Source organism: Phocoena sinus, chromosome 6 (assembly GCF_008692025.1).
Source record: "Phocoena sinus isolate mPhoSin1 chromosome 6, mPhoSin1.pri, whole genome shotgun sequence".
Classification (NCBI taxonomy): Eukaryota; Metazoa; Chordata; class Mammalia; order Artiodactyla; family Phocoenidae; genus Phocoena; species Phocoena sinus.
This window is the reverse complement of record NC_045768.1, coordinates 19,474,423-19,527,864: the sequence shown is the minus strand read 5'-3', so window position 1 is coordinate 19,527,864 and position 53,442 is coordinate 19,474,423. Positions and strand designations below refer to the sequence as shown.

Genomic DNA, 53,442 nt, shown 5'->3' with positions numbered 1-53,442 from the left:
CCTGACTCTGCGGCCTTTAAATTCTTGATGTAGTTGCTGCTTTTACTCATGTTTTATGTTACTGATTCTTTTTTCCTGTGCATATACCTATTCTTCTAGCTAGACTATAAGCTCCTCAAGGGCAAAGACTGCACCTTGTACTTTTTGTGCATGACCTGGACTTGCTAAGGAAAAAAATCCTGTGGACTGAGTGCTTTGCCATCTCTATAGTAGCTTTTGCAAATTACTCTCTGTACTCAGTTGAATGATGAAGTTGTCACAGACTGGGGCTCTGGTCCTGAACTGCCACTTTTAGCTATGTAACTTTAGGCTGGTCCTCAGTCTACACATCTGTATAGTGGGTAGATTGGATGATTCTTAATGGCCCTTTCAAAGCCAAAGATCTGGGAATTTCCATCTTTTTCTGTTCCATTTTAACCCTTGGCCTTTCTCTCTGTTATGCCTTTATCTACATGCAGAAAGGTTCTATAGACCCACACAGGTGAGGTGTCCCAGACCTGATACCCCTTTGGATGGAACACTGGCCTGGCCAGCAGGAGAGCTGTATTCTCATTTCAGATCTGCTACTTCTTAGCAGTGTGACCTTGGCTAGGTTAACCTCTCTGAATGTCAGTTCACTCTATAAATGAATCTGGTGAACATGAAATGTGATTAAGTGGGTGACTTACCATGTAAGAGACGAATCTGACTGTTCACTTTCTCTGGGCCGGAGAAGAGAAATCATGTACATAGACCAGCCCTCGGAAATGGATGGCTCTTTTAGGCATTTCTCGTCAGCCGACAAACGCTGCGGCCCGCTTTGCTCAATGAGAATTATTCATGAAGGCGATCGTTGTCTTTCTCACCTGCCACAGCGGAAGTGTGGGCTGTGAATGTGATCAATAGTAGCCCATATTTATCATCCAACCATAAAACCCTGGTAAGTATAATAACAGAGAATAAAAATGTGTGTGTTTTGACCAAACAGCAGTTTCTCCATTTGACAGCCTCCTTAAAGGACCCTCGATGTGTTGTTTCCTGCCTTTTCCTCTCTTTAGAGTTTCTGGTGGTGTCACCCAGTGGGTAGGGCATTCAGGTGTGCCCATGAGGTACATTTCTTCACATTTGAGCCTCAGTTTCCTCTTTTAGAAAATTCTGTGATCTCTGTCTTGCCTGCTTCACAGGGTTGCTGTGAAGATGAGATTCCACGAAGGAACATGTGCACCGTTTCAAAGCTCTGTGTTGATGGCAGGCATGGAGCTGGTGAAGGTGGTGCCATGTCGTGAAGTGGGAGCGGAGGGCTTGGATTCTAGAGTCACAGGTATTCAAAGCCAAGGGCTGCCACCTAGGAGCCGCGTCCTTCCCATCCTTGGGTCTCAGTCCTCAAGTGTGGAATGGGGTAAGTGTGCCTACGTGGCAGGTGATTGTGAAGATTAAATGGTATACAAAATGTAAAGTGCTTGCAACTGTGAGTTGCAAACTTGAGTAAGCGCTCAAGAAATTGTTGCTATTATTATTTTTTTTAATCTCTCACTATGTCTTAAATGCTGTAGGTGCCCGACTTATGCTTTTGTGGATGATGTAGTTCATTAACAGTTAATGTTTATTCATTCTGCGTCAGACGTCAGTTACTCCAGCACCATGGGGTGTATTTATGTGAATAAAGATTCTACTCTTTATTCTTTAATCTAGGGAAGATTCTGCTTCCCTAGCAGGGAAGTTAAGCACAAGCTGGTTGGTGACGTTGGGCCAGATGCTCACCCTCTCTGTTCTTCCTCATCTATTAAGGGGGCATGTGATAATAGGGAGATGAACTGAGGTGACGCATGCAAAGCACAAGGCCTGGTTCATAGTGTGGTCCATAGTAAGGGCTCCATCATCCAATGCTGACTTTTCTGCAGCTGCTGCATACTGTTTTCTACCTGTGTCTATTCGTGTGAGTTTTTACTTACCTTATTCAAATCTATATCCTTACTGATTTTGGTTGGTTGGTTCTATCAGTGACCAAGGGAGGAAACTCTCCAGCTAGGATTGTAGATTTTCTGTTTCTCCTTTTACTTTTGACAAAGTTTTTTTTTTAATTACACAGTTTAAAAAATTGAGATGTAATTAACATACCATAAAATCCACCATTTTAAAGTATAAAATTCAGTGGTTTTTAGTATATTCACAAGATTGCACAAACATCACCACTATTTAATTCTAGAACATTTTCATCACATCTTCGCCCCACAGAATCCCCCTACCCATCTGTAGTCACCCTGTTACTCCCTGTCCCCAGCCCCTGACAATCACTGGTCTACTTTATCTCTCTGGATTTTCCCATTCTGGACATTTCACAAATGGAATCATGCAGTTTGTGGCCTTTTATGTCTGGCTTTTTCACATAACATAAAGTTTTCAAGAATCATCCATATTGTAGCATGTATCAATACTTTATCCCTTTTTAATGGTTGGATAATATTCCATTGCATGGATAGAGCAGATTTTGTCTATCCATTCATCCAGCTGGGTTATTCATCAAATCTACTTTTTGGCTATTATGAATAATGCTGCTATGAACAACTGTGTACAAGTTTTTGTGTGAACGTGTATTTTAATTCACTTCTGACAAGTTTTGCTCTGTTATTCCATGCATACAAATTTAGAATTATTAGAACTGCCTGATGGTTTGACCCTTTTATCTTTATGAAATATCCCTCTTTAGTAGATTTTTGCCTTAAAATCTACTTTGTCTGATACATTAGCTTTCTTTTGATTGGTGATTACATAGTATATCTGTTCATCCTTTTACCTTCAACTTATCTGCATCCTTGTATTTAGGGTGCTCCTCTTGTGAAAGTGTGGGATTAAAAAAATTCAGTCCGTTGTTTAACTGGAGTATTTACTATGCTATGTCCAGTGTGTTTCCTGATATATTAGATAGTTTTGGGCTTAAATGTTCCATCTTACTGTTTACTTACTATTGGTCCTCCCCTTCTGTGTTCTTTTTTCTGTACTATTTTTGCCTTCTTTTGCATTAAGTTTTTGTGATTTGTATAATTTCTCTTCTAGTAGCTTGTGAGGTATGTATTCTTTTCTCTTAGTGGTTACCCTAGATTACAACATGCATCCTGCACTTATTCAATTCTATTATAAGAGGATCCTTCTATCACTTTCTGGACAATCCAAAGACCTTAGAACTCTTTCACCTTTCTGTCTGGGGTGGTCTTGTTATCATGGATGTCAATTCTTGCTATATTTTAAACCACAACAGACATTATTATTAATGCTTTGTATAGTCAGTGTTCATTTAGGTTTATCCACATGTTTACTTTTTATTATTCTTCATTTATTGCTTTGTTATTACTCTTTATCCCTTCCTGCATTTCCGCACATTTGTCTAGAATTATTCACCTACTCCTGAAACTACCTTTGGAATTTTTCTTTAGTATAGTATTTATATTTAGAAGTACCTTTAGTATCTTCCTTCCAGTACAGATCTTCTAGTAACAGGTTGAGTTTTTGTTTGCTGAGAGGTCTCTATTGTGTTTTTATTTTTGAAAGAAGTTTTTGGTAAGTCAAGAATTCTAGAGTACTACAGGTTTTTTGGGTTCTTTTCAACCTTTGGAAGATGTCATTGGCTTTCATTATTTGTGAAGTCAATTATCAGTCTTGTTGCTGTTCTTAAAATTTTCTCTTTGCTTTGCGTTTCAGTAATTGTATTTTGATGTGCCTAGGTATAACTTTTTTAATAATTTATCCTGTTTGGGATTCGTAGCACATCTTGAATCTGTGATACAGTATTTTTCATCATAGCTTCTGCCCTCTTTTTTCTCATCTCCTTCTGGGACTCTAAGGATATGTGTGTTAAGACCTTGTCACTGTATCTCTAAGACTCTCTGTGTTTTCTATTCTTTTGGTTCTTCATGATTCAGTCTGAATATTTTTTACTGACTTATCTTCCACTTCATTACTCTTACCCTCAGTTATGTTTACTCAGTCGTTAATCCTTTGACTTGAGTTCTTAATTTAAGCTATTGTACTATTCAGTCCTGTAATTTTTTTTTTTCAGTCCTGTAATTTTTAACTGATTTTTAAAAAATAGTGTACAGTTCTCAGATGAAATTATCCATCTTGTCATCTGTTTTCTTCAATATTTTAAAGTCCACATCTGCTGACTCCAGTATCTGGCTCTTCTGTAAGTATGTTCCTTTTGCGTTTTTGGTCAGTTGGTCCTATCTTCCGGTATTCCTGGTAATTTTTTATTGAATGCTAGACACTTTTAAAAAAATGAAACATTGAAGAGATGTACAAGACTCTGGATATTCCTTCAGAAAGGATTTACTTTTGCTTCTGAGAAAAGTAAAGTTGGGTTAGTTTGACTCTGGGTTTTAGTCCTAGTAAGACTTAGTATATTTCTGGTTAGCACTGATTTGCAGGTTCTAGCTCTTCAGAGATTTTAACTGGAAACGTACTTTTAAAAACTTTTAACAGCCAGTCCTCTTCCTCCAGGGTGAGCCCTCAGCCTCTAAGCTGTGAGTCTACTGAAAGCTCTGCCCAGTTTTTCAGCCTTTTAGACTCTTTTTAGGAGTTGGCAAGTGCCTTGAGGAGGTCAGAAGACCTTGATGTCCATTTCATCTCTCTGCACTTTCTTTCTCTTGAGGATCTTGGCCCCTCAAATCCTCACTGCATTGGTAGCTCTGTGACATATTTGGACAGATTTAAGAAAAAGAAACTACAGCCTTTTAAACTGCTCTCAGTAGGAGGATTGGTCTGATACCAGCTAGTTTGCCATAGTCAGAGGTAAGGTCCAGCTGTGGCTTCCATTATTATTTTTATTGTTATTATTTGAAAATCCTCTAAAGAAAGATATCACCCTGAGGCCAAGAGCCCTTTGACAAGTTCATAGGATGTGAGCCTCCCCCCTTCTTTCTGTGAAGTGGCTTCTAAATGCAGGAGGTGACATTTAAGGAGCATCTTTTATGTGCAAAGCACCTGCTGAATCTGTTGCAGGAAACAGTTCCAAGACATGAGGAACATAGGGTTTTCTGGAGATTCCCTTGTTTCCTTTCAGCCATTGTTCTTTTAACTTTACCTGCCACATATTTCTAACCTCCTTCTGGATGTGGCCACCTGGATGTCCCATAGACTCATTTAGCTTGACATAGCGCAAGATGAAACAGTCTCCTGTGTGTGGTGAACTTGGCCTCACTACCACCCCCTTTGCAGTTCTCTGCATTACAAAAGATGTGAAGAACTTCATTTTGCAGAATCTTCTTCCCTGTATGGTTCCGAGTTCGAATTGGCCAGCTTTACCTGAGATATATTTTGTAACTTGGGGCTCTCGTCTCCATCTTAGGGATGCTGACCTAGTTCATACCTATATCACTGTCTGTCCTGATTGCCTAGGCAGCCTCTTTTTTGGATGTCTGTATCAGTTAGGGGCCAATCAGAAGACAGAAAGCACACAGTAATTTGAATATAACAAGTTTAATATAAAGAATTATTAACTTTAACAGGGGGTTGAAATAATGGATTGGTGAATAAGAAGTAAGATCCTGTAAAGAATATAGAAATAACAGGTCTAAGGCATAGCCACCACCACAGGGCTGAGATAGAGGCCCCAAGGAAGAGCCCCCGCACCCATCTCCAGCTGAGATATGGACCTTGGGAACGACATGGCTGTGGCCCATTGGACGCAGAGAAGTCGCTGAGATGCCATGTTGACAGAATGTTCTAGCAATCTGCCCTCTAAGGTGCTAGGGAAAGATATCACAGAGAGATGGAGGCACTACCCCATTTGTTGGGGCTAAGTCACCGGGAGAAGCTGCTGGCTGCTAAGTGCTGCCGACCACCATATACAGCAGGATCTGGGTGCTGGAGAAGCCACGTGAACTGCCAGAGCCAGATACCCAAGGAGCTACATGTGCTGCTCCCTGCTAAGTGAGCTCCCCAGAACAGAAGGAAGGCCCTTCCTCTTCCAGTATCTCCAGCACCCCCTACTGACGAAGTCTAACATTGCACTAGCTGCCAAGGGAAAAAGATTTAAAGGGCCCAACGCCAGTTTTGAAGAACAGGCAATGAACTGTCAATTTGGAGCCAAAAGCAATCACTGAATGTCATTCTACCATCATTGTGAAGGGCAGCATAACTGGTTGGTTAAGAGTATCAATTCTGGAATCAGGTGTCCTGGGTTCAAGTCTCAGCTCTGCCATTTACTATTAGTGTAATCTTCAGAGACTTGTTTAAGTTCTCTGTGTCTCAGTTTCCTAATTTGTAAAACCAGAGTAGTAACAGTACTATCCTTGTTGGGTTATTATGCTAAGTGAGTTGATATTTATAAAGCATTGAGAAGAGAAATATACCAGATTTATACACTGCTGTTATCGTTATTGCTCACACTTCTTCAAATTGCACATCCTTCAAATTGCAGCCAGGATGGGCTTTCCATTGTAGGTATGAATCTCAATCTATAATATTGTGGTATAAGACATCATCTTCCTTTATTCTCCTCTTCAGTGCTGGGGGCAGACACAGGGAGTGCTAATGTGTTGTCTTAACAAACTCACCATGTTCATATTGCAAAAACCAGAAATATGGCTATGTCACTTTGTTGCCTAAACATTACCTTCCCTGGCTCCCGATTACCTTCTGGATAGAGTCCAACTTTCTTCTTCTGGATACGAGGGTCTTAAAGCTCTGTCCCCCTCACCTCTCCCAACACCCTGGCTTAGGTTTTCACTTTCGTCTTTCCAAGCATCGAAGTTTGCTACTTTATACTCCTGCCAGCTTGTGTCTCTGTTTTCCAAATTTGCTTATTCTGTTCCCTCCTTCTGGAATACCATTCCCCTCTCCTCTTTGCTTGGCTAATTCCCTTTCAACTTTCAAAAAACTCAAGCACCATCTCTTCCAGGAAGGCTTCCCCAAATCCCCAAGTTGTCTATAAGGTGAAGTGATATGCTTCTGTGCCTGGCTCCCTGGCTAAAGTCGAAGCCACTTGGGTTGTCTGGCATGTTACGTTTGCATGCTCTGCGTTTTAGCATAGACAGCTTTCTACAACTGCATGGGCTGTGCATTGCATCACTATAGGGCTGCTTGTTGCAGAGTTGTGCACTACCTGCCCCACTGTCCACTATGACCCTGAGCATCAAATTGAGTCCCACAGTAGGCGAGCAGTATTGTGCCCTCAAGCTCTAGACAGTTATTACAGCATCCATTTATAGCTGCCCATTGCTGACCAGCCTCTCCTAAGTACTTCATTAGGTTGGTAAGGAGTGACTGAAAGTGTTTTAGAATCAGACCTCATTTCTTAATAAGAGATGCCTAATTCTAATTGTTCTATATTCAAGGGAATCTCAGAAGTAGGGCTGGGAGAGGGGAATAGAGGAGGGACCCAGGCCTAAGATGCAACTAAGGACTTTGATTGGAGGCAGCTCCTCCGCAGTGGCTTCTCCGGGAGCTGAAGTGACTCTTGCTGGAGGCACAGGGATGGCTCAGACATCTTCTCCTCCTCTGGGGAGTTTCCAAATCAGTCTTCATGGCCCCCGTTCACCGTCCCCTTCCTGCTGGAGACCCTCCAGCAGCCATGCAGCCTCGGAGACCTGCGAGGGGGCTGCCGTCTAGAGGGCTCAGGGTCTCCCAAGAGTACATGCCTTCAACGCCAAAATGTCGGGGCGATGGTGTGGGTGTCTCTTTTGCATACTATTTCTGTGAGGATCTGCATTCAGATCTGAAAGAGTGAAGGAAAATATTTACCCTGGGTAAAGGCTTTGAATTATACGTGAATAAATGGTCTTGGTCATACTCCACTCAGGGATGGCTCATATTATTAGTGACTTTAAAAAAATACTTTACAGATAACCCCAAAGTGGGTTAAGGAATTGAGATCTTAGAATTTACTTGTTACCTCAGCATAGCCTAGCTGGTCCTGACTGCTGACACATACACAGTTACCATCTGTTGAGTGCCTGGGTAGGACCAGAGTCTAGGCACTTATATACGCTGCCTCATTTCATCCTCCCAACAACCTGAAAAGTAAGTAGTGTATTGTCATGATCCCCATTTTGCAGAGAAGATGCTAAAGCTCAGAGAGAGGTTCAGGGACATGCACAGTAAGTGGCTGAGGCTGAACTCAAACTGGTATGTAGGACTAAGCCAGTCATCTTTAATATCTAATAACTAATATAGTTTTTAGGCTGTGCTGTTACAGGTTTGGGTAAAAACTCCCTTTCCACACCCCAAAAGGCTTGAAGGAAATCTGAGGTGTCCCAGAGCAGAAGGTGGCCGGGGAGTCAGAGGTCCAGAGAAATAACTCAGGTGTTTTTGCCAAACCACCACACACCCACACGTGGAACGCACTGAAGGTCCGTGGATAATGCTGTTGGCAGGTACTTGGATTGTAGGAGCCAACAGTGGCAGAAGCCCACTCGCCAGTGTAGCAGCAACAGAAGATCTTTGACGCCATGTTTTGGTGGGCTGCGGGAAGAGGAAAGGGCACTGGGGTGTCTGTAGCACCAATCCCAGAGGCCCATTGTTATTTAACCAGTGGCTCATTCTAGGCCAGCCTCTCCCAAGATATCACACCCCTCCTCTCTCCCAAACCTTCTGTAGCTCTGGCAGGTCCAGGTCCTCTTTTGTCCAAAGTTCTCTTAACCATGGAAAGGACTGGAACCTCTACTCTGCCAGTCTTTACTGCAGGGCCGCCTTGTTGAATCAGCAGATCTTGGGGTCTGATACGGTTCTCTGGACGGGGCTGTTTCCTAAATGAGCGTAATACTGTGACCAGAAAAAGCCAGTCTCTTTTCTTCCAGGTGCTGTGGCAGTGGAAGCCCAGCTCACATGGCAGTGCCCACAGACGAGCCCATGCTTAGGAGTCAGATCTGTCTTCTGCTTTCTAGGTGTGTGCTCTTGGGCTGATTCTGTAACGTCTTTGAGCCTCACTTTCCTACCTGCAAAATGGGAACAGTAGTACCCACCTTAGCAGAATAAGTGATTAACTATGCACAGTGACCACTGGGATGGCAGGTGCATACAAGTGCTGGCTCAGTGCTCGTTCCTTTCCCTCCTTTTTATCTATTTCCACTGGGTCCTGGTTCCATGGCACCTGGTTCCCACCAGCAAGCAGCTCAGCCTTGCTGGTTCAACTCCTGCTTCTGCCACTAACTTGCTTTGTAGCTCTGGGCCTAAGATCCCATCTGTAACAGGAGGCAGTTGGGATGCACGATCTCTCCAAGGATCCTTCCAGCTCTGATGACACAGGTTGTAAGTCCTTGTCTTAGTCCCAGAGTCCTTTCTCTCTTCCAGGTCCCTGGCCATCTCCTGCTCTCACTCCCCCTTCTCTGTGGCCAAATTCCCACCCTGGGAATTTCCATCACGGCGACTGTATTCACTAATGTCACACTGGCCTCACTCCGTGGCCTCACCGGTGGGCACTGGCTTCCCACCCCTCCCAGCCACCACCATCTCTCACCTGGATTATTGCAATGGCCTCCCTGCTTCTTCCAGCCTGATCTCCATTAGTGTCAACACAGCAGAGCCCTCTTACAGGATCATGTCACACCTCTGCTCTGAGTCTCCTAGTGGCTTCCCATATTAGGCAGAATAAAAGCTGAAGCCCTTCTTTGGGACTTCCCTGAAAAATTCGCAATCTCACCGCTACCTTTGCCCCCTCCTCCTCTGGGCTCTCCTCCCGCCCTCCCTTCACTTCATTCTAGCTGCACTCAGTATTCTAACACGACTGCCTTTGTGTGAGCTCCACCTTTGGCATGGAATGGTCTTGCCTAGAGATCCACAAGACTCATTCCCTCCCTCCTTCAAGCCTCTGCTTAAAGGTAGCCCTTGGCACGTTCTAACACATCCTAGAATTTATCTGCATGGCCCTGTCTTCCCAATAGTCAATCGCAGGAAGGCAGGGGGGTGTTCGTCATTCACCGCTGGATCCCCCGTCAGGGGTGTAGAGCAGTAAACATTTGTGGAATGGTTGAATGAACCTTTGGTTAAACTTTGGTCGTGGGTGCAAGGCGATGCTGTCACCAGGGAGCAGCAGGGGGTGAGGTGAATCATTTTTGCTCCCGGAACCTCACAACTGCTAGGACGCTGCTTGTCTCATCCACGTGCCGAGCTGACTGATGCTTTTATAGGTTTGCTTCTGGCTGCTTGCTGGTGGGGCTACCTGCCTTCCTCACCCTCTTCAGTGCAAACCTAGTTTTTCTCCTCTCATGTTTCCTATTTTGGGGTTAGGTCCCACTCTTCACTTTGTGTTAGGGGCTGGAAATGGGGAACCCCCTTTGCTTCCTGCTGCCCCACTTCCCTTCTTTCCATATTGAACTATTCATCGAGGCATTTTGATTCTTGAATCGAATATCTCCTTGATTCACATAGCATGAGTAACTCCTCCACCGCCTGCCCCTTGCATCCCACTGCCCTCACCACGCCCCTCCGTCCTGGACCACCACAACCACAGCTTCCCCACTGGCCTTCCTGGTTCACCTGCAACCAGAAGATCTGCTTCCAGTGTAAACCGCATCAAGTCACTCCTCTACCTCCAACCCTCAGCGGCTCCCATTCTGCTGCTCAAAACCTACCTTGTGATCTGGCCCCACCAACTTTGCCAGCCTCATTTGCTCCCGGCTTCACTCGCTACTCTGGCCATAGGAGCTGCTGGCAGCGCCCCAAACGTGCCCTCATTGTGCTACCACTGTGCCTTTGCACAAGCTGTGCCTTCCACCTCCATGTTCTCTCCGCATTCCCTTCACCCATCAGCCTTGAAGACTCAACTCAGGCGTCACTTCCTCCGCGAAGCCATCTCTTACGCATTTTTTACTTAGATGGACTCGGGAGTGAATTCTTGTTGCACCTTGCTGTGTAGTTTAGAGCAATTTAACCTCCTTGAACTTGTTTTCCTATCTGTAAAATCTACCCGAGAATATTACTGTGAGGACTTGGGTGACATGAAGATGTGAAGCGCTTAACACAATGTCGGGCGCACAGTAAGTGCTTAACAACGGGATTGACCGTATTGCAGGAGAGATGCTGGCTGGGGCAGGGTGGGTGTGGTGTTTCTTGCACTACCAGCGCCCTCCTCTAGGTGGAAGCAGGAGCCAAAGAACAGGGCCCTTGGGTCACCCCCAGTGGGCTGTGAACTTCAGGTCTCCAGTGACCCCACAGAACTTCGACCAGAGCAAGAAAGATCAATGAGGTCAAACAGGAAGACTTCCAGAGCTGGAGGAGCCCTTAGGGGTCATTCGGCACAGGTGGGGAGACTGGGACCCAGAGAAACAGTGGGGTCATGGTAAGAGGGATGGTGTCTGCTTCCTGGAGCAACGTGAAAAGGTGCCCAGGAGTGATGGAGACATTGTCCCTTTAAGTATGAAACAATATCCCTCCTGCTCTCAGGTCTAACTTTTGAGCCTCACTTACCTGCAGCTGGCAGAGCAGAGATGGGGCTGTCTGTGATGTCACAGGGCCTGGGGACCAGGGAATGTGGGGACAGAATGGACCCCACAGGTAGAGAGGAAGGAGGAGGTTTACTGACCCTCTCTCCCGTGGTCCTTCCCTCTGTCCATGATGCCGTGCTGTCTGCCATGCTCATCAGGCTGGCGGGGGTAGTTCCACCTCAAGTATCTCTTATCCTTGGAATAGTAGGCTAGCTGGGGTATGTTCTTCTCAAGGGGGTTCTAGAGGCATGAGACAGCAAGCCCCACCGTGAAAACACATTTCTAAGCCTCCACCGGTGTCCCATCAACTAAGTTTCCATTGGTTAAAGCAAGTCATATGATGAAGCCCAAAGTCAAGGGAGAGGAGAGTACACTCCACCCAAGAAGACATGGCTAAGAAGGGTGAAGTACTGGCCAGTAGTTTGCTCTGCCACAGGTAGATACCATTGCTGTACCCATTTTACAGACAAAGAAACTGAGGGACAGAGTGTATTAAGTATCTTGGCTAAGGTGACACAGCTAGTAACTGGCAAAGGGAGGTGGATCAGAGACTGGGACTTTTTAAAGGTTCAGATTGCTTTAAAAATGGGTTGTCCCAATGTAGTTCCTTCTCTACTAGGGAGGCAATGCTGGTGTATTACCTGCTGCTGCTACTTCCCCTCCTTGTGTCTTGGCCTCTGTACTGTCATGGCAGAAACCAGCCCCAGAGCTGGGATGCAGAGATTCTCCCCATGTGATGAGATGGGGCCCACCAAGATAATTGAGATTATCTCTCCATTTCAAGGTCAGCTGACTAGAACCTTAAGTATGACTATATCCTTAATCCTCTCTTGCAATGTAAGGTAGCATATTTATAAGTTCCAGGGAATGGGACAAAGACGTCTTTGGGGGGGCCATTATTCTGCCTACAACAGTCCTTAAACACTTGTATCAAGAAAATAAAAGAAAAAAAATAAATAAATAAAAAAATAAAAGAATGGAATAAATATCCAATTCAAAAAGCTAGAAAAAGAACAACAAAGTAATCAAAAGAATGTGCAAGAAAAGGAAGTACTAAGGATTAAAAACAAATTACTGAAGTAATTAGTATTAATCTAATTAGTGAACCAAAATCTTTTTTTTGAAAAAAAAATTAACAAAATAGAAATACTATATAACCGAATCAGGAAAAAGCAAGAAAGCACAAATTTTTAAGATTCTTGTACACCTGAAACTAATGTAATATTGTAAATCGACTATACTCTAATAAAAGAAGTTTTAAAAAGAAAGGATAAAGGGAATGTAATCATTGAAACAAAAGAAATTTTTAAAATCTTGAGAGTATATTATATATCTTTATGCAAATACATTTGAAAAACTACATGAAGTGGATAATTTTCTTGGAAAATACAGTTTTCAGGATGACTGCATTAGAGGTGAAATAACTATAAATTTCTATAGAAGAAATACATAAATTTATCAAGGAACTAACCCTCCTCCTAAAAGAAAACAGGCCCAGATGGTTTCACAGGGAAATCCTATAATTTTTCAAACTACAGGTAGTTCCAATTCTACATAAATCACTCTAGAGCATATACAATGATAGAAAGCTTTCAGTTTCTTTTTATGAAGCAAGTATGTAATATTAATAACTAAGTCTGAAAGAATACACAAAAGAAAATTACAGAGCAATATTATCTATCAATATTGGTACAGAACACCAAGTAAGTATTAGTGAACAGACTCCAATTCCATACTATAAAAATAATACATCATGATCAGGTGGAATTTATTTGTGAAGTAGAAATTTGATTCAATGTGAGGAGAGAGATTAAATGATTTTTTTCCATACATGATAGAAGAAAGAAAAGGAAATTGATGGATATTATCTTAACATGATATTTCTATCTCTACCTCTATACTTTTGTCCTAAAATGAGCTTCTTCTTACTTAATAGGCAAACACTAGAGGTATTTGCTTTACAATTAGGAACAAAGCACAGATGTCCACTTTCTCCAGTATTTAACTTTGTGCTGGTGGTATTAACCATTGCAATTAGGCAAGATAAGTCAGAGACATAAGAATTAGAAAAGGAAGAAGCTAAAGTGTCTCTACTTGCAGATGGTATAACAGTATTCCTGATAAGCCATGGAGAATCAGTGACAAGCCTGGCTCAAACAATAACATAATTCAGAAGGGAAGCAAAACATAAGATTAACATAGTGAACTCAATAGTATTAAATACACAAGCAATGACTAGTTATAGCAATAATGATAGAGGAAAACCCCACTTACAGTAGCAACAAAAAGATAAAATACTTAGGAATGAATTTGCAAAATTTGCAAAGTCCTGTGAAGAACATTTAAAAATAGCCCTGAAAGACAGAAAAAGTAGGTTTGAACAAATGAAAAGCCATTTGTAAGTGGGTGGGAGGAATCAACATTATAGAGGCGTCAGTTCTTCCTATGTTAATTTATAATTTTTCCTAAGTTAATTTTAAAATTTAGCACAGTCACAATGAAAATATCAATTTTTTTTCTTTTTTTTTTTTTGGCCACACCGCACAACATGCGGGATCTTAGTTCCCTGATGAGGGAGTGAACCTGTGCCCCCTGCTTTGGAAGCACAGAGTCCTAACCACTGGGCCACCAGGGAATTCCCCCAAAATATCAATATTTTTTAATGGAGCTAGACAAATTGAAACAAATATTTATAATTTTAAAAAATCCAGGAATAAGACAAGGTGATATCAGCAGATGGACAGACTTACCAGTGGAATAAAATAGAAATTTCAGAAAGAAACCAAAATGCATATGAAATTTTCATACATGATGATAAAGGAGCCATCTCAAATGACTGGGCCAAAGATGGTCTTTTAAATAATGTGCTGGAATGACTATATAACCATTTGGAAAAAAGATATAGATCCATACCTAATATATATATAATAATAAATGCCAAATGGAGCAGGGATCTAGATGTAAAAAATAAAGCCATACAAGCATGTAAGAAACATGGATGAATTCCTCTATAAACTGAATGTACCGGTAAGAGGGAGGGGAAAAGAGGAGGGATACAGTCCTGTGACGTCAGCAAAGACTATAATTGGAGGCAGCTCCTCTGCAGTGGCTTCTCCGGGAGCCGAAGTGACTCATGCTGGAGGCACAGGGATAGCTCAGACGTCTTCTCCTCCTCTGGGGAGTTTCCGAATCAGTCTTCATGGCCCCTGTTCACCGCCCCCTTCCTGCCGGAGACCCTCCAGCAGCTGTGCAGCCTCCGAGACCTGCGAGGGGGCTGCCGTCTAGAATGTTCAGGGTTTCCCAGTGAGGCATGGCTGTTACGGCCAGTGATCCTGGGAGTAGCGGCTTAGGTTTCTCTTGTGAAATCCTCTTTTGGAAACATGTGAATTCACATCTGAAAGAAGAAAGGGAAAAATCACACTGAGTGAAGGCTTTGCTCTGGGCCTGGGTGGACTGTTCTGGTCGCCGCCATCCCTGGTCATTGTCAGTTTCTGGAATACTGTGTGAGCCACGTGGATCCTGGCCTGGGACGCATTGGTACCCCATTGGAGCATTCAATGACAGCAGGGTGTCTTGCAAAGTGCAGTGGCCTGGAAAATAGAATTGGGCCCATAATGGTTCTGACGTTAACATTACTCTCTGCTGGGCCTTTGGAAAGTCCCTTCCCACTGTGGGCCAAAGCCTTCTCTACACAGTGAGAGGTGGGTTTATTTTTTTTTTTAACATCTTTATTGGAGTATAATTGCTGTACAGTGTTGTGTTAGTTTCTGCTGTATAACAAAGTGAATCAGCTATACATATATCCCCATATCTCCTCCCTCTTACATCTCCCTCCCGCCCTCCCTATCCCATCCCTCTAGGTGGTCACAAAGCACCGAGCTGATCTCCCTGTGCTATGTGGCTGCTTCCCACTAGCTATCTATTTTATGTTTGGTAGTGTATGTATGTCCATGCCACTCTCTCACTTAGTCCCAGCTTACCCTTCCCCCTCCCCGTGTCCTCAAGTCCATCGAGAGGGGGATTTTTAAACTATGCTCCATGGAGCCCTGTGGGGGGGAGGGGAGCTAGGGGGGCTCCCAGACCCTCACCCCCAATTCAAGTAGAGCAGGACTCCTTAGATTTTTTATAGAAATTGGACTTTGAAATTTTGTTTGCCAGGAGGGTTTAGCTGTTACGAGAATTCTGAGGTGACTGGGCTGGATGACGCTTACCTCTTAACAGCCAGCCTAATAGGGTGGTTGTGAGCTATGTGAGATCACCTGGGTACAGTATGGGTGCCCATCAATGGGGCTGCATTCCTTCTTTCTGGATGTGGCTACACTCCAGGAACCAGAGGCATTTCTCCCCCCACTGGACTACGCTCAATCCACAAGCATTTTCTGGCATGTTTATTTGCCATGTACCTGGTTGAGTTTGGAGGAACAAAAGTGATGTAGGCCCTGCCCTCCTGGAACTTATCGTCTGGTGGCCGAAGCAGACATGAAGCAAACAATCACATGCAATACACATATAAGACAGTGCCACAAGGGCTTAGAAGGAAAGTATGGATATGTGTTCTTTCTTCCCAGACCTCCTGCTCCTCCTGTAATTCCCAGCTCAGAAGGTTCTGCAGCCAGGTCTTAGACCCCTGGACTCTGTCCAGTGTGTCCTAGAATGTGACTGCAGCTTCCTGAAGGGAGCAGTCCTGTCACCCCACTTAGTTCAATATCAAATTGGGGTTTGATCATTAGGACAAGGCCCCCTCCCCCAGAGGTTCCTGGTCAGTGTTAGGACCCCAATTTGGAACTCACCCTCAAACTCACTGCTGCTGAAATAGGATGTTCTCTTTTCTGGATGGAGCAGGGAGTTTCCCCAAATCACATGGGACGCTTCATTATCTTGCTTGAGATTTTGTCCATCAAGCTCATCCTTCTGCAGACCTGGCAGTGGTAATTCCACGTGGTCATGTGGGGAGGCTCAGAGGTGAAGGCGTTTTGCCAACTGGAGCAGGGCACATGGACCAGTGGTGATTATCGTGGGGTGGGGAGTACCTGAGTCTGCGTCCTCTAGTCTTCTGAGTTCTCTGCCTCATAAGCAGGCACTGGATTCAAAATATGTATTCTTTTTAAAATATAAAGTTTACTGTTTTCCTGTTTATAAATATAATGCATACCCATTATAGAAAAGCTAGGAAATATTGAAGAATATGAAGTAGGAAAAAAAGCCCCAAACACCCCTCCCCTCAGATATGATCACAGCTCCAGGGTTTGCCTATATGTACATTTCTACATAGTCCATCACATCCTGTATATTATGCATGCATTTCACTTTTTACGTATCACAAACATTTTTCTCACGTCACTAAATTTTAAGAATTTTATGGATAATTCAGGATTTATTTAACCAATGTTCTATTGTTGGGTGTTTAGACTGCTTTCAAATTTCACTACCGTAAATACCATTGTGATGACCACTGTTGTATAGAAGGCTTTGTTTTGACATACTCCTAGATTCTTAAAAGAATAACATACAATCTTGTCAACAGACTAAGCTGTATTCTGTAATAAACGACTGTCCTTTTCTAGCCGCATACCTTGAACAAATTGCTTCACCTCTCTCTGTCTGTGTTTTCAGACCTGCAAAATGATATATCCACTCTGGATAATCAGGTCCACTTCTTAGAGTTATTACAGAGATTAAATAAGATCACTTTTCTAGTGTGTAAGCTCTGAAACAGTAGGGGACTTATCTATCACAGCTGAGTCCCTTGGGCCTCGACAGTGCCTTGCATGTAATTGGGGCTCAGTAATTATCATTATTATCATCTTGGACAAAGGGACTGACATTTTTAAGTTTCTTGGTTTTTATCGTGAAATTATTTTCAGGGGAAGTATTTTAAAGGCCCCTGCTATGGATTGCTGGCAAAATATGCCATGAGAATTTTTTTCCTGCCACTGAACTGTCCTGTCTCTCAGTAGGACTGTGCCAGCTGCCTGACCAGCCTCCCTGACCCCACCACTCACCGCCCAACTGCGTGTTTGTCAGTCCTAGCTTTGCCTGATCTTGACAATAATGCTTTTTTTTTCTCTGTCTGAAATTGCTGATTTTGACCCCCAGTCTTCTCCACTATGACCTTTTTTCCTGGATCATCAAGAAGGATGTAATTACAAACTGAAGGTCAGGATGCCTTCTCTCTCTCTCTCTCTCTCCTCTTATACATGGTGCCCTTGGAAACTGTGTGTTCCAGATGCTCTGACTAAAGATGAAAATAGATGTGTAATAGACTTTGCATGAGCAAGAAATACACTTTCATTTCATTTAAATGATTGAGATTTAAAGGCATATTTGTTTTAGCAGCAGAGCCTATCCTATCCTGGCCAGTACCTATATACCATAGTTTCCATTTGTTGACCTTTGTTGAATGCCTACCTAGTGCAAGCCCTGTGCTTGGTGCTTCTATATATTCCCTCATTTAATCCTCCCAGTGATCCTGAAAAGTAATAATACAGTATGGATATCCCCATTTTACAGGTAGGGACACTGAAGCTCAGAGTGAAAGGGTAAGTGACTTGCCCAATTCTGTGACAGAGCTGATTGGATCTAACCCCAGCCCCAAAGGCAGAGTTTAACTGCTATCTTTATAGTCTTTAGACAAGTGATTCTCAGACTATGATGTATGTTCAGGTTTCCCTGTGGGTCATGTTAAAACGTAGGTTCTGACTCGGTAGGACTGGAGTAGGGTCTGAAAGTGCAGCTTTAACAAGCTCCCAGGTGATGCCAATGTTCCTGCTTCGTGAATCACACTTTAAGTTTCAAGATTTTTAAGCTCTATTGTTTATTTGTTTATTTATTAATTTTTTTTTTTTTTTTGAGAGGTACGCAGGCCTCTCACTGTTGTGGCCTCTCCCGTTGCGGAGCACAGGCTCCGGACGCGCAGGCTCAGCAGCCATGGCTCACGGGCCCAGCCGCTTCGCGGCATGTGGGATCTTCCCGGACCGGGGCACGAACCCGTGTCCCCTGCATCGGCAGGTGGACTCTCAACCACTGCACCACCAGGGAAGCCCTATTGTTTATTGATTTGGGTACTTAACCACCCAATCTTCACCTCATTTTAGGTTGGAATTATTCAATCAAAAGCTGAAGGAAATCTGAGGGTATCTCAGCAGGAAGGGGGGTGAGCAAAATGAGGTCTCGAGAGGCCAGGCAGGGTGTTTTTGCCTGGTGCCTACCATGCTTTGATGGCTGAAGCTCTTGGGTTTGGGGATCTTGGAGTCATCTGTGGCATTGGCTTCCTCACAGCATTTGCAGCATATACAGAAGATCTTCGAGGCCAGGTTTCGGTGGGGGCTGCTGTATGAAAGAAAGGAATGGGGCCTTGGGTTCTGGGGCCTGAATTCCAGATGCCCCGTTGGAAATTTACTGTGATGGGGGTCCTACAGGGTCAGCCTCTCCCAAGGTATAATAACACTTCCCTCTCCCAGATCTCTTGTAGCTCCCCACGGCCAGCAGGCCCAAGCCCTTCAGCCTAGGTTGCTCTCTCGTAAGGTCACTATTCCTATTTTATACAAAATTTTCTTACCCATGGAAAGGAGTTGAAGCCTCTATCCTTCCAGCTTTGCTTGCAGGGGTGCCTTATTGAATCAACCGATCTTGAATTTGAGCCCAGTTCCCTGGGCAGGGCTGTTTCCTAAATAAACATAAGACTATGCATGAAAAGTGCCAGTCCTTCACCTGTGCTCACACTCCAGGTAGGATCCCACTACAGCAGAATCCCAGCCCATGCGGAAATCCGCGTAAACATGCTTGGCTTTTTACCAGACCTGTTTTCTACCCCGTTTCCAGGGGTAGGTTCCTTAACCTTCTCGAGCCTCACTTTTATCATGTGGAAAATGGGAAAAGCAGTGCCTACTTTGCAAAAAGTAAAGGTTTAAACATACGAAAAGTGACCCCTGTGGTGATGGGTACACAAAGTGCCCAGTCAGTGGTCATTGTATTTCCTTTCCCTTCCCTTCATGTAGCTCATTGGCTCCAAACTATTCTAGCTGGTCCAGGTCCCATGAGAACATGGTGATGAAGCACAGTCTTATAGATGTAGGTCCTGGTTCTGCCACCAACTTGCTGTATGGCTTTGAGCAAGTCCATGCTTATCTCAGTGTCTCAGGCTTCTCATCAGTAATAAGAGGAAGTTAGGTTAGATGATGTCTTCAAGGATCTTCCTAGTTTGGGTGGTCCAGGATTACAAGGCCTTGTTTTCATCCCAAACTCCTTTCACTGTGTATCACCTTTTCCAGATCTCTGAATGCTTCCTGTTCTCCCTTCCCTTTCTGTGGCAAACCCCCTCGTAGGAAATTCTTCTCACAATACCCAACTCACTGAGTGAGTTGTCTCACTCATGGGCATTTGCTTTCATTTTCTCTACTCTCATACCATCCAAGCCACCATCAGCTCTTGCCTGAATTATGGCAGTAGATTTCGAACTGATCTTACTGTTTCTTTTACCCTTGACTTCTTAATAATTAATACAAAATTTCTAACTTCCTGCACATAAGCTATTCAATATAGCACAATTTATATACTGTGGCTAGACACAGCCAGCAGACTAGACACATACCATGTCCCCATTGTGTGGGATCCTTGGACCAAGAGGGGCACTTTCTGGGCCCATTTAGCTTCAATCTCCAATAGTCCCTTGGATCTGCTGTCAAGTGAGCTTTTCATCATAATTTGATCTGTGACATATTTCTCTGAGCTCTCTTTAATGAATCTATTTTCTTAGGATTTATAAGCAAATAGAAATTAACATAAGGCAATTAGATCTTTTGTTTTGGAGATGCACCATTTAGCAAATATGCTTGCCGTTCATACGCTGATTCTTCTGCTTGCTATAGTTTCAGTCTTCATCTACTTATATAAACTCTTGCTTCATGGGCTTTTGTGTTGTTCTAGATTGCCTTATGTATGTTGAGTGTAGAAGGAAGTGCTTCATAAGGAAGAAATGAAAACATAAGTCTGACCTACCTCCACCACCAGGCAGCCCTGGGAACTAATGGTTGGAGATCTGTTAGATTGGTGGTCAGCTTGTAAAAAGGAAATTGCTAAAATTTTGCCTTGGGTCTCTCCAAACCTTCATGAGCACATGTCTGTCTTGGTAAAGCAATGAAAAGTCACTTTTGTCAGCCTATATTTTGGAGTTAGTGATTTCTAGGACATTGATCATATGAAGCCTTTTAGGTTCTCCTTGGCCAAGGAATTCAAGATGTCATGCATAGTACAAAGTTTTGGCTAACTGTAGTGTATTCTTTCCTGTTTGTCATGGTGTCAGCTGCATTAAAGTTGCTTCCTCTTCCCTGGAAAAACTCTTGCTTTGTATATATACTTTCACTGAATGTACTCTGATGTGCTTATCTTAATTAATGGCAAAATTTTGCTAGATGACTTAAAATTACAATGGCCATTATGGCAAACTTTCAGTGTCAAAAATAATAGATTAAAAAAAATAATAATAGATTTAAGAGGGGCGGTAGAAGAGAGAGAAGACAAAAACACCAAACAGTCAGTAGAGGGCTTCTTTGATTGATATGCTCTCGCTCCAGAAAGAAGAAAAAAAAATCTTACTACTACTCAAACCTGAAACCTACTTGCATTGCATGTCTCCCTCTCTCCACCTAGCTTTATCTCTACCACCCACTTAAACTTCTCTTGTTCCTTTCCCTAACTACCTAAATAAACTTTCTTCATGGGGCATTTCTCTAGAAAAGAGAACAAAACATTGCACAATATTCCCCTAAAACTCCTGTACCAGAAGGTGGATCCAGAGAGGTTGAATTTAAAACCTGGGTGAGAGCTGAATTGAGGAGAAATATTTTAAATCATCTCAAATTTTGTAACAACAGAAAGTTGCTGTCTAGTTCAGGATTCCGTTATTGTTACTTATTGCCCTAGACTACCACATTTGTATCAATTAGTTAACTTAATTGTTAACCTTCAACAATGGAGCAAAATGTTTAAAAGCAGCAGGATGGAAAAGACCAGAAGATTTAAATAACCCATCTATGCATAATTCCAAAAAATTAAGGGCTTGAGAAGTTAAGAAACACAGAAAATGCACCACATAAAATTATTTCAAAAGTTATTCCAAAAGGTAAAATCTTTTTCTTAAGGGTAGATTGGGTGAAGATTCAGAATTGAAAACAAAATCGAGATGAATCAGTAGGAGACTGAATAAACTTCAGGACGTTCTGGGGTAGACCAACAGCTTAAGGGAACCTTTTCTTCTTTTCTTGCAGAGGACTCAGACCTGAAATAGTGAACTTAGACACAATAAATTGGAATGAGAAATGTCCACTTTGATCTCCCGATTATTTTCAAATAGTCCTAAAAATTAATTAGAAATCAAGATAACTTTAAGCCCTCTTGGACCAAAAGTTCCTCTGTTCTTAAAGAATACGGAGCCTGTGGATGAGGACGTGTGTGTGTGTGTGTGTGTGTGTGTGTGTGTGTGTGTGTGTGTGTGTGTATATATATATATATATATATATATATACTTTGAACAGAAAGACCATTGGAAGAACTCATGTTCCATAATGGCCAAAGGACAACTGTCCAAATCTGTCCAGTGATACCACTCTAAGGAGACCTTAGCACTCAGCACTCTCCTGTTCTTCCTCTAAACTCCCAAGGAAAATTGATAAAGGTGGACAGTAATACTGCTTGATTGTTGACATGGTTTATTTCTTACTGGGAAATCAGACTCTTCAATGCCAACTGGGACTAAGACCTACTGTTCTTTGTGATGACTGTGTGCCTTTCCAAATGTGCAACTCCCGGGCACCCTCAGTGGACAATGTTTCTTACACAGTGTTGGAAGGGAAAAAAATCCTTCATGGGGTTATCAATATCCCAGACTTCTGAGAACAGTGAGCCCTCCAAAGGAGGTGGACAACACAAAGGGCTCATTTTCCTTCACCTTGACTGACATAGTACGCAACACAGCCCACATCCTAGGGCACAACTGACCAATTGAAAATTCTTAGGTAATAATGGATAATAGAATAACTTTGGATTTTATTTTGGCTAATCAAGGGGATTATGCACCATTGCTTTCACTTCATGCTGTACCTTGATTAATACCACAGGTGAGGTTAATCTATATCTAAGCCCAAAGAAAAGGCAACCTAGCTATTTGAGGTAGACACAGTGTATCATTTGAAATTTATCTTCTTCCGTCATGCCTGAGAAATAGTTATGATTCTAGACTGCCTTCCACACTCTCTTAAAAGTACTTTTAATTATTATTGTTTGTCTCAGTCATTCATTGGCTGTTGTCCAGAGAGTGGAATACTTTTATGCGGCAACTGTTTCAACTTCTGGCTCCACAGATGATTGAAAGACAGAAACAAGAAGACATCAGGCTGGCTGATGCTCAAACTGAACATCAGATCTCTGTAAGTGGAAAACTGTAACTGTGTCTTCAAGGAAAGTGGACAACAGTGGTGAAGACCTGACAATCCCTGAGGGTCTCTCCTGAGGCTTTGAGGGAGGGCCAAAAGGGGGAGACTGAGAATAAAAAAGGAGTTCCCACACTCCTAAGCGAAGACTGATCGCTCTGTAACCATGGTAACAGATAATCACCAGCACCTGTTTAAACCCGTTTACTCTGTTAATTAACTTTTCTCTTGATGACCATTCTGCTGAAAGTAACATCCACAGACAGTACTTCATGGCCTATGGTCTACCACTCCTAAGCACTCTCACCTCTGAAATACCACCTGTCCACGAACTCAGTGCCTCCACAAACCCCTTAAATATTAGCCACTAGCTTTGTTCAGAGACTTTGTCACCAGAGCATAGTTCTCTCTTGTTTAATGAGAAATAAATTCAGTTTTTGTTCCACATGTTGAGTGGAGGTCTCTTCTGCTAAAGCAGCTTATACGTACGCAGCATCTTGGAGATCATTCTGTAATAGCAGCTCAGCAGATATTTTCAAATATAAGTTTATCTGAATCTAGCACTGATGCTTTTCATATCTTTACTCCCCAGCAATTTCCCAAGAAACAGAGGGGAGTAGAACCACTTTCTCCTCTAAATGTTGGTAGCCAAGAGTTTTGAACTTTTGAACCCTTTCAGAAATGGAAAGGATCTTAACACTGTAGCAATTACAAGCACGTTCTTTGGGGTATAATTCCTAAGGATTTACAATTTATTAGCTATGAAATTTAAAAATTTAACTTTCCTGGACTTTTGTTTTCTTATCTGTAAAATGGGAATGATAATAGTATCTACCCTAGAATGTGGTTGTGAGGATTAAATAATCCTCACATAAATAATGATGGAAAGTGCTTAGCACAGCTGTCTGGCACATTGTAAAGGCTCAATAAATGTAAATGCTGATGCTGATGAAAATGTGGAGTCGATTTTGGTTAGGGCAGGGTGGGTGTGGTGTTTCTTGCACTACCAGCGCCCTCCTCTAGGTGGAAGCAGGAGCCAAAGAACAGGGCCCTTGGGTCACCCCCAGTGGGCTGTGAACTTCAGGTCTCCAGTGACCCCACAGAACTTCGACCAGAGCAAGAAAGATCAATGAGGTCAAACAGGAAGACTTCCAGAGCTGGAGGAGCCCTTAGGGGTCATTCGGCACAGGTGGGGAGACTGGGATCCAGAGAGAGAAACAGTGGGGTCATGGTAAGAGGGATGGTGTCTGCTTCCTGGAGCAACGTGAAAAGGTGCCCAGGAGTGATGGAGACATTGTCCCTTTAAGTATGAAACAATATCCCTCCTGCTCTCAGGTCTAACTTTTGAGCCTCACTCACCTGCAGCTGGCAGAGCAGAGATGGAACTATCTGTGATGTCACAGGGCCTGGGAACCACATAATGTTGGGGGCAGAGGGGTTTGGACTGACCGCAAATGCAGGGAGGAGGGAGGATGTCTGCTGATCCTCTCTCTAGTGGTCCTTCCCTCTGTCCACAATGCCATGCTGTCCTTTGGGGCACTGGAATGGAAGTCCTGGTGCCTCTGGTGGAAGCATCTTGAGGATGGCTGGGCCAGAAGGGGGCGGTATAGCACTGGATGCAGAAGACCTTGGTCCACATTCTGTAGCCAGCAGGGTGGTAACCTTAGGCAAATAGACGTCATGTCTTGGTTTCTTCCTCTTTAAAGTGGGAATAATGGGACTTCCCTGGTAGCACAGTGGTTAAGAATCCACCTGCCAATGCAGGGGACACGGGTTCAACCCCTGGTCCGGGAAGATCCCACATGCTGCGGAGCAGCTAAGCTCGGGCGCTACAGCTATGGAGCCTGCGCTCTGCAGCCCATGAGCCACAGCTACTGAGCCCACATGCCACAACTAAAGCCCACGCGCGCCTAGAGCCTGTGCTCCGCAACAAGAGGAGCCCCCACTCGCTGCAACTAGAGAAAGCCTGCACGCAGCAACGAAGACCCAACGCAGCCGAAATTAAAAATAAATAAATTTATTTTTAAAAAGTGGGAATAATTATTTAATTTTAAATGATATTTTTAGGATTAAATGAGGTCAGGTAAACATTTAACACGGTGCCTAGGTATAGTAAACATTCAAGAAATGGTTGTTATTAATGATATGTACAAATATAAAGTGGCATTCTCTTCCCAATCTGTCTTTCTGGAAAATTGAGTCCTGACAAAATCTCTCACCTTCGGGGAACTCTCAGTTCCTTTATTTAGGACAACCAATTTCTATTTGGGGAAGCCAAATTAGGTTAAAATGTTCTCAATCAGTGCTATCTTTGGATGCTTCTACAGGTCACCTGATACAAAAGGAACAGAAGCCAGCAAAACTTCAGCACAGTTTTGGATGTTCCGTTGGAGGGGTCGATTGGGGGTTCAGGTGGTTACTTTCAGGAGAATGGTCATCAAGATAAAAGTTTATTAACAGATGAAATGTGTTTAAACAAGTTCTGGTGATTATCTGTTACCATGGTTACAGAGCAATTCGTCTGTGTGACCTAAGCCATACTAAGTATTCGATAGTGGTTAAAACAGTCTTTTAAACCTCAGTTGTAAAGAAGTACTCCTAAGTGGTAATATTGAAGGTTCTCAATTCTGGCTGCAAGTGAGATTCATCTGAGATGTTTTTTAAAACATAGGAATACCCTCAGGCCTCACTCCAGATAAATTAGAATCCTTGGGGATAGCAGTGGGTGAAGCCTGGGCATCAGGAGTTTGACAAAGCTTTCCAGGTGATTCTTACACGTAATCAAGACTGAGAACTACTAAGTTACATTGTGGAGATGGCTAATTACACACACAAGCAGTGATTCTCTGCAAAGGCTGCCCTTAGGGAGGAACATTTAAAAATGCCACACTCTGGGCTTCCCTGGTGGCGCGTGGTTGAGAGTCCGCCTGCCGATGCAGGGGACACGGGTTCGTGCCCCGGTCCGGGAAGATCCCACGTGCCGCGGAGCAGCTGGGCCCGTGAGCCATGGCCGCTGAGCCTGCGCGTCCGGAGCCTGTGCTCCGCAACGGGAGAGCCACACTGTGTGAGGCCCGCGTACCACAAAAGAAAAGCCACGCTCAGTGCCCACTCTATAGGTCAGTAAAATCACTATTTCTGGGCATTGGTAGTTTTGGAAAGCTCCCCAGATGATTTTCCCCCATCACACTTTTAAAAAATTGAGATATAATTGACATATAACGTTGTATAAGTTTGAGATGTACAGTGTGTTGGTATGATACATTTATATATTGCAGTATGATTATTATGCAATAGTAGTGTTAGCTAACACCTTTATTGCATCACATAATTATTTCTTTTTTGTGTTGAGAACAATTAAGATGTAGCCTCTTAGCAACTTTGAAGTTTATAATACAGTATGATTTTTAACTTGCAGCCAGCATTGAAAACTACTGACCTACAGAACAAATTTTAAAAACCTAACTTTTCTTGATGCTGTATAAATGTATTTTTTAGCTTTTCAGGGACAGTATTATATATGGATTCAATAGGACTATTTTTCAAATAACTTAGAAATGAAAATATACTCTGGAAACCTGTGTTAGATGAAAATTGTAAAGATACTGATGTTAGAGGTATGTGAGAAGCATTTGAATGAAATTGTTTCAGAAGATGGGAGAATGAGGATAGCGGTATTTCTAAATTAATATATTTTATAATATATAGTATGCCATTGTGTACACGCATCCTGTATTGAATCCTTGTAAATAGATGTTTGGTCGTTTCACCTATAGCACAAAACACTTATATATTCAGGTTGGCCAAAATACTTAAAAAGAAATCTTTGCATGGGGAAATTGGGAGATTGTCTTCTGTTTGGGGTGGTTTACCATTCAAGCTTAGATCTGGGGTAGGAGTCTAGTTAGCAGGTTCCTGCACTAATCCCTGGTCCAGGTAGAGAATAATGAACTAAGGCACTGGCCTAAGGTAAGTGGGTGGATTTTGAATCTGGTGATTCCAGAGTGTATGGGCTCTGGAGTTGGGCTGCCTGCATGAGAAACCTGCTGTGGTAACTTGCTGTATGACGTTGGCCAAGGTCATTTACCCCCTAATCCTCAGTTTCCTTGCCTTTAAAATGGGAATTATAATAGCGTTGATGTGAGGAATACATTAGACCAGCCATGGAATGTCATAAGTGTATAGTTGTCCCTCAGTATCTGCGGGGGGAATTGGACCCCCAAGGATACCAAATCTGAGGATGCTCAAGTTGTTTATATAAAATGGTGTAGTATTTGCATGTAACCTAAGCACATCCTCCTGTATACTTTAAATCATCTCTAGATTACTTATAATACCTAATACAATGTAAATGCCATGTAAATAGTTGCTGGAGAGGTGCAAATTCAAATTTTGCTTTTTAGAACTTTCTGGAATTTTTTTTTTTCTCCGAGTATTTTCTGTTGTGGTTGGTCGAATCTGTGGATGTGAAGCCCTCGGATGTGGAGGGCTGACTGTAGTACCTGGTAGAGAAGCATTCAATAAATGTGGCCTGTTACTATTATTATTTGATACTGAGAGTGAAGGGTGAGTCTGGGCTGATGCTTTCATACCTGTGGATGTGAAATTAGAGAATTCAGGAAGAGTACATTTTGGATAAGGATAAATTTAGGTATTTTGTTTTTTGAAACAACTTTATTTTGAAATAATTACAAATTCACAGGAAGTTGCAAAGAAATGTGCAGTTTTTTTTAATTTTTAAATTTTATATTTTTATACAGCAGGTTCTTATTAGTCATCAGTTTTATACACATCAGTGTATACATGTCAATCCCAATCGCCCAATTCATCACACACACACACCCCCGCCCCCCGCAGCTTTCTCCCCTTGGTGTCCATGTTTGTTCTCTACATCTGTGTCTCAACTTCAAGTGCAGAGAGTTTCTATGAATCCTTTACCCAGTCTCCCCCAATGTTAGCGTCTTGTATCACTAATGATATCACAACCGGAAAATTAACATTGGTGCAATCCACTAAGCTCATTCGACCATTCACCAGTTTCGTACGTACTCATATGTGTGTATGTGTGTAGCTGCACGCAGTTTTATCATACGTGGCTTCATGTAACTGCCACCATAACCAAGACACTTAACTACCATCACCACAAAGTTCCTTATGTGCTACTTCATTATAGCCACACCACCCCCTTTCCCCACCATCTCTAACTCCTGGAAGCCACTCATCTGTTTCCCATTTCTATAATTATGGCATTTCATGAATGTTCACAAATGGAAACATGTATCTTTTTGTATCTTTTTGAGTTTTTTTTCAAAAAACTCAAAAAAATGTATCTTTTTGAGTTTTTTTTTCTTTTTTTGAGGTACGCGGGCCTCTCACTGTTGTGGCCTCTCCCATTGCGGAGCACAGGCTCCGGACACGCAGGCTCAGCGGCCATGGCTCACGGGCCCAGCCACTCCGAGGCATGTGGGGCCACTCCGAAGCCCCTCATTTTGAGTTTTTTTTTTCACTCAGCATAATTTCCTTGAGATTAATCCAAGTTCTAGCATGTATCAATAGTTTATTCCTTTTCATTGCTGACTCATAATCCACAGTATGCATGTACCACAGTTTGTTTAACCAGTCATCCAGTGAAAGATATTTGAATGGTTTCTAGTTTTTGGCCATTACAAAGAAAGCTACTCTGCGGGCTTCCCTGGTGGCACAGTAGTTAAGAATCCGCCTGCCAATGCAGGGGACACAGGTTTGAGCCCTGGTCCGGGAAGATCCCACATGCCACGGAACAGCTAAGCCCGTGCACCACAACTACTGAACCTGTGCTCTAGAGCCCGCGAGCCACAGCTATTGAACCCCGCGCGCCTAGAGCCCGTGCTCCACAAGAAGAGAAGCCACCGCAATGAGAAGCCCGTGCACCCCAATGAAGAGTAGCCCTCGCTCTCTGCAGCTAGAGAAAAACCAGTGCGCAACAAAGACCCAAAGCAGCCAAAGATGAAATAAATAAATTTATGGAAAAATAAATAAAGCTACTCTGAACATTCATGTACTAGTTTCTGGGTGAAGATAAGTTTTCACTTCTGTGGGATAAATGCCCAAGAGTACAATTTCTAGATTGTATGGTAAACCCATTTTTAGTTCTAAAAGAAAATGCCAAATTGTTACCAGCCCTTCCAAGTTGGTCCCCAACAGGGGTCTTCCTGCCTAGTGTCGCTCGCGCCAATATAACTAGACTGACCTGGGTTCAGAAGCAAAGGAAAGTTTTATTCTTTTTTTTTTTTTTTTTGCGGTAGGCGGGCCTCTCACCGCTGCGGCCTCTCCAGCTGTGGAGCACAGGCTCCAGACGCGCAGGCTCAGCGGCCATGGCTCACGGGCCCAGCCGCTCCGCGGCATGAGGGATCCTCCCGGACCGGGGCACTAACCCGCGTCCCCAGCATCGGCCGGCGGACTCCCAACCACTGCGCCACCAGGGAAGCCCCAGTTTTATTCTTTGATCAAAGAACGCAGAGGTGCCAGCTCCCGCTCTAAAGTCTGCGCTCCGCCCGCTCCCCGTCCCCAGGCCATCAGGGCGGGGCTGCTTTGTAGTGGGGGGGGGGGGGTCTCTTCAGCGGGGGGCGGGGCCGGAGTTCTCCTGGGTCTCGCGCAGTTACGCTGCTCACGCTGCAGATCACAGTGCCGGGTGCAGCCTCTCTGCACGCGGCCTGCTGCAGCCATCTTGAATTGCAGTGTCGTGCCGCGCTTCTGCACGGACGCGAGTTGCAGTGTCGGGCGAAGCCCTTTCGCACTAGGAACTCTGGTCTGAAGTGCCGGGTGGAGTTCTCTGCCCATGGTGTCCTGTGAGAAAGTGAAGCTAGACGGGACACAAAGAAAAAGAAAAAAAAGGTTAGACTTTATTTTATTACCCAGATTCTATTTTTATTTCTCGGGAATTGTGAATGGGCTGTGCTGTTGACCAGGTTATTTTCCAGAGGGACTGTGCCATTTTAGATTTCCACCAGCAACTCTCCTCTTCTCCAGTGTTTTTTTCACTGTTTTTTATTTTAGTCATTCTAATAGGTGTGTCTTGGTATCTCATTGTGATTTTAATGTGCATTTCCCTAATAGCTACTAGTGTTGAACATCTTTTTTTTTTTAAAGAAGATGTTGGGGGTAGGAGTTTATTAATTAATTTATTTTTGCTGTGTTGGGTCTTTGTTTCAGTGCGAGGGCTTTCTCTAGTTGCGGTGAGCGGGGGCCACTCTTCATCGCGGTGCGCGGGCCTCTCACTGTTGTAGCCTCGCTTGTTGCGGAGCACAGGCTCCAGACGCACAGGTTCAGTAGTTGTGGCTCACGGGCCTAGTTGCTCCGCGGCATGTGGGATCCTCCCAGACCAGGGCTCGAACCCGTGTCCCCTGCATTGGCAGGCAGATTCTCAACCACTGCGCCACCAGGGAAGCTCTGAACATCTTTTTACATGCTTATTAGTCACTCATACATCCTCTTTGGTGAAACGTCTCTTCATGTCTTTTGCCCACTTTCTAACTGGATTGTTTTGAAAATTCAGTTTTTAAAATGATAGCTTATTGAAATATAATTTATATGCCATAAAATTTATACTTCTAAGGTGTACACGTCAGTAGTTTTTAGTATATTCATAGAATTGTGCAACACTGTTTAATTCCTGAATATTTGCATCACCCCAAAAGGAAACTCCATGTCCATTAGCAGTCACTCTCCATTCCCCCTTCCTTCCAGCCCCTGGCAACCACTAATCTGCTTTCTGTCTCTATGGATTTGCCTCTTCTGGACATTTCATATAAATTAAATCATACACTATGATTTACTTTTTCAAGGTGCCTCCAGGTTGTACCATATATCAGTTCTTCATTCCTTTGTGTTGCCAAATAATATTCCATTGTATGGATAGACCACATTTTGTTCATCTATTGATGGATATTTAGGTTCTCTTCACTTCTTGGCTCAAAAAATACTGCTATGAATATTTGTGTCCCAGTTTTCTTATGGACATGTGTTTTCTTTTATCTTGGGTATATATACCTGGAAATGAATTTGCTGAGTCAGATAGTAGCTCAATTTTAACTTTTCAGAAATTGCCGGACTGTTTCCAAGGTGGCACTACCCTCTGCAATGTATGAGGGTTTCATTTGCTTTATATCCTCAACAACACTTGTTATTGTCTGTCTTTTTTACTTTAACCATCTTAGTGAGTGTGAATAGTATCTCATTGTGGTTTAGATCTGTATTTTCCTAATGACTAATGATATTGAGCATCTTTGCATGTATTTATTGGCCATTTGTATACCTTGATTGGAGAAATGTCTGTTAAGCTCCTTTGCCCATTTAAAAATTGGACTGTCTTTTTATGGTTGAATTTTAAGAGTTCTTTATGTATTCTGGATATTAGACCGTTATCAGATATATGGTTTGCAAATATTTCTCGCATTCTGTTTTTCTTGCATTCTCAATGTGTCTTTTCGCGTTCTTGCTGGTGTCCTTTGAAGCACAAAAGTTTTTAATTTTGATGAAGTTCACTTAACATTTTTTCTTTTGTTGCTTGTGTTTTTGATGTCATATCTAACAAATCAACCACCTAACCCAAGGTCATGAAGATTTACTACCATATTTTCTTCTAAGATTTTATAGTTTTAACTCTTACATGTAGGTTTTTGGTCCATTTTGAGTTAGTATTAAAGTAGGAGTCCCAAATTCATTGTTTTGCATGTGGATGTCTAGTGGTCCCAGCACCATTTGTTTAAAAGACTATTCTTTCTGCATTGAATTGTCTTGATCTTGGCACTGTTGTCAAGAATCAGTTGACCATAAATGTAAGAACTAAAATTTACTTCTGAGAATGTTGCATTTGATATTGTAAGAGAGAGTCAAATGAAGGTTTCCAGAAAGGTCAAATGAGTGTGGTAGATGGCACTGTTGGCCCCAATTCTTTACCCCGGCCAATGGTCGTACGTTCTCCATGGCATCATCATAAGCAGAGTGTATTTCCCTGTGTTTGATTTTGGATTTGACTAAGTGACTTGCTTTGGTCAATGGTTTGTGGGCAAAAGGGACAGTATTAGAGTTTTGAGATTAGAATTCCTAGCATGTTGCCACTTCGGCTCTTGCTCTTCTGCCTCTGCCCTGACAGACTATGTCCCCATTAGCCCATTAGTCCCAGAAGAAGAATGAGAGACATAGATCAGAGTCACTCCAGGCAAGCAGTCAAGCTAAGTCCTGCTTAGATCAGCCAACCCCCATTCAACTCACAGACAGTTAGAGGCCTTGGGACGTTTGCTAGGCACAGGCATTCATATTTTCCCAAAGTGTGGGACGCAGTCCCCCAGTGGGAAGTGCAATGATTTAAGGTCAAACATGGACATGACACTATATAGCATTGAATCATATCATGAGAGAGCAACTCCCTTTTGAGTCTTTTCAATTACATAAGGGGAGAAGTCTCTGCTAGGTGTTACCCACTCTGTAATGCCTCCAGAAAGTCGACAATCTCCCTTGATAACAAAAAGAAAATAGCCCTGCAGGCTCAGAGTCTTTGCAGGTGACAGCATCATACCAGGATTTCAGCACATTATTTTGTTTTCATTCTGTTTTTTTATGTTGACCTTTTCCATTTGTGGTACATTTGTTTTAGTGTAAAATAATGAGATGGTTTAAAGAAAAATATTAAGGGAATAATAGTAGAGATACTAGGCAGATCCAACAATGTTATATGAATAAATGCAGTTTAGGAAATACTGATTGGATATACAACATCATGTCTATGACCTATATAATAAATATTAAGAGAGATTTATGTTTCTCTTCTAAGCAGCTTGTGGAAGGGCATCATTTTATTTATTTATTATTGGCTGTGTTGGGTCTTCGTTGCTGCCCGCAGGCTTTCTCTAGTTGCAGTGAGCGGGGGCCACTCTTAGTTGTGGTGTGCGGGCTTCTCATTGAGGTGGCTTCTCTTGTTGCGGACCACAGGCTGTAGGCGTGCGGGATTCAGTAGTTCCGGCGGTTGGGCTCAGTAGTTGTGGCTCGCGGGCTTGAGAGCGCAGGCTCAGTAGTTGTGGCACACGGGCTTAGTTGCTCCGTGGCATATGGGATCTTCCCGGACCAGGGCTCGAACCTGTGTCCCCTGCATTGCCAGGCAGATTCTTAACCACTGCGCCACTAGGGAAGTCCCAGGGCATCATTTTAGTTGTAAACTCATCTCTTGCCCGTACTATTTGAGCTGAAAATTGGGTTTATTCTTTCAAAAAATGTAGGCTTCTCAATTTCCAGGAATCTTAACCCCTAGACTCCCTTCAAAGCCCCAGGGTGATGGTAGCAAATAAAACCCTTTTGTGGCTCTTACATAATTGATACTTAAGAACCTTTTGGAAAAATACTCCTCTGAAATCTCACATTCTAAAAATAGGCTTGACTTTTGGATTGCTTCTAAATAAAAACATATTTTTCGATTACACTGGAGACAAAGAAAAGAAACTTTCCAGTATCTATTTGAGACTTGTGGGAAAACAGAGAGAATCAAAGTTTCACTGTTCTCGGTGAAGGTTTTGGTATTGAAATCTTGTCATGTTGGCTGACTTTTGAGTGTGATGGCGGTGGGGAGGAAGGAAGGGTAAACATTGTCACCAGTCATTTAATATGTCACTTATTACTCAGATCTGACACTAAATGCAAAGGCTGCGGCAGGAAGACGAAGCTCGCATCACCGTACATGCTGTGGTCCAGAAGAACATCTCTGAAATGCTGTGGCTTCTCTGAGTAATTACTGAATCATCTCTTTATTACAGTGAAACTTCACAGTGACACTATTTGCTGTGGAGCAGAACCAGAGGGCTTCATTCTGGGACTTCTTGGGCAGCAACTAAAATGGCTTGGCTTCCAAAGAGGCAAGGCATGTCCCTTTACAAGTCCCTCTCACCTGAGCACAGCCCACAGGACAATGCTACAGTGTAGGCTCTTTCTCAGGAACTCCCTCTTGGTGCTGAATTTTGTTTTTTCTCCCTCCTCTTTTGAAACAGTGGAAAGAAAAGAAGGAGCCATGGGCAGTGTAGGGTAGCATGTAATCCAGAGTTAAACTGTGGTCTTTCCCTATTCATTCAAGGATGTTTTCCCCTTACACCAAGTCATCTGCTAGGTCCATGGTCTAAAAAATTACTTACCCTATGTGGATTCAGACTTCTGCCTTTCCCATTCACGGCAAATCACTTCCCTTCTTTGAGTCCCATTTGCTTATCTCTAAAATGGGACCCATAATTCCCACCTCTCCCAGGGCAAGAAGAACGGGCATCTATGAAATTGCTTGTTGAACTGCACCATGTGTGTATTTTGGAAGAACATCTTTGCCTTCCCCAGTGTCTCACCAGGCTGTCTTTATATAGCCACCCACCTCTCTGTGCTCTCTTGGTAAGCTTTTGTGCTCACAAGGCACCATCATATTACCTGACCCAGAGGGGGATAGTGTAACTTGACTGAACGATAAAGGGGGAAGCTTGACACCTCACCTTTTTTTCCCTGACCTTTGAACAGCAATATTGTTTATTATGTCTCTTTATATTACAAATCCCAGCAGAGTGCCATATTCATGTGGAGGAGGGTACATAAATATACTTTAATTGGATTTGAGTAAGAATCTATATTTATTGTTGCCTCGATGCTTGAAAGAAGTAAACAGAGGGGATATAGGAAAACATACACAGTGTCAAGCTATAGGGGGATAGAGAAGAAGTATGTTACAAGACAAAGGACAAAGTCTTACAGAGAAAAACATTTAACAAATGAGTTGAGAAAGAGAGATTCATGGTTTACAAATCAGTGGATTTGGATTTATCTACTGGTGTATCCACATACGTTCTTCCAATATTTTCTCTGGTCTACTGATGGGCAAAGATGCACCATTAGAATTGATAATACATCCATGTGCAACGTACAGAAAGTCTTCCATTTCTAACATCCAGCCACCTGAACTCCATCAGTCATCTCTTCAACTGGATAAATTAGAGGTTGCTCTTTGTAAAGAAAGATTGGAAACTACCAATTTGGAGTCCCACCCTTTTCATGGTGATTCTCCACTTAGCCTTATAACTGATTTCAAGACAATTTGCCAACTCCCCAGGCATACGGAAGAGATTATTTCTTAAGATTGTTTTAAAAAGCCCTAAAACGTGAAGTCCAACATTCTCAAAAACTAGTACAATAACACAAATCCTTTGACTTTGGCACGGATGCCGGAGTTCTACAGGAGAGCTTATGGACTTCTCCCATGGAAGTCAGCTAGATGCTGTGGGTTAGAGGATCCCTGGGGCCACCTTGCCTAAATATAGGCAAGAGTCATTTTATGGGGAGTTAGCACAATAGTAACATGAGTGGAAACTCTGTGCCAGGCAGTGTACTAAGGGCTTTGTTTGGGAGGAACTACCTAGGATGAAATATGACCTTGTATATGTTATGTGGTTTCTCTGAGCTTCAGTGTTCATGCCTCTAAATGGGGTCAGAACACCTAACTCTCAGGAATTTTTAAGGATTTGTTGAGACATTGAACTCAAAGTAATAGGTACAGAGGAAACACTCAATACCTAATGTTGCTGTTTTCTTGTTACTCATACATTTCATACAAAATTCAGGCAGCCATGAATTTCATGGCAGATGGAGCGTTCCGCCTGGCCCTGGGCTTTGGTGCCATTTTGAATTTTTTTCTTCCAAATAGAGAGATATTTAAATTTTAAAGGAAGAGGATTTCTGAGTTGTAAACTAAATGAGTCTGATTTATAAAAGTAGAACAATTTTGACTGCAAATCCAATGACAATGATTTCAAAGTAGATAAAGACAAAGCCATAGGCCTAGGCTTATTTTGGAAGAAGAGATTCTTATGTCTATCAGATGGAAGAGACTTTTACTCTTAAGATTTGAAAGCCTCGTAATATTATCCTAACCTAGAAGGGAGTAAGTAGTTTCTTTCATCACAGAATTGTAAGGTTTTATAAGACTTGTAGAAGAATTTAATTAGACTCTGAGCAAAGGTTTATTTCCTCTTTATAAAGTGCACATATGGGCTATATAATTTGATGGTGGTAAATTAAAATATGTTTGTTCTCTATTCCCGCTCCAAACAGGGTCACATAAATGTCGCCTGGCTGGATTTTGAATATCTGACTGCTCCCTTCACAGATCTTTTTGGATCGCATAGCTTCCTTGCACTGGGTCAGGAGCGGGAGTTGAGCGGTGTAAATTGATCTTTGTTCTCTGACCACTACTAGGGTTGTAGCTAAGATCAACCTTAGGACCTCCTGGGCTCCCGAGACAGCCACTTCTATGCAACTCAAAAAGTAGCAATGAGAGAGCTCAGGTAGATCTCTATCCAACACAGGTTTATATTTGGCATTTTTCCTTTTATTCACTAAATGCTTTCAGACTAAAGAGGAGATGTCACCTGGGTTCATAAATAGGTATATCTCTGATGGAAGGCTAACCCACTCAGAATCTTCATTCTATGATTCTGGAAAGGGAAGAGCCAGAAGGAGATTAAGAGGCCATGCAGACCAACTCTCTCCTTTGCCCCCATTGTATAGGTAGGAACACTGAGGCCTGAAGAAGGAAAGAATTTTCCCAAGTTTGTAAGTTGAGGTCCTGGTTGAGCTATGATGTGGATCTAGGTCTGTTTGATCCAAAACCTGTTTGGACTTGCAGCAGAAACTACTAGTTGTTTCCCAAATTCCATCTTCTACTTCTCCCTTATTAATAGAACCTCCAATTTGTGGCTGAGCATATAACTCTCTGGAAAACGATTTATTTTCCAGTCTTCTTTGCAGTAGAGGTAGTCAAGAGACTAAGTTCTGGCCAATGACAAATAAGTGGTAGTATCCTATGCGTCTTCTGGAAATATTACTTGGTCCTTCCTCCATCTTACTGGTTGTAATATGGAAGTGAAGGCTGGAGCTTGAGCAGCTGTCTTGGATTATGAGGTGGAAGCCATGTGTTGAGGATGGGGGAACATCCAGATAGCAGAATCCTGGGTGCCTGACTTCACAGAACGTGATAGCAGCTCTGAAATGCCCATCCCTGGCCTTTTTATGTGATTGAATTATTTTTTTAAAAATTTCATTTGCTTCTGGATCTTATCTTTACTGATACTCCACTACCTCATTCTGCCTCCAGTTAAGTTTTCTTGTTGTTAAGAAGATAGAAATTAGGTCTTGGGAGTTCTGCGGGGGGATGGTGAGGTAATATCCTCATAGATAAAGAAAAAGATGTTCGTGTGTCTCTTTCAGCAGATTGGGATCCCTAGGAGGTAGGACCATGACTAAATTTTCCTTGTGGCTCAGAACTCAGCATAGGATATAGAAGACACTGGTAAATGTTGTTGGATCTTATGACAGTAATTTATTGCCAAAATAACGCTGAGTAACAAATAACCACAAAACCTTGGTGGCTTATGACAATGCCTATTTATCGCTCATGTGTCTGGGCTGGTCAGCTAGGCAGCTCTGCTGAACTTGGCTGGGCCTGACCACACGTCTGGGAGATTGGCTGGCTACTGGATGATCTAGTGTGGCCATGGCTTGGGCAACTGGGGTGACTTGACTCTGCTTCACATGCCTGTTATATCCTACCAAGCTAGCCTATGCCAATGGAAGAGGCCACAAATGATGAGTAGAAACATGCAGGTAATTTTTCTTGCCTCTGCTTGTGTCATATCTGCTAACACCCCCATTGGCCAAAGCAAGTGCCATGGCTGGACCCAGAGATAAGAGTGGGAGGTCACTTAACTGTGACATGGCAAAGGCATTGGTACAGGGCGGGATGAGAACTGGGGCCTTAATGGATCCAGTCTACTACAGATGGATGACTGAATGGATGGAGGGATAGATGGAAAGAGGGAGAGAAAAAAAGGCAGACAAGGGTAGGAAGTTCTAGTCACTGTGTCCAATACACGGGAAAAGAGGCACTAGAGGGTGGTTTCCTAAGCCTCTAATGCTCTCTGGGGTGAGCAGCTTTGGGCTCGGGGACTGCCCATGGCACATGGGGTCTGCAGCTTTGGCACAGACCCAGGCTATGGGGTATTTATGTTGTGACTTGCTTCTGTGCTGGGGAATCTTTGCTTCTGAGTGAGTAATTATGAAAGGCTTCGCAAGCTTTACCGAGTGGTTGGGAAGAGTCTATTTTGGAGATGAGAAGCCTTTTCAGAGAGAACTAATTCATAACATGAAGACTGTTGTGTCGTGGCCTGAGAACTGAACTGGGAAGCAAGGGGCCTCAGTTTCAGTCCTGCCTCTGTCAAGTCAGGAAGAAACACCATATATACAAGCTTCTCTTAGGCAACTTCTGAGCACTATAGTACTTCTCAGCAAGAGAAAAGGCTTAAAAGAAAAAAGAAGTTTTAAAGAATACATTTTTCTCCCAGTCTTTATGGTTGTTTGAGCTCCTGGAAATAATATTATTATTACTATTTTTTAGATGTTGGGGGTAGGAGTTTATTAATTAATTTATTTTAATTTTGGCTGTGTTGGGCCTTCGTTTCTGTGCGAGGGCTTTCTCTAGTTGCGGCAAGCGGGGGCCACTCTTCATCGCGGTGCGTGGGCCTCCCACTTTCGCGGCCTCTCGTTGCGGAGCACAGGCTCCAGACGCGCAGGCTCAGTAGTTGTGGCTCACGGGCCCAGTTGCTCTGCGGCATGTCGGGTCCTCCCAGACCAGGGCTCGAACCCGTGTCCCCTGCATTAGCAGGCAGATTCTCAACCACTACACCACCAGGGAAGCCCTGGAAATAGTATTTTTTAAGAAGATGAAAATTCTCTAGTGCTAATAAATTTGGTAGCTTAGTTTTCTGTTATATATATTGAAGATTCTTTTTCATTTGTTGTTTCAAATGCTTTCAAAATAATGCTTAAATGTTTATATCATAAAATGATGGCTAGTATGAAAATTAAACATTATTAATGTGAACATTAACAATGATTCTAAATTTCATAATTGTTGATGCAAGAGATTTACTGGTAAGTCTAATCATGTTTTCCCTCAAAGATGGGAAAAAAAAACCTCAATTGGTTCTGATGGTGTTAGGATGAACAATTCTCTTCATTTTCCTTCTGTAGTAGAAATGAAAGTGATCCTGGCAATTCTCCAGAATCTTCAACACAAAGTAAATGCTTTGTTTGCTTTCTCAGCTTAAATGAAAGGAAAATTAGATCCAATTCCTTGGCAACTGCAGATCCGGCAGGCTTTTCAGAGTCAAGGTCAGGAGCACCAAAGTAGGCCACCTTCCAAGGGATTGAATTCTGCAGGCCTGAGACAGGTCTTTCTGATCCTCTTTTTGATCTTTCCCCACCTTTAAATTCCCGGGAATCCTGTGGCCTGGAAGAGGAAAGAGACTTGCCTGTGTGAGTCTCAGAGGGCCACCGGGAATACTGGATCCTCGTGCTGGTTCCCTGTACGTTGCACGAGATCTTGTTCTTCCATCCTACACAGCTTGTGTCCCTTTAAATAGTGACTTGCCAGTTCCGAGATGCACTAATTCAAAACATATTTCTATATCTGCTTTCAGAAGAGAGCAAGCAATGTCATATAATGTTGCCCCCGAGGAAAGTGGAGAAATAGCTATTTCATTTGCTTATTACTCGAGCATACTCAGCTTAAACCCCAGAAGTTTGTTAACTAGAGCCAGGGCCTGTCTCATTCTGTCTCAGTCCTTTTTATCCCTTTCCTCCGTGGCTTGTACTGAAATATAGAAAAGATGCCTTCTTTTTGCTAGTGCATGGTTTGTGATTTCGTTATGAATTCAGGATAGGCATGAGATTGAGAGCATCAGCGCGAGGCACTGAGAGCTGTGGGATGGAAGGGCTCCCGGGAGTGTCTCAAATCTCCCTCTGTCAGACGTCAGACAGATCTTAGAAGGGCTTCTGTTCCTGCCGCTTTGATGCATGTGGACAATGACGCCTGTGTGCAGAATGATGGCTTCTAATACAGGAGGTGATCTTGAGATTCATCTGCTGATTCCTTGAGTCAAAACCTTGCAGCTGGAGTCTTAATTCTTTAGAGAGAAGCAACAGTCCCCATCTCCCTTGCTGACAGTGGCCAGGATTGGGTGTGCCTCTGGTATCAAGATTCATAGCTGCTTCTTTAGATTTTGTGTTGTTCCAAATAGGATGAAAAGAACCACCTCCAGACTATTGGCCTGGAAGGCATCCAGGGTTCTGGAGTTTGGAGTGAGTCTTCAGAGACCCTAAAGTCCCATGGCTTTCTCACTGGAGTCTGTAGTCATTTTCCCTTCTCTGACCTCAGTTTTCCCCCCTGCCAAAACTGATGGCCATGTAAAGACCACCCCGGGGGGGGGGTTAAGGAAAAGCTGAACAGAAAGGGCCCTGACGTCTTGCATAGGCTTTAAAAAGAGCACCTCCAGTGTTAACAATTTCATAAATTGTGGATACCTGTAAGATTGTGTTCAAACAAAGGGCTCTGCTATTGAAGAAGAAGCTTGAACTCTTCCTCACCTCTTTTATCAATGTGACCTATGCTTGATATCTGAGAACTTCTGTTCTTAAATACTCCCAGGGACATGAGGTGGTAGTAAGGAAACAAAATTCCCCAAACTGTTCATTGTTTATGACATCTTGGCAACGAGTGTGTAAGGCCAACTGGCCCGAGGCAGGGGAACACAATCAGATTCACAGGTTGCATCAGACCGAAACTCTCCGGACCACCCAGTTCCAGAAACTGCCCTGGAGACATTCCGGACCACCCAGTTCCAGGAACTGACCTGGGGACTTTGAACCCAGCCCAGCCTTCCCGCCTTTCGAGGGGCGGGACTAACGGTCCTCCAGGATACCCGAAAAGACCACCAAATAAGGAATACCCTGCGCCCTCCCAGACTCACCACACCCCTTTCCCTTCTTCCCCTATAAGATCTTGCCCAGCCCTCGCCCGGGTGCGACTTCTCTGGCCCCTTTCTCTCGGACCAGTGAACCTCGCCCAGGAGCGCTCCCTAATAAAGCTCACTTGAAGCTTTCCTCTGTTTCGCGGTGCCGTTTGTTAAGATCCGACCTTACATTTGGTGCCGAAATCCGGGAGGGGTACCAAGCCCCGCGGGTTACGGCGCGGGCCGCTCCTCCCCTACCCCAGGAGACAACCAGGGAACCTCTGCTCATACACCCGATCCGGCAGAAAATGGGGTAAGTCCTCGTCCCTTGTTCCCTCCGACTCCCAGAGTCTCTGCCCACCGGACTCCCTTGTCCTTAATCGCGGCCGTGTCAGACATTCCTCCGTCCTCTTCCCAGGCCTCGGGCAACTGTGGAGACGTTCCAATCGCCTGACCACTCTCCGACCCGCCGGGCCTCGGGTGATTGTGGAGACGTCCCAATCGCCTGACCGCCCTCCGACCTGCTGTGAATTGGAGACTTGAGACCAGGGACGCCTCTCTCCCTCTCCATTCACTCAGGGACAGACTGGGGGTCATGGGAACCTCACAATCGAAACCAGATCCTAAGACGCCCCTGGGGTGCCTCCTAGCCAATTTTACAGCCCTCGGTTTTTCCCAAGATCTCCGTTGCCGACGGCTTATTTTCTATACCACTGTGGCCTGGCCACAGCATCCTCTAGACAATCAATCCTGAAGGGACTTTCGACTTTAACATCCTCCGTGATCTAGATAATTACTGCTGCAGGACGGGCAAATGGTCCGAGGTCCCCAGTGTTCAGGCCTTCTGGTATTTGCGCTCCCGCCCCTCCCTTTGCGTCAATTGTTTTACCTCTCAAATCCTCCATCCAAAACCTCAGTCCCCTTGGATTCCTCCCCACTAACCGACCCTCCCGAATCTTTTACCATTCCCCGCTTCAGAACTCCTCTCTAACCTCCACCCTACACTGAAGCGGTCCCTCCTCCTCCCGAACCCTCCCTGGCCCCTCCAACCGCTCCCCCGCCTCCCTCAACGGTTTCTCCTCCCACGCCCCTTGCTTCGCCAATTAGTGCACATACACGCTCTCACGACTCCCAAGATGCAAATCTCCTCTGCCCTCTGAGGGAGGTAGCAGGAGCGGAAGGACTGGTCAGAGTCCATGCCCCTTTCTCTCTCTCCAGGACCTCCCTCAAATTGAAAAACGATTAGGCTCCTTCTCTGCCGACTCCTCCCACTACATCAAAGAATTTCGCTACCTATCTCAAGCTTACGATCTAACCTGGCACGATATCTTTGTGGTTCTGTCCTCTACCTTAACTCCTGACGAAAGGGAAAGAATTCAAACTGCTGCCCGAAACCATGCAGATCAGGTTCACCTTACTGACAACTCCATGCCTGTCGGAGCGACTGACGTACCTGGCACCGATCCAGGCTGGACTTACCAGGATGGCCAAGATGGCCGTCGTAAACGTGACCTCATGATCCAGTGCCTCCTGGCTGGCATGCAGGCTGCCACTCATAGGGTGGTCAATTTTGAAAAACTAAAAGAGATAACCCAAGAACCTAACGAAAATCCAGCTATCTTTCTCAATCGCCTTACAGAGGCCTTAACTCTCTACACCCGGCTGGATCCCGACACCCCGGCAGGGGCAGCAGTCCTAGCCACCCATTTTATCACCCAATCAGCCCCGGACATCCGAAAGAAATTAAAACGGGCAGAAGACGGCCCTCAAACCCCTATTCGAGATCTGGTAAAAATGGCCTTTAAAGTCTATAATGGTCGTGAGGATTTGGCAGAATCCAGCCGACAGGCTCGGATGCACCAGAAGGTAGCCCTCCAAACCCAAGCTCTTGTAGCCACCCTAAGGCCGGCCATCTCCCATGGATCACAGCATCCACGGGGTCCGCAAAAGGCAACCCCGCCGGGGGCCTGCTTCAAATGCGGAAAAGAAGGCCACTGGGCTCGCCAATGTCCCAATCCCCGACCTCCTTCTAAGCCCTGGCCCAGCTGCGGGCTAACGGGCCACTGGAAGAGTGACTGCCCTACGACTGGCCCTCCCTCACCGTCTCCACGCGGGGGGGCAGGCCGACCCAATGGCATTACCACTCGAGCTGCTGGGATTGGCTGATGACTGACGGCGCCTGGACTCGAAGACCCCCCACCACCCTTGCCGAGCCCAGGGTAACACTACAGGTAGCGGGTAAGTCCATCTCATTTCTGGTGGACACGGGGGCTACCTATTAGGTCCTGCTTACCTATTCCGGGCCAGTTTCTCCTTCCCAGATCTCGGTCATGGGTATTGATGGCAAACCATCCTTCCCACTCCAGACCGGTCCACTCCCATGTCATATCTAAGGACTCCCTTTTACTCATTCCTTCTTAGTCATACCATCCTGCCCAGTTCCCTTGCTAGGCCTAGATGTCCTTTTCCACTTAGGGGCCTCCCTCCAGCTGGTTAGACTTGACCCCAAGGTCCCCTCCTCCCAACTCCTGCTTCCTCTTCTCAGCCTGTCTCTAGAACACTCCCCCTCCTATCCCCCTCTTCCAATCACACCGAACCCAATCAATCTCCAAGTCTGGGATACTTCTAAGCCCATAATAGCAACACGCCATTCCCCCGTTCTCAAACGCCTAAAAGACCCCTCCAAATTTCCATCAAGGCCCCAATTTCCCATCTCTGAGACTCACCTTAGGGGCCTACAACCTATTATCACCAGACTCCTAAACCAGGGACTCCTTATCCCCACTGACTCTCCCTGCAACACCCCCATCCTGCCTGTCCGCAAGGCCTCTGGGGATTATCGCCTGGTCCAGGACCTCCGAATAATCAATAAGGCCATAATTCCTCTCCACCCAGTAGTACCAAACCCATACACCTTGCTCTCCCAATCCCCCCATCCACAACGCACTTTACGGTTCTGGATCTCAAAGATGCCTTTTTCACTATCCCCCTACATCCCGACTCCTATTTCCTCTTCGCCTTTACCTGGACGGATCCGGATACTCATACTTCCAGTCAGCTCACCTGGACAGTTCTTCCCCAGGGCTTCCGCGACAGTCCTCACCTCTTCGGTCAGGCACTGGCACGGGACCTCACTTCCTGCTCCCTTACCCCCAGCACACTCCTTCAATATGTAGATGACCTCCTCCTTTGTAGCCCATCTCTCAGCCTCTCAAGACAACATACTGCGGATCTCCTCAATTACCTTGGCTCTCGCGGTTATCGGGTCTCCCCAGCCAAGGCTCAGTTATCTGTATCTTCTGTAACCTACCTGGGGCTACACCTTACCGCTACCACAAAAGGTCTAACAGCCGACCGCACCCGGATTATCCGTGAACTCCAGCCTCCGGAAACAGCGGAACAAATTCTCTCCTTTTTGGGCCTTTATAGGATTTTCCCGACACTGGATCCCTAACTTTGCTCTCCTCGCTAAACCCTTATATCTAGCCGCTAAAGAAACCCCTCAAGGACCCCTCACCTCTCCTTCCGCCGTTCGACAGGCCTTTCTCACCCTTCGTAACGCTCTGATATCTTCTCCTCCCCTTTCTCTGCCGAACCCAAACCGACCTTTTCACCTTTTTGTGGATGAACGGGCCGGAATAGCCACTGGACTCCTTGCCCAGCCTGTAGGGCCTTCCTACCGCCCCGTGGCTTACCTCTCCAAACAGCTAGAGCCAACCATTCGGGAATGGCAACCATGCCTTCGGACCAAACAAACACTCAAACTGACTCTGGCCCACCCACTAACCGTGTATTCCTCCCACTGGCTGGCCGACCTCCTAGGCCACAAGTCTCTCTCCCTCCTGGACCCCTCCCGCATCCAGGAGTTCCACCTGCTGTTCATTGAAAACCCAGCTATTTCTCTTGATCTCTCCCCTCGCCTGAACCCGGCTTCCCTCCTGTCTCCTTGATTCAAAAAATCTCACCATCTGTTACGGCAGCCGCCCAAATCTAGCTGATACTGTGTTTCTTTGCAACTCATCCCTCACGGTAAACACATCAGTTGAAGCACCACCAGGCATGTTTTTGTGGTGCAATGGTTCCCTCACAAAAGAGACCAGTTCTTCCTCCCCCTTCCCACGTATCCGTTACTCTCGTCCCACAACTCACACTGTACAGCCAAGCCGAATTTTCCTCGCTAATCATGCCGCCCTTTACCTGACGAAAAAGAGCTATCTTTCTTCCTCTGGTCGCAGGCATCCCTCTCGCCTCCTCCCTGGTCGCTGCAGGCCTCGGCGGGGCGGCGGGGGGCGGTGGTGGGGACTCTAACACATAGTGTTTCAACATCCCGCGACTTAGAACATAAACTCCAGCTAGCCATTGAAGCCTCCGCTGGCTCCATCTCCTCTCTCCAGCGCCAGATCACCTCAGTAGCCCGAGTTGCCCTCCAAAATCGATGAGCCCTGGATCTCCTGACGGCCGACAAAGGAGGTACCTGCCTCTTCCTACAGGAGGAATGCTGCTATTACATCAATGAAACAGGACTCCTCGAAGACAATGTAAAAGCCCTCCATCGCTTAAGAGAAGGACTCCAACGCAAACACCAACAGTCCGCCTTCCCCAATTCCCGATTGGTGGCGATCCACCCTCTATACCTGGCTAACACCAATCTTAGGCCCCGTAATTCTCATCTGTATCTTGCTCACGTTTGCTCCCTGTTTTCTTAGGTTCCTTCGCAGGCGCATGGAGGAAGTCTCTCGGGTGGCCACAAACCAAATGCTCCTTGGCCCTTACACCTTGCTTCCTACAGAACCCCCCACTGGTCTCCCCTAAGCCTCGGACCTCTGGTTGCCTGACTCCCCTTTCGACGCCCCCATTCAGCATGAAGTAGCCAGAGATCAGAACGCCGCCCCATTACACCAAAGATGTCGGGATGTAAGGCCAACTGGCCCAAGGCAGGGGAGCACAATCAGATTCACAGGTTGCATCAGACCGAAACTCTCCGGACCACCCAGTTCCAGAAACTGCCCTGGAGACATTCCGGACCACCCAGTTCCAGGAACTGACCTGGGGACTTTGAACCCAGCCCAGACTTCCCACCTTTCGAGGGGCGGGACCAACGGTCCCCCAGGATACCCGAAAAGACCACCAAATAAGGAATACCCTGCGCCCTCCCAGATTCACCACACCCCTTTCCCTTCTTCCCCTATAAAATCTTGCCCAGCCCTCGCCCGGGTGCGACTTCTCTGGCCTCTTTCTCTCAGACCAGTGAACCTCGCCCAGGAGCGCTCCCTAATAAAGCTCACTAAAAGCCTTCCTCTGTTTCGCGGTGCCGTTTGTTAAGATCCGACCTTACAGAGTGGACTTCTGCAGTATATTTTTTTGTTCTCTGTATGTTAATACTTTCTTCTTACCTCTGCTTTTTGGCCCTGGATTGAACCCCTGAATCCCTGAGTAGTGATTAGCCTTGGGAGTAGACATATCTTATCCAAGTTCATAAGGGACTAATGTACAAACTGGATGCCATGGTGTCAGTTTACAATCTATATAAATAAAAATATTTGTCCATTTGCCTGTTATTACATGATATGAAAATATTGATTGACTTCAGAGATTATGTTTTGGATGGAATAACCTAAATAATAGTCTCTGTGTCTGTATTAGTCAATGTTTTTTGCTTGGTAATACTGCATAACAAATAATCCCACCTACCCACCCCCATATCGGTGACTTATGATAACGTGTATTTTTCTTACTCACAGATTTGCTGGTCAGTTCACATGTCTCTGTTGGGCTTAGCTTGGATCAGCAGGGCTTGGCTCTAGGATGGAGGTCAGTGCAGGTCTGCCTCACATGTCTTCATTTTAGGACCTGAACTGAAGGGGCAGAAGCTGCTTGGGGGAAGCTTTTAACATGGCAAATAGCAGGAGTACAGGAGAGGTGAGCAGAAGCGTGTGGTGCCTCTTAAGGCCGTTGTTAGAACTGGCACTTTGTCACTTCCACCCACGTCCCACTGGCTAAAACAAGTCTTATGACCGAGTCCAGTGTTAATGGGCTTGGATATATACTTTATTTCTTCTACTCAGAGGGAATGACAAGTGACAAAGCAAAAAGGATATGTAGTTCTAATAGTAATGACAGGGCAGAGAACTGGGACTAGTAATTCAGCCTACTACAGAGGCATATGTTTAATTCACTTAGTGGGAGGCACTGGGGAGAACCTCAGAGAGACAGCCGTTCACCTCCCAGAGTAGTTAAAATGGAATTACAACGAGAGCCCGTGGTACACTGCCCGTCAGAGCCTATCACATAAGACAGCAAGCAGTGGTTTCAAATGCGAGCTCTACATTGAAAATCACAACGATAAGCAGGGAGGTATTGGTTTTCAGGTGAGCTGTTTCCCACCGCACGGCATCTCTAGTCATTGTACTCCTGGGCTGGCCGCACCACGTCCCAGCTGAGTCCACACTTAACCTGTGAACTTTGGCTTTTCCAAAAAAGATCAAAATTCTTGTAAAGATGGCAGCTCTCGTGAGTTTTTTGTCCATTTGTCTTATTTTCATTCTCAGGGTTCTAGATATGACTGTTTCTGTCACCTTCATCTTCTGCCTACAGCATAGGAGAAAAGGGAGTGAGAGTAGAATCCAGACAAATAGGAAATGGAGAGTGACCAGTCTACCTGCAGCACTCGTGACAGACGCTGATGAACAAGTGTGCTCTCTGCTGCTGAGCTCACGCGAACCATCGTTCTTGTAACAGTGAGCTCCACGCAGCCATCGCCAATCCATCCACCTGACAAGAAAACTATTTGCCATCTTTTCCTAAAAGGAAATGTCCATGGTGCCAAAGATAGTGTCTGTCCCGAGAGATCTCCAAGGAGAGAGGCAAGGCAGTGGAATGAAAAGAGCTTTGACCTATGAGGGACAAGGTTCTGCCCCCAGCCCTGTGGGTGACCTCCTGTGTGACTTTAGGCAAATTGTTTTCCCTCCTCTGACCTCAGTTTCCCCAATGTTCATTGATATCTATGATGGAAGTAGTGGGTTTTAGTCCTGACTCAGCTGTATGGCCCCAGTCATCTCATCTGGGCTTTCAGAATCCCATTTTTCTCATCTGGTAGAGTGAGGTCAAATTTTCTGCAATAACTGGGACAAGAAAGTGACCTGTAAACTCCAAAGTGTCAGAGAAATGGGAAGGGCTTTCATCCAAGGGCTTCTTGATCAGTCCTGGAAGAGCCAGGATTCTCCCTGCAGTGGCTTTTTCAGTTGACCTGGTAGAAGGCAGAGGACTGGGTCCCAGAAGCTTTGAGGGTCCCTTCCTCCCTGACTTGGATGCTTTTGTAACCTTTGCTCCCAGAGGAGGTGAAAGGCCCCGTTGCATGCTGGTGTGAGTGTGCATGTTGGAAAAACAAAACAAAATCCCACCACTTTCTAGCCTGGGGCCTCTTCTGAATCTCTCTGCAGAGAGAAATTAGGGATGCCCTGAAATTGAGAGTGTGGCAGAGGACTGAGGCCAGATTGCTCACCACACAGTTATGTGACGGATGCTCAGTCATATCAGGACCCAGAAGACGCGCAGAGCCCTGCCCTGTGGGCTGTTTGAAGGTCACACCGACTTTGCCCTGCTGGGAAACGAACTCAGCGTGTCTGTTTGCGGGTTCCCCGTGCTGAGGGCACGGTTCCCTGGGGCTCTGGCTCCCCTCTTCCCACTGCTGCTTGGCTGTGTCTCTACCATCCGCTTTCTGGGCCCTGCTCCAGAGCCCCTCCTTGTGGGGGCAACTTTTAGACTTAATTACTTTTGAATTCTCCTCTTTTTTGGTGTGTTTTCCTCAAAATTTGTTATAAAAGGGGCAACTTGGCACAGGAAGTGCAGCTGTGGCCTGAGGCCGTTCCAGTCTAATTGAGTCTGGGCCAGAAAGGAGCTCCTGACTCATCTCTGAGGGAATGAAAGCAGAATGACCCCTGGGACTGCCCTGGGGTCATGGGGTCATGGGGTCACTCAGGACGGTGAAGGAAAATGATTTCTCTGGAGCACTTGCTGTGAGGCAGTTTTTCCTAGGTAAACCTCACAACCCACAGCACAGGGCGGGAGGTGCTCCTGCTTTGCAGGTGTGACTCAGGGAGGAAAAGAGCTCCTCCGTGGGGGAATGAATAGCCCTGTGGCACCTCCTTTTTCAGCCCCTCTGCCTTAACAAGTGTGTGCTGTGGAGGATAGGGTGTCATTCCGTTCTGTTCTGTGTCTTTAGGAAAAGCCCTTTTCTCTCTGAGTTTCAGTTTCTGCTTCTGTAAAACACAGTCATTGGCATTAGACCTCCTTGAGCTCAAGAATCCTATATTCCTATATTCCATATATTCCATTCCACTTCCCTCAGTTCTCCTTAGCTCCAGAACAGGCTGGATAACTTCCTGGGATGTTGGCATCCATTTCAAGGAGTGACCCCACAGACAGCTGTGGATCTAGTAGTTAGGATGACAGAGGTACCTACCTAGATGTGGCAGGGAAGATGGTGAATGACTGTGAAGCGGACTGAAAAGATTCCTCGTGTCTGCAGTGGAAAACTAGGTGTTTCTGTTGGGCCGCTGTGCCTTTCATTGCCTTTGAGCAATTTCAGAACTCTGTAAGTCATAGATAACTGAGAGCAGCGCAAATGGTTTGTGTTCATGATTTTTTTTCCAATGCAAGTACAGCTGGTTTAGCACACCCGCTGTGGAATAAGCCACTTGTGCATCTATTTGTAGGTTCATTTCAACATTTCTTGTTGTTTTTGTATATGTGATTCTTTGAACCAATTGTGACATCTTACTAGTTCCTTCACTGATTAGCGAGCTAAATAAAATCCTTGATATGTGTTTATTTTATATTTCTGTGAGGGTCATGATTATATCCTTTCAAATAAACTCTCCTTGAACAGTGTATAGTAACTGCAACATAAATCGGTTTGGCGTAGTTGGTGGGTAAAGGGTTGCAGGTGGGGGTATATAACCCTTTGTCTATACTTCTAGCCTAGAGGCTGCTTTTCTGGTCCAGACTATTTCCCTCAAAACTCTGGTCCCTGGAAAGGGGCCCATTCTTCCCAGCTTCCTACTTCAAAGCTACGCTTGAAGCCTTGCTAACCTACTACCTACTTCTGTGTTTAGACTTGACCCATCATGATTAGGGGGATAGAAATACCTCCCATGGGGAAGTGAGAGGATTAGATTAGGCTGTGCATGTCTGAGGGTACTTATCTGCAGTCATGTCAGGTACCAACTGAGATGGCCACTCGAGGGATCAATGCCTTGTGCCTGCCTTACGTTTGTTTATGAGAATTGGGCTCCCCATTTCCAGTCCACTCCTCTCCCTGCATCTGGTCCTTAGCAAGGCTGGTGGAATTCTCTGCCACGTAGAGATGAAATCTGGGCCTGAATAGCCGACCAGACCAGGATATTAGGTGCTTCTGCTTCTCAGACCAGGTGACAGGATTTTCTGAGGCCTCCAGTATTTCTAGGAATGACCTTTTCCAGGATTTCCTCACCAGCATTTTCCTATTGACAAAATGTATGTTCCTCCACTCTGAGTTGAACCCTACAATAACCCCTTGAGCTAGGCTGGAAGAGTTTGATTATCCCCCCACTTCACACATGTGAGACATGAACTTCAGAGAGAGGAAGTGACTCAAGGTGAGTGTGGCAGGGAAAGAACCCAAGTCAGGACGTGGCAGTCCTCAGACCTCTATCTCTACACTTCACTTTGATCCTAGGCTGCCAGCTCCCCGCAGCCTTGGCTGTCTTCGACATTTGTGTCTTTGGTCAAAGAGAGGATCTGAGTGAGGCAGGGGAGGACTCTGTTCCACCCTTTCCTTATTCTTGGGATATTCCTCTGCCCTGATGTTAGCTGACTACTGTTCTTTGAAATGCAAATAAAATGGGGTTGATAGCTTGAATGTTATCTCCTAGGGAGTGGGGACCCTGGGGCTCTCCTAGTCTCTCTCCCTGGGAGTATCAGTTAAAATGCAGCTGGCCGCAGGTACCAGAAAACTCAATATACAGTAACCTACAAATTAGGGATTTCTCTTGATTAACAAGGAGTTTGGAGATGGATGGCTCAATGTCAGGGTCAGAGATTCTATGATTCTCTAGTCCTAGCTGTCCAATAAGTAGCTTCTGCCACATGTGGCTATTTAAATTTAGGTAAATTAAAATTAATAAAAATTAAAAACATTTCAAGTGGCTAGTTGCCACTGCTTTGGGCCAGTACAGGTGTAGAGCACTTCCATCAGTGCAGAAGGTTCTGTTGGAGAGCAGCAAGGTGTCTCCTGCTGTTCAGGTGTGGAATAGACAGCAGAGAAAGAAGAAAGGTAGAACATGATGGTGCTACCATGCTTGTTCCTTTTTATTGAGAAGGGAAGGCTTTTGTAGAATTCCTACAAGACTTCTATCAGTGTCTTACTGATGATGTCACAGGGCCCCTCCTAGCTGCCAGGGAAGTTTCTGATAGCAAGAAGAAGAGAGAAGGATTTTGGGCAGGCAGTTCTGTGATGGAGAGAGACTTATCTTTTCCTGGTCATGTCTGCTCTGAGATCCTCTCTCTGCCCAATGTGTTCTAAGTCCTTGGGTTGTCTCTGTGTGTGTTGACCTGGTCTACCCCGCTTTCCCCAGCACCTCTTCTTCAATTTGCACAAAAAACCCCCAGCAATACAAATGTCCACAGAAGTCACACTCTAGTAGAGGTAGGTTCCAGGGACTTAAGGGGCCTTAGATCTTATTAATGCAAATCACTTAACACTAACGTTGGGAGTTCCCGATCTTACCAATCTGTCTGTGTCACACTGTCATGTTGCTCTGCCATCCGGTTTCTCCCCTCTGTGTTCCCATTATTAGGAGCCCCACCTCTTAGGCCACCTGATTCCCCTCCTTTTACTAAGTAGAGCAATTTAGGCTGACACTACAGACCAGGTGGCCTGGGGAGGGGTGTCTCTTTGCACAATCAAAGATGCTGCAAAGCCATGGCAGTCTTCTTCATCCTCCCTCCCCCCGCCTCCTGCCTTTTCACTAGGGCAAGAGAAACAAGGAAAGGCCTTGGAATGTCCGTCTATTCCTTTCTCTGTCCCTATCAGCTGTGTCAGATAGAGGCCACTGTATAGATGTACCTTCACTGATGAAAATGATTTCATCTGTCTTTGGAAGGCACCAACAACCACAGCTAGTTTTGATTTTAAATAACAATTTTTGTTCTATTGCATTCATATACAGCATTTTCACTATTGAATGTTGACAATACAATCAATCAGGCGTTTTGGTTAAGAACCAGATTTTTGAAGAAATAGAATAAAATAAAGTATTCTTAATTCTGGAGGCAGAGTGGCCCATGAGTCAGATCTGAGTATGAGGGACAGTCCTGATGGCTGAGTGACCTCAGACAAATGTACTTAAACTCTGTGCAATGCGAGGGTTAAATGAATTAGAGACCCATGGACCATGGTCTTCAGGCCAAATTCTGCCACAGGTCTGTTTGTGTACAACCCCTGAGCTACGAATAGTTTTTCCATTCTTAAATGGCTTTTAGGGACTTCCCTGGCTGTCCAGTGGTTAAGACTCTGAGGTTCCAGTTCAGTGGGCGCGGGTTCAATCCCTGGTTGGGGAACTAAGATCCCACATGCTGCACGGTGTGGCCAAAAAAAAAAAAAGGCTTTTAAAAAATAAAGAAGGATATGCAACAGAGATTGGATGTGACCCACTAAGTGTAACAAATATACAACTTGGCCCTTTACAGAAAAAGTTCACCCTACCCTGGATTAGATGGTCTCTGAGTGTTTTTCCAACTCTCAGGGTCTAGATGTCTGGGATCCTGGTAGACTAGATGATTCAGGATGTGTTAAGTCCAAGGCCTTGTGAGGCTCAACAGTGGTTTCCTTCATTTCTGGGGTCTTTCCATTCTGTATCAAAAGGAAAATGGGAGGGGGCATGACTAATCAGGGACTGAGGCTGGAAGTTACTGGAGGATGGCTTTACGGTAAACCTGCTGACGTGGTCCGTGGAGAGAGATTTCCCTGAGCAGGTGAGCAGCAGGCACGTACGTCAGATACTGGAAACTGTGGGGCAGAACGTTCTGGCCTTCTAGCCACAGCCAGGCGTGCCCATCCGGGGCAGGTGTCAGCAGCTCCGACTGCGGTCAGCTGGGCAGCTCTGGCACCAGGCTGTGTGTGTGGGGGGCAAGGTGGGAGGTGGAGGAGTTGGGGTAGGGAAACGGGGTCACATTTGCTCCCCCTGGAGGCACTGAGGTCTTGAATTCCCCCCTGGTAAGGACTTTGTATGGGGACTGCTACCCTTAGCCTCTTACTCTGAGGTCTGGGAAACCAGGCCTTTAGTGCAGGGCTTCGAAGAAGCCCAGTCTTCACTTCCGTTCGTCTCCAGGGTGACCACGAGCAAGTCACTTCACTTCTCTCTGTTTTCTCAACAGTAAGATGGTGCTAATGAATCCTAATCTACAGACTTCCTTGGGTTGTTGAGAGGGCAAAAGCAGATATTTTATGGAAAATCAGTTACAAACAGAAAAGTACAATAAGGCCCCAAAGGTTCAAGGGGAGCTTTCTTTAAAAACTACCATTTGTTGAACACTTACTGTGCCAGGCACTTGGATAAGCTCTTTACATAGTTTATCCATTTAAACCTCAAAACAACCTTCTGAGACACGTATTATTATCCCTGTTTATGGATGAGGTGACTCTGGGTCACGAGCATTTTAGGCTGCAGCACTGGGATCCAGTCCCAGGTCTGGGTGATGCAGTTTTTTTGCTCCTAACCATTTTTCAAGGTCTGGAAAGAC

The 53,442-nt window shown here is 44.7% G+C and overlaps 1 protein-coding gene across 1 annotated transcript; it reads right to left on the bottom strand.

The window, feature by feature from the left end:
- Window positions 1-14,027: 14,027 nt before the first annotated feature.
- Window positions 14,028-42,219, bottom strand: TEX48 (testis expressed 48). The gene is given in 4 exon segments (XM_032633852.1): window positions 14,028-14,790; window positions 16,187-16,351; window positions 18,514-18,808; window positions 42,142-42,219. Coding segments are annotated over 4 exon segments (642 nt in total). The 3' UTR covers window positions 14,028-14,686.
- Between the last annotated feature and the right edge of the window lie 11,223 nt (window positions 42,220-53,442).